Source organism: Ursus americanus, chromosome 26 (assembly GCF_024610735.1).
Source record: "Ursus americanus isolate L20-20 chromosome 26, mUrsAme1.1.p, whole genome shotgun sequence".
NCBI classification, from domain to species: Eukaryota; Metazoa; Chordata; class Mammalia; order Carnivora; family Ursidae; genus Ursus; species Ursus americanus.
Window position 1 is genome coordinate 11,933,129 of NC_142152.1, and position 67,180 is coordinate 12,000,308.

At 35.9% G+C, this 67,180-nt stretch overlaps 1 pseudogene; it reads right to left on the reverse strand.

Annotated features, from left to right (window-relative positions):
- Positions 1 to 3,736: 3,736 nt before the first annotated feature.
- LOC148107686 (uncharacterized) lies at positions 3,737 to 7,470 on the reverse strand (annotated as a pseudogene).
- Positions 7,471 to 67,180: the final 59,710 nt, after the last annotated feature.

Sequence of the window (67,180 nt, forward strand, 5' to 3'; positions counted from 1 at the left end):
ATAATGGAGACTGGAAAATATTAGGTTTTAGCTGAGTGGCAAAATGACCATTTAAAAATTGGGGGTTGGTTGTTATGGAAGAGTGAAAGAACAGATATAGGGAGGTAATTTGAAGTCTCTGCTTACAGGTATTTTACATACAGTTGATAAAGATTTATTGATTCATTTTTATAAATTTGATCATATTCTTAGAAGTATCACTCAGGTTGTTAATAAAGATAATTTAAGGATTTTTCTTCTTCTTATTTTTTGACTTTATGACAATATAACATACCATTGCATTAATCACAGCTAAAATAAACCCACCTGAAATTAGCTTATGCAAAATAGGGAAATATAAGAAGAATATTGGGTGGAAACCTTGGTAGAGGCCACCCAAAGCAGAAGGAAAGGCAGAGATTTTGTCAATAGTCAAGAAAACCTGGAACTGAGATCTCCAGTATAACAAAGACACTTTCTTCATCCTCTTTTTCTCCCTTTGTCCATTGACTTTATTCTCTAAATGCAGAATGTGTTTCTCTACTTGGCAAAAACAAAACAAAACAAAAACATGTCCAACGACATTTTTCAGATGATATATCTAGCTGAGACTTGAGATTACTTCCCTTCCAAAGTCTAAAAATCTTGGAGGAATGGCTTCATTGGCCCATTTGGGTCAGGTGTCCAGCTCTTGACCAATTAGCTGTGGCCAATGGCCAATCAGTCATAACAGGGCTTTTCTTGCTGCCATAATACGACAGATGTGTGGAAACAGCAGGGGCAGTTCCAATAAGAAAGGCAGTCCGGGCTAGGCAATTGTATAGGCTACACTATAATTATACATGATGGAAAAACACAGGTCAGCGGTCTGAATTAAATGAAAGGAAAGATAAAGGAGAGCGGATCTAGCCTAATGCAAAAAAAAAAATTGATTTAGCTATGAATAAACCCCATTTGATAGGTCTGCAATACATAGGACGTTTATTATGTGTCAGGCATTGTGCTGAGTGCATTTTACATGTTGAGCCATTTATTCCTCAACCCTATGTGCTAGAGATTATTGTTCTCTTTTACAGATGGAAACCAGAGCTCAGGGAGGTTAAGTAACTTGTCGAAGAACATATAGCTAGTAAGTAAGCTACATTTGTCTTAACTTCAAAGTTTTTAACTACCATGGTAATATACTGTCTCATTGCTTCTCTATTTTCAGTTGGAAATTATGGTCATTTTTGATGAAGCAATTATTAGGTCCCCCCCCCCCCTTAGTTCTGCCATAACAAAGCTAGGTGAACTTGATAAATCTTGAAATGTATCTGGGTCTTAATCTCTTTATCTGTAAAAAGATTGGGTTGTATTAAATTACTTTTTCCCCCTTGCTAATTCAGGTAATATTTTGTTTCTAAAGGCAAGAACACGAGCTATTATATTTAAAAGAAATTTTAATTCATCCAATATTTTTGAGTGCTTCTAGATCTATATCTGTGTTAGGAACTGTGAGGAAATTAAAGATATACAAGATGTAATTTCTGCTTATGGTGTTATGGAGAAAAAACCAGAATTACTATTTTGCACTATTACAAGTCCAGAAAGAGTAGCCTTCAGGAGTGATATAACCACCAGCTCAAACATTTCTTCAAGGATTTTTCTCTTTGTTTGCCATCTGTAGTGTGTTGACTTCATTTTAAGGTTAATTCTTCTTGTGGTTGTTAGATTGCTGGCAATGGTAATCTCTGTTATGGGCTGACTCACTCGTATCTGGTAGGAAAGAGAGAATCCTCTCCCCTAAGCATGCACTAAAAATCCTTCCCTTCAGTCTGATTGGGCCAGTATACCCCAAGACTATAATGGTTTTCAGGTATATTAGAATATACCTAAATTAGAATTAGAATAGTCTAAGACCTAGCATAACCTAGATTCCAAGTAGTACTACAGTAGAAGACAACCCCAAATCTCAATGGCTTAAACAATAAAGGTGTGTTTTTTATTCATTTATCTATCTTGGCCTGATGAGGATGGGAGGTGGGGTATTCCACATTTTCCTCTTTTAGGGACTTAGGCTAACAAAGGCTCTATCATCTTCAATAATACTGGTTTTGGGACTGGGGAAGGGTAAACACTGTGAAAATTTATACTTGCAATTGAATTTTATACCTGGAAGTGACACATATTACTTCTACCCACAACCCACTATAGACTAGTGGCTATAATTAGTCACGTGGTGCAGCTTAACTGCAAGTGTGAGGTTGAGTGGCAGGGATGTATGTATAAAAATATAATATCTTTATATGCAAGGAAAGAGAGGGTAAGCAAGTCTCTACCATACTAAGGAATTAATTAATTGATTAATAAATTAATCAATTTATTAATTGATTGAAGTAGGCTAATTCAATTGCCCTTCTATAGCTGGAGGTTGGATGGTTACCTAAAAAACAAACAGAGAGAGAGAGAGAATGGGAACTCTATTAATGAGGAAGGAATAGAAGTGGATGTGAACAGTGTGAACTATATGATGCTTTATCCCAATGAAGAAGACAGAAATTTCAGCCATGGAGGCAAGTCATAGAAAGGGATAGTTTGGCTAGTTTCATAAGTCTCTAAATCAATCACTTCATTTACTCTTCTGATTGGAAAGATTGCTCTGTTCTTTAATAAGTGGGTGTAGACTGAATTTCTATTTAAGGAGTTGGCTCAAAAGTGACTTAAAAACATTTACTGGATTTCAAAGTATTGACTGTTTTTCCATATTTCATTGTTGTGGTTGCTGGCAATGGTGTGTCAAGCTGGCTAGATTTGTAGTTCTAGAACTGGCAAACAACTAAAATTTCTCTAGACCATCCCCTTTATTTTACAGATCAGAAAACTAAGGGCCAGATGGGTAAAATGATTATCTCAAGGTCACATCTTTTTGCATGTAATAGTAACAGTGCTGTCTTTTGAATGATTTCCTGCAAGATGGAATCCTCTAAGTAAATGTACCTAGAACAATATTTAGAAAATAAGGGCAATTAAAAATTATTAAGAATGTTTCCAGGACTGACATTCAGTTGGTCCACACTGGTAGAAATGGAAACATTTCTAAACTATGTGGTAAGCAGCTGCTGCTGAGAGCCTCTTTAGCTCCTCTCTGTGACCTCTTAGAGCCAACTATTATAATAACAGGATCCACCTCAAAGGGTTGCTTTGAGAATTAAATGATGGAGGTAAGAGTTTATCATGGCGCCTGGCACTCAGCAATATTACACCTGGGCTATTATTTTTATTATAGTCATTAATAAAATGGTAGTAGTAAACTTCAAACTAGTTCCTGCATGAATGTTCACAACTTTGGAAATGTGATAATATTCAAGTTCATTAACTTTGATCTAGCTAATCTCTCAATAAAATGGCTACCAGTGTATTCACTTTAACTTTCATTTTCATCTTTTCCATTGTCTAATGGTTGACTCCTCCTTGCCCCACCCACAAGACCCCACAGCTCTGGTTGATGACTAAGAATCTGACACAGGCTGTGTAAAAGAATACAATGTGCTGACAAGGTTCTATTCGTTCTTGGTATAATATAACAAAACAATGTTCGGTACCATCTCTTGCTGAGCAGAACTTATCTGTAAGTTTTCAGATAAGCAAAGATGGGTCTAAAACCTAGTTGGTGAGGGAAGGGTGGAGGAAGTGGTAGAGCACTTCTACTTGCTTAAGCAAATATCAGAAACTAGGAGTGATGAGAGGCAGAGGCAGGCAGCTGGGGTGAGAAGAGAGAGTGAGAGGGCCCCGGGAACAGCAGTGTGTGGTGGTGGTGGGGAAGCTAGAGCTTGTGGAGAAAACATCTTTTGACAGAGATGTCTTCTGTTGACTAATAATGTTTAGAACCTTTTGGAGATATTTTCCTTCTCAGAAACTTAACCTAGCAAGAGAAAGGCAGAGTTTTAGTAATATTCCTCTCTGGGGAGAGTAAAAGAAAAGTGTTTTAAAAGCTGGAACTGCTGTGAATTTTTTGGAAATTCATTATGGATCTGGAACTCAGTGTGTAAAGATTTGTTCCCAAAGTCAGTTGTATAATAGATACTTCCAGTTCTGTGGTGGCAGCCAAATCCTGGGCATGTGCTGGAAAGGGTCTTGATAACTGTGTCCTGTCACAGGCGAGAAGCACATTGACTCAACAGAGCACTATCAGAGTCACTAGAGAACTAGTTTCTGAGTGTATTCTAGAGAAACCCAAGTTATTTGGCATTTTAATATGTAACATACTATCCTATCAAAATGCACTAAATCTTGGGCAAATATTCCTAGGACAGATTTTTTTTTTTTTAAAGCAGAAGAAAGTAGAGAAGATGTATTCTATTTAATTTTTTTAAAAGATTTTAAGTAATCCTTGCACCCAACTAGGGGCTCAAACTCACAACCCTGAGATCAAGAATCACATACTCTGAGCCAGCCAGGCACCCCTGAGAAGATATGTCTTTTAATTCCAACATTTTCAGAAAGGAAATATGAAGGCCGGATGGAAAATCAGATGTTATGAGGCAAATGTAAAGTAAAGCTTTGAACTTGGAGATCTTAAAGTATTATATAAGGTAAGCTATAAAGTTAAACATGTTTGCTAAAATTTTGTTTTTAAATGTGCCATGCTCTCTAATTTTATTCAAAATCTTATTCAGCTAATAACTAAACTTGAGATTCACAGCCATGTTCTGGAGAACAGAAACTCAATGACAAAGGTTATATACACAGATCCAACAAGTTGAAGTCTAGAATTTATACAAAATTGGTAAAATATATTGCATAAAGCAAAACGATTTCAAGGAGAGTATTTATCTATCCTATATCCCTCTGATTAATCAATGTAAAAGCTTCAGTGAACAAATTCAGAAGTCTGTCTTTTTTTTTCCCCAAAAAGAAGACACCTAGACAATCTGTCCTTAAATCAAGGTCTAAGTTCACTGAAATGTTGCTAAAATATTTTTAAAAATGCTGTTTAAACTAAAAAGTAAATATCCAGCTCACCTCTGACTTCTAAAAATGATCTAGAGTATGAATAAGATGTTAGCCTTTATCTCACGATGGCATAAACCCAAAATTTCTGTTCATTTCCAGCAACCAAAGCTTGTGGCCCTTATAGAATTCTGTTGTTCGTAAGCTTTGTACAGGAACCTCTTTAGTGGAGAATGGCAACCAGGCATTCAATAAATCATTGTTGAATGATGATATACAAGCTCTCTGAGCTAGAACATAATTCTGTCTCTGCCAGTATCTTTTTTGTGTAACTTTAGACAGGTCACTCTACTTTTCCCTCAATTTTCTCTTCTTACAGGGAGGTAACAGTCATAAAAATGACTGGAAACTACTTTGCTGAGAGCTTTTTAAAGGACTGACAATAAATATGACTCACAAGGTCCAGCAAACCTAAGAGGGAGCTGGGCTTCTTGAGGACAGGGACCTTTCTTTCTTCTTTGAATCAGCAGTTATCTTATTTTTCTGTAATACAGTTCCTGGCCTATAAAAAGGTCTCAATAAATGCTGCAAATTTATGAATGTTATTAGGCAGATTGCAGTCTTGGCAGGCCAGTGCCTTGTAAATCTCTTTTCTGTGATCCTTTTCATACTCAGCATCTAAAACGCCGCCGCTATTTGCTCTAAGTACCCAAGGCATTTACTTAAAAATATCCAAGTCTAGAGAAACAATTTTTCTGTCCTTGGGGCACCATCTCTCTTTCCAAGGCACTTCGCTCCAGGCTTGGGATCTGGGTCCCGAGGCTACAGGGAAGAGTTGGGTACGGGAAGCTCATCCTCCGGCCGTCTGATTGGTCGGCTCGCACTCCACTCACAGGGCTCCAGTCTCTGATTGGACACCGTGGCACCCCCTCCCTCGGCCCGCGACTACTTTGTGTGCCGGGGCGGCGCGCCTAGGTCCTCCGGCTCAGCCCGCGGTCTGGGCCCGTCTGAGCTAGCTCTTCGGCCCACTGCTCTGCATCGCGGGCGCCAGGAATTTCCCGAGTGCGAGCGGGTAGGAAGCATCGTAGGGAACCCCTTTCCCGCACTCCCAAAGTTCTCTTTCCCGTACTGAATAAACTTCCGCCTCAAAGGGGCTGTCGCAGCCGCGGGTCGGGGGAGAGGCTAGACATCAAACTCAGGCCCTTGTGGGAGGTCTTTCTGACGGGGCAAATGCGGAAACAGCTCTCACAAGATAAAACAGGGCTTCGCTAGTTGCATGTGGGTGCGATGCCATTCTATGGTCACGCCGCAAGCTGCAGCAGAACGGCCAGATCTGGCTGCAGGGGCTGAGCAGCAGCGATCCCCTCTAAAAAGTAGCAAGGAGCCTGCTTCAATCTCCAGTACCAGTGTTCCTTAAGGCCGCGGAATGAACTGGCTCGGGCCAGTCAGTTCCCCGGCTGTCGAGAATACGACATTCCCTGGAGATGGCGCTCCCGGGAGTGGGGAGTTCGGCTCGAGTCGCGCCGCCGTCAGCCTCCGGCCTGCAGGCGGTAGAGGGCGGCCTACGCTCGTGTAGGAAGCAGGAACCCAGGAGCAGCTGGTGCCCTGCTGGAAGTCTCCCGGTCCCTCTGTGGCCCGCGGCTCTGCCTGGCAGCGGATGCTGCAGCTACGCTATCCACCGGCGCAGCAAGAAGGGGGCGGGAAGAAGCCGTGGCACATGCCAGGGTCGCCGTAGGTGGCAGCGGCCGGCGCATGCGCGCCCTCTCCCAGAAGTCTGTAACGCTGAGGGGCGCGCGCCCCCACCCGCGCGCGCACGCTTGCGCTAGCCAAGGCTTCCCCGCCTGCGCTCGTTGTCAGAGCCGCTGCGGCGCGTGCGCGCGTTATCTCCGACCGACCCGAGTAACCGGGTTCCCTCAGCTCCAGGCCCCCGCCCCACACCGCCCCCTCCCAGCCCCAGCCAACCGGTCCCCTTCCTCTCCTCGCGGAATGGGGCCGGTGCTGCTCGGGGTCGCGCGCCCGGGACCCGGCTCGCGCTCGGTCTCGCGCTGTCAGCGACTGCCCCGCTCGCGCCGCCTCGCGCTCTCGCTCAGTCAGTGGCGCCGAAGGCTCCGTTAAGCGGCGGCGGCGGCGGTTCCTGTTTCCGTTTCTTCCTCTCCCTTCAGTCGGGAGTAGCATCCTCCACCCAGCCACCCCTCCCACTCCCCAACGGGGCAGCTGCAGCTGAGGGCTGTGCGGCGGTGGTGGCGGCGGCAACTGGGGACGGCGGAGACCGCCTCTACTCCCGCCTCGGGTAAGGGGGCGTTTGGGAGCCGGGCCCCGCGCGCCGCGGGGTCTGGGGTATGGGCTAGTGCGGGATTCGAGGAGGCGCCGGGGATGTGATTGGGGGCTGTCGCCGCTTTTACCCCCAGGCGTTCCCCGGGCCTGTTGCTGCAACTGCTGCTGCTTACCCACGGGCTCCGGGAAAAGTGGGGAGGAAGCCCCCGGGACGCTCTGGCGCGGCCCGGGGGCGCGGGCTGGGGGTGAGGGGCGCCTGCAGCCGCGGCTGTCCTCGGCATCGCGCATCCTTGCTTCGGGCAGGGGCCGAAGCCAAGGAGAGGAGAAGGGATGGGGGCGGGGGTGGGAGGTGTCCCTCTTTCCTCCTCTCCACCTACCTGCCCTTTCGCCAGCAACTCGGTCCCTGTAGTCACGGACTGTGGGGAGGAGGATGCTTGTACGTTACGGGCTTTTGTGAGGGGTTCTCGGGCCAGAAATCGGGAGGTGGACCCGTACAAAGATCTGCTCCCGGCGAGGGGCCAATGCCTGGGCAGTTAAAGGCGTGAGTGCCGCTGCACCCCCCACCCCCAGTTGATTTGGAAATGATGAGCTGGCGGCTTTTGAGTATCTAAACTTATTTGGAAAGGTTAAACGAGTCCTTATTTATTAGTTAAAGGAGATTTGTCCTGCAAGAGTGAGTGGGTTGTCGGGTGCAGCACCTGTTCTCTTACTGTGGGGATTGCAATCTTCAGCGACACAGAACGTCAGAGACGCAGTGTGTATCTTAAGTTAAATGCCAGTGTCTTGGTTAGGGTTTATCCCTGGTGAGCTGTTAGCGTTTTGCCGTATATTATTAGCCTTTTGATTGAGGCCTTGGAGAAAGGCAGAGAGAGGTGTTGTTTCTTCTTTCCATGTTTGAATTAATTTAGAGTGGACTTAAGTCAGCTCTGGAAGGTGAACCTAGGAAAGACAGAATCTCCAGTAGATAACCCCAAACTTCAAGGTAACGCAGAACAGATTTCAACAAAAGTTTTCTGTCAGTTTAGAATTAAGCTCATCACGGGTAACTGACTGAACTTTGACTTGGCTCTCTTTAGAAACTGTAGGTAAGGGTTCATTATAGTTTTTTTCCTTCTTGTTACTCCTGGGAGTAAGTGTATATTTATTTACTTTATTAAATTTTAATTTCATGTTTTTATAGACAGTTCTTTTAAAGCATGCATTATATATATGAAAACATTTTAGGAGAGAAATTAAGCATAGCAGCACTATACTGAAATAATGGAGCAAGTTGTGTTTTCCTTTCTTTAAAATAACCTAAAATCCTATGCCAAATGATAAGATCTTGTACATCGCCAGCTTTGTGAAATATACCATAAAATGTATATAGAAAGTGGCAATTTCTTGATTTATAAGTACTAAGTAGTAAGGATAAGGTGGGCATTCAAACATTTGTATTTGTGAATTTACAGTTTAGTATATTGAAATGTAGGGGGTTAGAAATGAATAGGCTATAAGGAACATTCAAGGGTGATTTGGGGCATGGATTTTCCTTTTGCTGCTTTTTTAAATTGAGAATTGTACTTGAAGAGCTGAACACCTGGAATGAAACTTGTATAGATTGCAGAAACATGCAAAAGTGTATCTTTTTGATCAAGTAGTGATTAACATGAGGAGTATACAGTGGTTTATTAGGATAGTGATTCAAAATCATTTCCATAAAATATAGCACTGTATAGATCTTTTAGGATGTTCTTAAAGAGTTACTTGACGTTGTTTTCCTACACGTCATCCTATTTGAGATGTATGGAATTGAAAAAACAGTAATTCTGATTACATTATGCAGTGTTTGGCTTCAATTTTAATTAGTTATTTTAAAGTACTAGAATGTTCTTAATAGTGGTGAATTTTGAAATTTGCTAGTGGCTTGGAAAAACTTGTTTTGTTGTTTATTTTTTTAAGTGCAGTTATATTAGTAGGTTGGTCTGGAGGGGGAGCTAGTGCCAAAGCAAAGCATAGCTTAATATGTGTTTGAACTTTTAAAACACCCAAACCCAGATTTTTATAACCAGAAAGAACATAAATTTTTAATTAAAAGAGTAAGGGAATGATATGGGCATATATCTGTACATAGTTATTTGTGAAATATATATGTATATATATATGTTGTGTATTACAAATTACTTAAAAAATCTTTTCATGATCTGAAATAATGGAAAGTATATGCTTAAGGCTTATTGAATTTCTCATTTACAATCTCAGAAAAATATGCCCCAAAATGTAGAGTGTGTGATAGTAGTTTCTTAACTTTCTTGTGCATCGCATCACAAGAGAAGTAGTCTTAATCCTTTGTGCATGTTGTATGTTCTTAAATTTTTTCTTTATAACATCTACAGTCCTAAAATTTCAGAAATCAAGTAGAGTCTTATATGGGCAAAGATACTGACTGGGTAGTAAGCTAAGTATTTATCAAAAATTGAGATCCTTTCATTAAGAATTGGACCCTTCAGACATCTGGAATGAAGGATTCCAAGGTCACTTCTTACCCTCTGTCTCCTGTGATATAATGCAGTGAGTCTAGCCTGTTTACTAAATTGAACTTGGGCCTTTGAATATAAAGCAATTATTTTTTGGTTTATGGCACTTTAGTTAGATTTCTCAACTGTAATCAGTTAGGAGGTAAGTGAATTTATTTCTCACAGTTCACATATTCTTCAAATTCAAGGCTAGAAATTGATAATGTATATATTAAAATTATTAGAATATTTTGTTTTCTGAAGATAGTGGTTGGGCTGTTTGTTCTCTTTTGCTGTCCATTATGTCCATTATGTAAACAGAATCTCAGTGCTGATAAAATAAAAAATAGATTCTTTGAAAAGAATGGTAATACCTGTGAGATAAAGAGTAGTGAGGTGTTTACCATTTTTAAGAGATTTATCCTATAAATTAAACAACGTTTTATAAGACATGCCAGAATATTTTTATGTATTTTTCAATTTCTTAAATGGTTATTTTTAATTTACTATAAACTGCATTACTAAATCTCTTGTTTTAATTAAATGGTAAATACACCCACTTTATATTATAGAACATTTATAAAAGAGTTTCCATTTTATAATCATAACAGTAAATATTTAAAAAATGTAATTTTTTTTTAACTAAAAAATAAAATGCAACTGGGGCACCTGTCTGGCTCAGTTGGTATAGCATGTGACTCTTGATCTCAAGGTTGTGAGTTCAAGCCCCATGTTGGGCATGGAGCCTACTTAAAAAATAAAACAAAACACAGCTAAGATTCCGAACAATGCTGAAACTAGAAGTATTATTATTATAGTACTTTTATACTCTGCATCAATACTAGTCCTGTTGGTACTCCCAGGCTTCTATAGTCAGCAGTAGTATAGTAGGTGTAGCATTTAGAGGACCTGTTCAAGATTTTCGTTGGTTTCCTTCTTAATGAGTCTGTGGCTTATATTTCTGTGTTATTTAGTAAACGGTTTCTTTTTGGTGGTTGGAATTGTTATGAAATTGTAGTTTGCTATAATGAGACAAATGTTTAAAAGTAAAAGATATTTACAATCAATTTTTTAAAAAACATTTTAAAATTCTATTATATAGAGATGTATATGCATTTAAGATATATTTTTTTTTAATTTTTTTTTATTAATAATGATTTTTTATTATATTATGTTAGTCACCATACAGTACATCCCCGGTTTTCGATGTAAGGCTCGATGATTCATTAGTTGTGTATAACACCCAGTGCACCATGCAATATGTGCCCTCCTTACTACCCATCACCGGTCTATCCCATTCCCCCACCCCCCTCCCCTCTGTAGCCCTCAGTTTGTTTCTCATAGTCCATAGTCTCTCATGTTTCATTCCCCCTTCTGATTCCCCCCCTTTCTTTATCCCTTTCTTCCCCTACTGATCATTCTAGTTCTTATGTTCCATAGATGAGAGAAATCATATGATAGTTGTCTTTCTCTGCTTGACTTATTTCACTAAGCATTATCTCCTCCAGTGCCGTCCATGTTGTAGCAAATGTTGAGAACTCATTCTTTCTGATTGCTGAGTAATATTCCATTGTATATATGGACCACAACTTCTTAATCCAGTCATTAAGATATATTTTTTAAGAGCTTAGTCTCATGTCTGAACCTTCTTTTCTCTCCAAGTTCTGCTCTCCAGCCTACATCTCTTCTTCAACCTCACTCCATATCCCACAATTTTCTCTTGGAATAATTAGGGATCAAACCAATAAAATGAATGCTTTCACTCACCTGGCATAGGTTTTTCTTCCTTGATTAAATAAATAACCTTTTTATCAGTCTCCACAATATTCTAAACATATAACCCATATAAACTTTATATGATACTGTACATTTTACTTTTAATGGAAGAAGAACATATAGGGCCTATGGGATTATGCTGTGTGTTTCAATATTAGTTACTCATATTTGTCACAGAAAGCAGAGCTATATGGTTAATTTCATTTAAGTTTTCTTTCTTTTCTTCTTCTTTTTTTTTTTTTTTTAAAGATTTTATTTATCTATTTGACAGAGAGAGAGAGCACAAGTTGGCAGAGTGGTAGGCAGAGGGAGAAGGAGAAGCAGGCTCCCCGCTGAGCAGGGAGCCCAACACAGGGCTCGACACAGGGCTCGACACAGGGCTCGACACAGGGCTTGATCCCAGAACCCTGGGACCTGAGCTGAAGGCAGACACTTAACTGACTGAGCTACCCAGGTGCCCCTGAGTTTTCTTTTAAAAAGACTTTATTTACCAAAACCTAATAGCTCACTCACCTATTAGTTTTTAAAAATATCTTCTTGTGATAATTTTGTTTTGTTTTTTTGGTCATCAGAAAATGACATGTGAAGAGGAAATATGTTTCAAGTTTTTAAAAAAATTGACAACTTTTACCAATATAAGTCTAGTACTGATGTGGTTCAAACTTGATTTTGGTATTACTCTCTTTTGTCTTGGTTCTATAGTATAACCTCTTCATTTAAAGCACTGGAATATACTTTTAGAGATCACTCTTGAAATGCTCCCTATTTTTGTTGTATCTTAAAACTTGGGTTTTTTACGTTTATTTTAACAATGGGGTAAGCTGAAAAAATATGACAGCATACTCATGTTTCGATTGGATTTAACAGTTCTACTTGTCACAGTTTTGATGACTGGTTAATGTAAATAAAGTTCACATTATAAAGTATGTAATAAAATATTGGTATTAATCATAGATGTGAATGAGAAATTAATGTATTTTAGAACCTGAGTTATGAGAAATATTACATAATATGAACTTTAAATGCTATAACTTTCTGATTTTAAGTGAACAAAAGTAACATAAAAATAGGAGATTCTTCTGTTTGATTTAGTGCAAACTAAATCTATAACTAAAATGAAAATGAACCTGTTTTGTGTTTATGTACATCTTTTTATTCAATTGACTGTTAATGAACCGTGAATGAGTTTCAGATTTTTAATAATTTTGTGGCTGGATTATATCCCTTAAATGAGATATGAAATTCCATTAATACCTAGAGCCAGAATAAACTTGCATGTGGTAAAAACAATATTTATAAACCATCAAACTATAAAAGCATAGCAATATTATTCAATGACTGAAGTCATCATTCCATAAGCTAGTTTTAAAAATCATTTTTTATAATTTTTAAAATACAATTGATTATATCATCTTGATTGGTGGTAAAGGTGGGAAAAATATAATTTGTAGCTTCTGTATTATTCCCATTGTTTCAGACTTCAGCTGTGTTTGGGGCATTCAGTGAAGGGAAGGAGAGAGGCAGAGGGTCTTACTGGTTGATGAGCCTGCTTTGTTTGGAGGCGAGGGAGCGTACTTCTTTAGTTTTTCTTTGTCCCTCCTTCCTTCCCTGTTTGTTATCCTTACTCTCCCAATTGTGGTAGGAAATGTGGAAGTTGACATCATCCTTATAGGATTTTTTTCTTAGAGTTCATAGAACATTTCCTGGTAAAACATTAGCTTTTATGTTACAATAGGTTTATTATAATGATTTCATTTCCTCTGAGGCAGTAGGCAAGAGACTAGAAGAACTTCAGTTGGGGTAGAGTTTATTATTATTTATTAAAAAATGAGTTTGTAACTCCATGTAAAAAGGGATATGGGGTAGTTGGTTCAGTCATTGTCAAGGGTGCTGTATCAGTCACATTATTGTCTGCTTAATATTTAATATATCATAATCCCCTCTTCCAATTTCCTGGAATGCATTCTTATGTCTCCTTTGTTATTTCTGTCTTCATCTTTGGAGTTTCTGTCTGTAAGGAATTGGTTTTTAGAACATTACTTCACCTTCTTTGTGTGCCTCATTGCAGTAAGAAAAATGTAGACCCCCCCCCCCCAAACCATACCGTGTCCCTTGAAGAGAAGTAACTAAATTGAGCAGCAGTGTTCTCCATTCATGGGAATACTGTTAGCAAGTTTAAGCCAGTTATTGTGAAAAAGTCACAAGGAAAAAGTGTATGTTTGATAATTAGGGCCCTAATCATTTGGGATCTGACTGATTCAGTTTCTCTAACACAGAGAATTGTACCTGAAAGAGGGAGGTATTCAGCTGAGATTGTATTCTATTTTTCATGTCTTGAATTCTTTGAATAACTACTTAATTCATTCAGTTACCAAATGTCAAAAGATTGTAATTTTGAGAAACCTACTCTTTAAAATTAGAGCTTAAGCTAGGGTAAACATTTCGCTTTCTTTTTATAAGTTTCAGATTTTTCTTTCTCTTTTAGGAAGTTTGGTGAAACTCTAGGGCTTTAGGAAGGTGATAATTGAAATTCTTGAGGCCAAAAGGTCTTTCGTTAGCCTTGGTAAACTGAGCCTCAGCAGCCTGGGAACTGTAGGTTTACTAAGTAATCCTGACTGCTTCCTCTGACATAATTACAGATATCTAGGCCTCCATTAATTAAAACTTTATTTTTAAGGTTCAAACAGTGGTGTTTCTCATAGATGTAAAGCATTAACTGTTATGAGAGATATATAACTTATTTTTTTTTTAAAGATTTTATTTATTTATTTGACAGAGATACAGACAGCCAGCAAGAGAGGGAACACAAGCAGGGGGAGTGGGAGAGGAAGAAGCAGGCTCATAGTGGATGAGCCTGATGTGGGGCTCGATCCCGGAACGCCGGGATCATGCCCTGAGCCGAAGGCAGACGCTTAACCGCTGTGCCACCCAGGTGCCCCTATATAACTTATTTTTAATTTGTAAGTAAACAAAGAATAGGCTGTCAATGCTGAGTAAGCTGAAGAGATGTATACCTAATAAGGATGCACAAATAATAAACTTAAGAAACTTGCTAATATGCAATTAAGAATGGTTCTTCTTAATAAAAATACTATTAGTGTTTAAATTATAATGGCACAAAGATGTCATGAAAATGAAATCACTAAAGAATTCTGTTTTGGAACAATTTGTCAGACCAGATAACAGATAAAGGAGCACATCCTCTATTTTTTTTTTTTTTTAAGATTTTTAAAATATTTTTATCGGTCAGAGAGAGAGGACACAAGCAGGGGGAGCTGCAGGCAGAGGGAGAAGCAGGCCCCTCACTGAGCAAGGAGCCCAATGTGGGACTTGATCCCAGAACCCTGGGATCATGACCTGAGCCAAAGGCAGATGCTTAACTGTCTGAGCCACCCAGGTGTCCACACATCCTCTATTCTAAACCGTCTGCAGAGGCTTACTTAGAGCAGTGCAGATCCTATCTAAAAGGAAATAATGATCAATAACTGAAGTGTTTTCAGAGGAATTATGCACATTTCCTATGTGTATATTTGTGCACTTCCTGTTACTTTTTGTATCCATGGAAAAGGTAAGGTTAGAAAATAAGGTACCCAACTTTTGGAAATGCTGAAGGGAAAAGGATCTGAAGTTTGGGAAAAAAGCTGTTTTTTTGGTGTGTTTTAGTGATATATATATATATATATATATATATATATTTAAGGTTTTTAAAAATTTATTTATTTGAGAGAGGGGGTTTGGGGCGCTGCAGAGGGAGAGGGAGAAGCAGACTCCCTGCTCAGCAGGGAGACCCATGCAGGCTTTGATCCTAGGACCCTGAGTTCATGACCTGAGCTGAAGGCAGACACTTAACTGACTGAGCCCCCCAGGCGCCCTTAGTGATACTTTTGACATAAAATTTCCTAAGAGCTCCATGGACTTAAAGCCAAAATCTGAATTCCTTCTTAGTCATTTTTTGAATAGCTTTATTGAAGTATAAATTATATCTCATAAAGTGCACACGCGGTGGGGAGGGGCAGTGTCAAGGGAAAGTGTGCCTTAAGCAGACTCCCTGTGGAGCACAACATGGGGCTCAATCTCATGACCCTGAGTTCAAGACCTGAGCCAAAACCGAGAGTCAGACTCAACCTACTGGACCACTCAGGTGCCCCCACAGCTTAAGTTTTAATAAATTTATATATTGTTGTGCAACCATTATCACAATTTAATTTTAGAATACTTCATTCTCCAAAAAGTTCTGTCTTGCCTACCTTCCCAGTCCCTGCTCCTACTCCCAGCCCCAGGCAACCACTGATCTGCTTTTTGTTTCTGTAGTTTTGCTGTTTCTAGAAATTTGACATTAATAGAATCATATAATATGTATTCTTTTGTGTCTGGCTCCTTTCATTTAGTATAATCCCGTTTAGCCATTTGGATGAATGGTTAAAGTAGAAGAGCTTTAAACCTGGAATCAGGAGATTGGATAATAGTGTTAGTTTTGCTACCAAATGTATAAACTTGGGTAAGCCACTTGCTCCCCCTGGGTCTTTGCTTTTTTTCCATAAAATGAATTATTTTGATTTTCTTCTATTCAGTTTTTACAGCTTGGGTAGACATTCACTGACCTTTTCCTAGAACGTATCTTAACTCTTCCCCTTAAATATAGTTACTTTATTATTATTTTTTTAATCAAAAATGAGGCTTCTGGTCTGATATATGTATATTTTTTAAGACTTATTTATTTGAGAAAGGGAGGGAGCGTGTGGGAGCTTGTGGCAGGGAGGGGCAGAGGAAGAGGGAGAGAGAGTCTAAAGCAGACTTGATGCCTGACTTGGGGTTTGATCTCATGACCCTGAGATCACTACCTGAGCTGAAACCAAGAGTCAGGTGCTTAACTAACTGCGCCACCCAGGTGCCCAAAAACAAGGCTTATTGTCTAATACATGAGTCAGCCGTGGACAAATTTGGGACTGTCTTGAAGAAACAAGATGGCTGATTAAACTTTTTCTTGAACATTTCTTAGTTCATGTGTGTAACTTTCAGAATAGGGACAATCATAAAAGCTGAGTTAATGATTTTTGAAGAGAATAAAGGCAAAGTTGAATAATTCTCAGAGGTAGAGCTTTAAAAGTGATTGAAGCTTCTTATAAGAAAAAGACTATGCTTTTTAGTTATTTTTTTTATTTTGGGGGTAGACTATGGCATGGAGAGATTTCAGTTAAGTTTAAACCAAGTTGGGCTTAAGGCAGCCAGGTGAGATTAGACTGTTTTTCAGAGAAGAACCAAAGAAAATGTATAGCTACCATTGGGAACACTGTCCTAGGGCTCATGTAGAGGCAGAGCTGATAGGTAACATTCAGGTGATAAACTAAGGAAAAAATACACATATAAGGAGTTAAAAAAATAGTGCTATACATATGTAAATGTATGTGTTTGTAACAGGAGTAGACAACTGTCTGCGTAGGCTGGCATCAGATATGCCAAAGGGTTAATGTACATTTTCAGTATAGTATAAAAAAAGGTAGGGCATTGAATAACAGGTAGCTACATTTAAAAATGAGAGTGCTGTAACTACTTTCAAATATTCAATAATTTGACTCTTAGAAACCATCAGAGCTTCTTATATTACCTATAATAGTAGGAAGTATGGCTATAAAATGATTGAATTTTTATTTTTACCCAACATACTGGAATGTATGATTGGTAACCCACAGATCAGACACTGTGGAGGAGGGGAATATAGTCATAAATATATGTTAATGATGGAGTCATTATAGCAACATAAAAAAATTTGTTTCATGCTTTATTGTCATATTTTTTGTTCAGAAGTGATATTTCTAATTTAGGTAAACCACCTTATGATAACCAGAAATTTCCCCAAATGTGAAACCTATATTTAATCAATGAAGATTTGTCACTTTGACAATAATATAATGATTATGTTAAGGCTTTAAACGAGTTCTAAAGTTGAATCTCATAGCTTTTTGTGCAATGGCAGCACTCTAGGAATAAGTCTGAGAACTTTCTAAGGTGACTGTTTTATGGCAGCCATATTCTTTTAAATATATGCCATGCCATATTTATTTTTAAATGTCTCACAGAATTTTTAATACATATAAAGTATCTAAATATGAATTATGTAATTGGAAAAATTTCAGTGTAAAGGAGAAGAGATACTTCTTCCTATAACTTTTGAAACTTTGAAATATTAAAGATCATATTTTCCCAGGGAATTTTTATTTTTAAACATAATAATGTGAGCAGCTGTCAAAAGATGTAGCCATTTTGTTTAAAAGATTTTGTTTATTTAGTTGATAGAGAGAGCAAGCAAGCACAAGTGGGGTAGAGGCAGAGGGAGAGGGTGAAGCAGACTCCACACTGAGCAGGGAACCCCACGTGGAGCTCTATTCCAGGGCTCCAATATCATGACCTGAACCGAAGGCGGATGCTTAACTGACTGAGCCACTCAGGCACCCCTCAAAAGGTATAGCCATTTTTAAATTTAGAATTCCTATTCTCTATATAGTTCTCTCACATACTTGACTTTAAGAAAATAGACATTAAGGATTTCTTGAATAATCAAACACTACTTGGATATTTAAGGAAAGCATCAGAGCAAGACACATTAAAGCAGTAAAAATGATTAATTTAAAAGTTTTATAACCTAGCAAAGAAAAAATTCAGTAATATACAATGGAAAAGAAGACTTACAGAAGGAACATAATTATCTCAAATCAGATATAGAAGGCTGTTGTTACGAAACAATAACAGTCAAATCAAATAGGCTAAAGAATTTGTGCTCTTCTACTAGATAAGTGAAAATGAGATGAATAATTAATTATAAAGTGTGCTCCAAAATACTCACTTACATTGGTTGACAATTCTTTTGTAGTTGATTTCCTGCAGCGGCTATTTCTGACCTTTTCTACCCCCTAGCCCCTGATTCCTGTGTACTGTTCCCAGACTTCGTAGGTTGTCGTCAATTACTTTTTTTTTTTAAGTATAAGAAGATTAAGGCCATCAAACAGAAATGTCTTCAAGCTTTGCTTTTCTTTATCTCTAAATTGTTTAATTTCCCTTCCTCTCTACCATTTGGTAGAGATGTGTCCTTTTAGGCTTACATGACTGACTATTTCATGGCTACCACTTTTATCCCTTCTGTTAGAATATATGGGTTTGTTAACTCTTATTATTTTTATTTGAATCTTCCCTAACATCTTCAATGGCCTAAAAAAGAAATCCACCCCCAAAACACCTTGTCTTATTCTTTTTTTCTTCTTTCCCCCCCCTTTTTTTTCGTATTATCCAATAGCCCAAAGGAAAAAGCAACATGTATATTGTTTAAATTTTGCTACCTTCTTTTTCACTAAAGCTATTCTCTCTGTTGTTACCAGTGACCTGAATTGCCAAATAGACTTTTTTCAGTTTTAATTCTTGCTTTTGAATTCTCCAGATTCGACACTGTGAACCCCTTTTCCTCCTCCCTTCTTATAAGGAGCTTATAAGCACTCCTGTATATTCTAGGCACTCTTCTTTTCATTGACAAGGTCAACTTGTTTCTTAAGTATTTGCCTTATACATTTTTCTTAATCTAGCTGCTTTTTCTTGGAATGTTACCTGGTCCTTTGGCTTCAGTGAGTACTTCTTTCAGATGACTCCTATACCGTAAGTGCCCAAACTTCAGTTTTTAGCTGGAGAGCTCCAGCTGTTTGTCATGCTGTTAAGCTCAACATGCTCAAATTTGAATTTTCTTTAATTTTCTTTCTCCTAAAATGTATTCTTCTTTCTAACTTTCCTTTCTCTATTATTGGCTTATTCCTCCCATTACCTAGACTTGAACTCTGAGTCATCTTTGAATTCCCGATCACATCTATTCAGTTGTTAAACTGGAAAATCTGTTACTGGAGCGTTTCTCTATTTCATTAGCTCTTTCCTGTTTCATTTTTTTTTTTTTTAAGATTTTTATTTATTTATTTGACAGAGAGAGAGAGAGAGAGAGCACAAGCAGGGGGGAGCAGCAGAGGGAGAAGGAGAAGCAGGCTCTCTGCTGAGCAGGGAGCCCAGTGTGGGCCACTATCTCAGGACCTCGGGGTCATGACCTGAGCTGAAGGCAGACGCTTAACCGACTGAGCCACCCAGGTGTCCCTTTGGTTTCATTTTTTACTACAGAAATTTTTACTACAGAAGGTTCTCATTACCACTAACGTATAAATAGTTGTAATTTGGTAACTGCTATGGTAGAGAGGAGGCAGAGGCAGCAGTTCTATTAGGGTGTGATAAGTGGAGAAGGCTGTATCGAAAGGAGCTAATGTTTAAGCTTAGCATCAAAGAATAAGTAGGGACATTCCAGGCAGACAAGCTGAAGAAGGACTTATGGGAAGTTTATTATATGTTGTCAATTCATACGACTTTTGCTTTAATCCTTATTGCAAAGGTGTGTTTTTTTATGTTGGCATATGCAATTGCCTTTCTTCAGATATTGATGAAGATGAGTGAAAGAACAAGGTAAAGTCAGAGTGACACAAAGTAGTAACATATCTTTATTACCTAGGTAGGTATGAATGAGTAGAATGGTAAAATGTCAAGTGGTGAAAAGTGATCATTACCTGTGCTGAAGATTTAAAATCTTAAAATTTATGTTAAAAGCTGTCTTTAAGGTTCCTGGCACTTGGAATGTAAATCTAGTGGACAGCTGTTTTCATCTACTTATATATGGCTTTATCTTTTATTTCTATCTCTTTATACATGTACGTTTGCCCTACAGCAGGGCTAGGTAATATCTATATATTAATAGCCACTAATATTGGGAATAAGTTAACTGAAGGCCACAGCAAGTGAAGAGATAATTTACTGTTTTTGCTCCCTTAGAGAAACAAAATGTTTTGTGCTTTTAAAATGGGAATCATTAAAACCAGCAGTTCTAAATTGGCTGAAAAAGATGACATTGTTTTTGTAAATGGGAAGAGCAGAGGTAGAGCAGTCCAGGAACAAATAGATCCAGGAATTTAAATGTTATCTTCAGGATACTCTCTATTTCCTGACTGTACTTCTTTCTGTATGTTAGTCTAATTGTCTGCTTATGTTAGAAGTCTTCCATGACAGTGATGCACAGCCTCAGATTGCCGAGAGCTTACAGCCCATCCTTGGGCTAATCACTGTGGGGAATTGTCATTGAATTGTCATCAAACCACATAAAATGGGGGAAGGTCAGTTCCCCAAAGGATGGGAATACTATTAACCAGAGAAATGGGGGAAAGAGTGTGAAGTAGGCAAAAGCAATCCATAGTCATTGCAGAGGAGGAGGAAAATAAAAATTGTAGCCACAGGAAAGAGAAATGTGTACGTAGGTGAGAGAAGTGAGTAAAGGGAAGGGAACTAATGTCAGTTGAGAATGTGGTAAGCCTCGTCTTAAATATTAAAATTTTATCTCTATGGCTTACTAGAGGCAGCTATATTATCTCCAGAGGATAACCATTTCTAGAACTAGTAATTTTTAAAAACCTTTTCTTATTCTTTCATTCTTTTTTTTATTTGACATATTTCCTTTATTTTTTTATGAATTAAATTTTCTTTTAATTTTAAAATTTACATGCACTAAAATACGTACTTTGTGATATACTATTCTATGTGTTTTGACAAATGTATAGACTGTGTATACACCACCGTTAATTATTAAGACATAGAGCTCCTGTTGCCTCTTTGTAATTAGTGTCTCCCCCTCGTCTCCAACCCCATGACCTGTTCTCCATGGCTATTGTTTTGCTTTTACCAGGATGTCATGTAAATGGAATCATAGTTGTGTAGATTTTTGGGTCAGCCTCTTTCACTTAGAAAATGCCTTTGAGATTCATTCATATTGTTGCATGTATTAATAGTTTATTCCTTTTCATTGCTAAGTAGTAATCTGTAGAACAGATGGACCAGCTTGTTTATTCATTCATCTGTTGAGAGATGTTTGGGTTATTTCTAGTTTTTGACAACTATGAATAAAACTGCTATAAACATTTGAGAATAGTTTATTTTATGAATGTAAATTTTCATTTCACTTGGGTAAATACCTAGCAATCATATGGTATGTGTATGTTTGGTATTTTAGGTAACTGCAAAACTTTTCCAAAGTGGGTATACCATTTTGCATTCCCACCAACAATATATGAGAATTCCAGTTGCTCTTCATCCTTGTTAGCACTTGGTATTGTCAGGTTTTTGTTTTTTGGTTTTTTTTTGTTTTGTTTTCTGTTTTGATTTTAGCTCTTTTAGTAGGTGTATATCACTGTGGTTTTAAATTATACTTTCCTGATGGCTAATGATGCTGGGTATATTTTCATGTGCTTTAATATACCTTTCTTTAACATTCTGAGTATACTTTTCTGCTTTTTAAAAATGATTGCAGGGGCGCCCGGTTGGCTCAGTCAGTTAAGTGTCTGCCTCCTGCTCTGGTCATGATCCCAGGGCCCTGGGATCAAGTCCTGCATTAGGCTTCTTGCTCAGCGGGGAGCCTGCTTCTCCCTCTGCCTGCCACTCCCCCTGCTTGTGTGAACTCTCTTTCTCTCTCTCTCTCTGACAAATAGAATCTTAAAAAAATGATTGCAGTTTTTTTTTTTTTTTTTTAAACAGAACACTAAATGGCCTTGACAAGGGTTTTGATAAGCATTTGGTTATAGCTGGTGCATTGCACAATCCAGAGGACACCATTCACGTTAAAAAAAAAAAGGATCTCTGGAGTTGTGCAGTGCAGCAGTGTTGGCTGTATATTTACAGCCATTATCTAGAATTATCGGTGATTAAGTTCCATGGAAAATTTGAGTACTATCAAATGATGCATTTAAAAATCATTTTTCAGTGTTTCTCTGAAATGAAATTTTGTTTAGGAGCAAGTTCTAAAGAAATGCCCTACAGGCAGTATGTCTAATGGATCAGTCTTGGGAGATAGAAAGGCCTATTTCAGATACTCCACCATTTACTGCATGAGTGACCTTGGGCATCTTATCTAGCTTTTTTGAGCCGTTTCTTTATCAGCAAAACAGGATTGATAGTATCTCCCTTTTGTGGATGTGGTAAGAATTATCAATAATGTATGTAAAATACCTGACACAGAGTGGACCTCTTCAAGTTGCAACTGCTTTTACTTCTATTTCTTACTACTACTTAGTGCTGATTACCCAAAGCCATATCCAACAAAGGCTTTAGGGTACCAGCAAAGCAGAGGAGAAAGAATTTGAAAAAAGATTGAAAGCACTTAATATTTAAAAAATTTTTTGAAGTAATCTGGAAAGAAATAATTCTTTTGTATTAACTTAATCTTAGTTGTGTAGCATTTAATAAGGTGGAGTAGAGGATTATACTATATTTTCTGTACTTGGGGCTTCTAAAGGTCTTAATTTGGTCCTACCACCATCACCCACCACAGCTAACTCTGTATCATGCCTGTGGTAAAGAAAGACTCTGAAATATATCATGTTTACAGTCTTAGAAATGCAATTTCATTGTTTGAGACAAGATAGTATGAATGAATACTAGTTAAGACATCATTAGTTCTGTCCAGTAAAGTGAGAATATTTGAGGTTCCAGGGAATTATTTTATAAGATTTTCTTAAACTTTATAATTTCTTCATGATTAGTCTTTTAAAAAAGTTTATTTAAATTCCAGTTAATTTAATGTAATACGAGTTTCAGGTGTACAATTTAGTTATTCGATACTTACATATAACACCCAGTGCTTATCACAAGTGCCTTCCTTAACCCCCATCACCCATTTAACCAATCCCCTCACCCACCTCTCCTCAACATGATTATTCTTGTGATTCCAGGTGATTATGGTGAAATCCTTAAAATAGCAAGGAAGGAGAACCAAGGAAGATAAGATATGCCTTATGAATGCAAGGAAGAGGTTTACCAAGTAATGGAGTGGGGATGGAGAGGAGGAATTTAGGCTGAGTTTCTGGACCTGGAAGTAACTCAACTCTTGACTGAAGAGGAGTGATAGTTGATTTTGTTTCTTTGTTTAGTATGATTTTGTTTCTTTGATTCGTTTTAAACTATCTCTCTATACCTTGGTGTTTTCTGCTTGCTAGACACATTGGTTTTATACTATTGTGTAGTGAAACGGTTTTGCAGCTTTGAGCCAAATTAGTTTGATTCACACTTTTATTTCTCAAATGGTATTTTTCTTAAGGTAATCATATGGAGCCGAGTAAGAAATATTCTAAGAAGTAGAATTAAAGGTCCTTCTCTTTTTCTTTTTTTTTTTTTAAAGTTTTTATTTTAATTCCAGTTAGTTATCATAGTGTTAATATTAGTTGCAGGTGTAAAATTTAGTGATTCAACACTTCCATACAACACCCAGTGCTCATCACCACAAGTGCACTCCTTAGTCCCCATCACCCATTTCACTCTTTCCTCCATCCTCCTCCCCTCTTGGTAATCATCAGTTCTCTATAGTTAAGAGTCTCAAGGTCCTTCTCTTTTTTCATTTCTTCTCTTTCCAGTAAGTGATAATATCAAAAACATTTCATTTTTGCCATTCTGTAGCTTGAGATTAGAGAAAGGAAAGTTCACATTCACATCTCCTATCTTCATCTAACTTTGTTGCCTTTGACCTACTATGGCATGTTCTCTGTTTTCCTCAAATTAACAAAACATATTTTACAAATTACAAATTTACAAATTACAAATTAATTACAAAACAAATTAACAAAAAATATTTAGTGGGCACTATCTGTACTTGCTGAAAGACTAAATTTCCGAGGTTCTCTTGCAGTTAGGTATAACTTTGTGAAGAAGTTCTGGTCAGTGATTTGTAAGTGGAAGTGGGTGATACTTCCAAAATTCTATTTAAAGGGAGAGTTGTATCCTTTTAATCTTTTTCTCTAGCTGCCAAGTTAGACCATGAGGATAGGGGCTATACTCCGAAGATAGTGGATTGGAGAGTGGAAGGATACTGTATGTTGATGACATGGCAGAACAGTCAACTGCTTGTTTTCAGATTATTTTATGTCAGAGAAAAGTAAACATCTATTTTGTTTAAGCCAGAGTTAATTTGGGTTTTTCTCTTATGTACAGTTGAATCCACTTACACCCCCCCCCCCCCCATACACACATTCTAAGGCAGCTTCCCTTCTCTTGCTGTGTGGTTGAACTCTTGGTACCATTCAATTTTCTACTTCTTTTATTTTTTATTCATTTTTTTAAGCTTTTTTTTTTTTTTAAGATTTTATTTTTTTAAGTAATCCCTACATGCAATGTGGGGCTCGAACTCATGACCCTGAGATCAAGAGTTGCATGTTGCGCTGACTGAGCCAGCCAGGTGCCCCCACTTTTCCACTTCTAAATACCTGAAATCTCTGCTCTCAGTATTTTCTACAATATTTGTTCACAGGCACAACATTGTAATTAGAAGCTGCTGTAAGTGCTAGTTACATAGTTTCTGTAATTTTAATAACTTTGAAGAAACTTTTTAGGCAAGAATATAAAAGAATGTGTAAGTGCAGTTACAGATACTTTATTTCCTAATTAAAAAAGATATAATTTCTTTTTAAAAAAGATTTTATTTATTTGAGAGAGAGTGGGTGCACATGGGAGCCAGAGGAGGGGCAGAGAGACAAGTAGACTTCCCACTGAGCAGAGAGCCAGACTGTGGCTCCATCCCAGGACCCTGGAATCATGACCTGAGCCAAAGTCAGAAGCTTAACCGACTGAGCCACCCAGGAGCCCTGAAAAAGATACAATTTCTAAAAAATAATGTATATTTTTTTGTATGTATAGTATCTATACAATCTATAATTGTATCTGTAATGGATAGTTATTAAGTTACCCCCCAGCCCAACCACCCCCACTGGTGCTAGACATAGATTGGTTTGGTTAATTGGCTACCAGCAACTCCTCCAGTGATTTGTCTAGATAACTATTAATCCTCTTGTTACCTGCCTCTTTTGGAGCACTGCTACTACCCCTACTCTCATCTCAGGGAAATATAATAATATGGGGAAGCTTCCATATCACAGTTATTGGTGCAAGAATGGTTATGTGAGATGAACAAATACTAGCTGTGTTCTGGGTTTTTTGGAACTGTACCTAGCAGGGAAAGAGATCATCCTCTCTAGTCTTGAGACTGTAAAGATGTGGAAAAACTGGGTTTAGGAGAATCCTGCTGATACCCAGAGAGAATCAGAAATAGAGATGGAAGGATACAATCCAGTCATTTCTTTGAAAAATGGACATTGTACCTCATCCAGGCTAATTTAGAATCTTTTTACTACCTTTTGATAATTTGCGATTGAGATATAACTTAAGTCAGACTGGGTTGGGCACTTGAATTGGAGGATCAAATGAAGGGACAGAAGTTTCTTTAAAGCCATACTCCTAAACATAAATAAATATAAATATGAGATATAATTAAGAAATTTAAAGGGTGATAGAAATTATATTCTTTGCTACTTTGAAGGAAGTTCAGTATTAGTTTAACAAATATACCATACTAATGTAAGATGTTAATAATAGGGGAAACTGACTGGAAGGGTAGTATATGGAAACCATGTACTATCTTCTGAATTTTCCTTAAATGTAAAACTTTTAAAAGAGAAAGCCTATTTTAAGAAAAAGTTAATTTTTAAAAATTATGAATAATGTAAATTGCTTGAGGACAGGGTCTTTTGACTTGTTAGTATTTGCATACTTAAGGTCTAGCATAGTGCGTAGCACAAAATAAGCAATAAATGTTGAGGAACACTGTTACACTTAGGTTATTTTATAGGAGTTTCTGGAAAGATAAAGTTGGAAAAGAAGCTATTAAATTTTCTCAATTTTTATTAAAAAGCTACAAAAATTGAATTTAATACAAGTTGAATTTATTTGACTACATTTCCTACTCAGTTGATTGCATAAACTTTCTGTTATTGCTTGTGAGGCCAATTTTAAATCCTCAGTGTTGTAAATGATTTTGAAAAGACATCAGGCTTAGTTTAGTTGATAAAACTATTTCATTTCATTAACAGGCTGAGTGCTGAAATATTAAACAGTCCTTTAATATAGTAGAATTAAATGTAATATTTAAAAAACCCTGAGTATATCAATGTCATTATCATTAGGGAAATGTAGATTAAAACCACAGAGAGATACCACTACATACCTATTAGAATAGCAAAACAGAACCAAACAAAAATATTCTGACAATACCAAGCTGGCAAGGATGTGGAGCAACTGGAACTCTTACACATTGCTGATAGCAATGCATAATTGTCCAGCCACTTTAGGTAAGTTTGTCAGTTTCTTATTTTATTTTTTAAAGATTTTATTTATTTGAGAGGGAGAGAAAATGAGAGAGAGAGAGAGAGAGAGCATGAGAGGGGATAGGTTCAAAGGGAGAAGCAGACTCCCTGCAGGGAGTCCGATGCTGGACTCAGTCCTGGGACTCCAGGATCATGTCCTGAGTCAGAGGCAGTCACTTAACCAACTGAGCCACCCAGGCACCCTGTCAGTCTTTTATAGAGTTAAACATACACTTAGCGCATGACCCAGAAATCCTATCCCTAGGTATTTTCCCAAGAGAAATGAAACTCTGTTCTCTTAAAGACTGGTATATGAGTGTTTATAGCAGCTCTATTCATAATTGTCAGAAACTGGAAATGACCCAGATGTCAGTGTGTGAATAGATACACCATACAATGGAACACCACTCAGTAATAAAAGGAACCAACTTGGGTGAATCTTAAAGGCATTAATTACACTTAGTGAAAGCAATTTATCTGATGATTCCATTTATATGACATTGTTAAAAATACAAAACTATAGTGATGGTAAATAGCACTGGTTATCGGGTTATGTTACTTATGACTACATATAATTTAAGAGTATAGAGAAAGAGTATGAAGTTTTTTGGTGTAATTGAACTGTTATGTATCTGAGTATGGTGGTGGTTTATATGTGTTAACATTCATAGAACTGTATTCCCCTGAAAAAGTCAATTTTACTTTATGTTAAATAGTAAAACAGTAGACATACAAACCGAATATATGTCTGCTTTATAAAGCTTTTGCAAATAAGCTTAAATAACTAAGCCTATGTAATTACTATTTGATGTTTTCTCTATTAGATTTTTTTTAACTTTAAAGAATTCGTGTAAGGTAACTGATATCAGAAAATCTTTTATGTTAAAAGAATTAGTACTATAATCATTCTGTACAAAGAATTTGGGGGGGTCACATTTTTGAATAGGCAGTAACTCGTCTATTGAAATAATACTGGTTAGTTGTGACTTTGCTAAACATTTAAACTATGTTTTGCTCATAATCATGGCTAAATATTACTTTCCTATTTTACACATGAGGAAACTGAAGTATAGGGGTATTAGATGATTTGCCCAAGATCACACAATAAGAATGTGATAAAACTGGAATTTCAGCTGTTACTGTTGTTATTGGGTTTATGTATTTTCAACTAATTAATTATATTTTACTTAATATCAAGGTAAAACCAACTACAAGGCATATATATACTAATTGGTGGGTCAAAGCAGCCCAACAACAGTCTGGGTAACAAAAATTAACTAACTTGGCAGTATAGATTTCCTTTTGCAAATGAATGTAGAGATAATAGTTGCATGTATGAATAATTTAAATCATAATGTTTGCCAAATTGGTGATTAAGCATTGTATTTATAGTTTGCATCTCAAGTAGAAATAGACAAAAAGGAAAATAAAAATGTGTTTGCTACAGTACACCAAATTAACTTGTAATATAGTTTGTCCTTGACTTATGAATACTTGAAGTGCTCTATAGAATAGAAATTGTCTGGGAAGTGACTGATCTCTATATAGAGGAATGCTGTCTCTTAGATGATTGTTCAGATTTTTCTCTTTAACTTTGATTCTGTTGGTGAATCCCTGCCTCTCTGCAAAGCTGCCATGCTGTCATGGGTGTCACGGACATCTCTGGTCTCACTGACAAACAGGGAGGCACTTGAATTCCTGAGATCACAATTTAGAGCTCAGAATATTAATACATCCATCCTCCTCCCCACATACACCTAGACACATGCATGTGTATTTTCCTGTACTTATAAATGGTAGCTACATATTGTTGTTAAGTTACTATTTAAATATTGGCTGGCCTGGGAACAGAATGACCGTTTTTGTTTTATTTTATTTTATTTTATTTTAATTTATTTTTTAAAGATTTATTTATTAGAGAGAGAGAGCAAGCATGAGCTGGGGGAGGGTCAGAGGAAGAGGGAGAAGCAGACTCCCTGCTAAGCGGGGAGCCTGATGCAGGGCTCTATCCCAGGACCCTGAGATCATTACCTGAGCGTAAGGCAGATGCTTAACCAACTGAGCCATCTAGGTGCCCCTATTTTATTTTATTTTTTAAAGATTTTATTTATTTATTTTAGAGACAGAGAGCGAGAGCAGGGGGTGGGTAGAGTGAGAGACAATCTGAAGCAGACTCCATGCTGAGTGGGGAGCCCCATTCAGGGCTCAATCTCACGACTGCAAGATCATGACCTGAGCTGAAACCACGAGTCAGACACTTAACTGACTGAATCACCCAGGTGCCCCTAGAATGAACATTTTTAGCATTGTTTTCATATACAAGGAAAGTGCATTTTAAGTTCTGAATAGGTTTTGGAATAGCATGTTCATTCATGGCAGCCTGCCTGTTTTTAATACAGGAGGATATCATTGCTTGTCAGGTGCCAAGCATGAAATATTTGCTACATTTACTAGCTTGTATTCATCAAGGATTGTACATCTAAGTTTGGGATTAAACAGTGTACAGCAGATAATTTACATTGTTGTGTAATTGAGACTGATAGTACTACTGATATTTTGTTAATGAATGAGAGAATACTATACATTTTAATCTGTGTAACTTGGTGGAGTGGAAGAAGCTATGGTTTTGGAGTCAGATCTGAGTTCAAATTCTAACCCTACCATTTACTAACTGAATTTGTTTTTTCACCTGTAAAATGGAGATGGTAATTGCAGGGTGGTTGTGAGATTTTTAAATGATTTAGCAGTAGGTACTATGTAAAGTGCTAATTTAGTCAAGGCACTTGGTACACATTATACACTAAATAGCATACCATTAGATCTTTAATTCCTTGAAGTTATTTCTTTAGTAACTTGACACGCATTAAAGTGAGCATTTCACTGAGCTACGGCATAGAATTATGTTTTAAAAGGTGTAATGGTAAGTAGGTGTGATAATATATGTAGATATCTCTTTGGCTATGTTAAATATAAGATGGCTTATTTTAATTCTCACATTTTAGTAATGCTCATAAAAAGCACTTATTAAGTACTTGTCTATCAATGAAAGCTCAAGTAGCAAGTAAAAATGAATAAAATAATGTGCCGTTTATTTTTCAAATTATTACTTAGTATAGTAATATTTGCTTTAGCGGGAAGTCTTATTTTATGGAGATATTGGCTCAATTTTTATTTCCCGTTATGAAATAGTAAACTTTTGAAATGCATATGTACTTCTGAAATTCAGAGTAGGTTATCAGTGGCCAATACTGACCTTTAAAGCTATTTCAATGAAAGTGAAGTAGAAACCTTAGAATGTAAATGAATTTGGTAGTTGTTCTTCTGTGAACCTCTGATGGTAGAAGTATGGAAGTTGAACTAGTATAGTATGTTTGTAGTCCAGTTTCAGGTTAATAAGCTATTAAGCACAATTAAGCAAAAATAATGTTCCTGGCCTTAAACACTGAAAATAATTTGTGAGAAAGTTCCGCTTAACAAATGCTTCACTTAAGCAATGATGTTTGGCTAGGCCATGGTAAATATCAGATGCCTAGAGAAAATTTATTGATGATTATCATATACTTAAAATGTCTGGCCACCTTTGTGGAAGGTATAGTTAGGAAGTTATTTACTCTTCCTTGGCTTTTCCTCTCCCTTTATTTCCCTTCTTCTCACCCCTTTCTCCTTACTTCTTCTCCTCAGGCCATCTGTTTCTCCCTACTTTTCTTTCCCTTCCTTCCTTTTCCTCCCGTTCCTTTTCCCATTTCCTATAGTCCAATAGTCTCTACTGAGATTTTTTTAAGACTAAGAAACATTTCACATATTAAAAATACAGTAAATCATATAGCAGACATTATCTACCACTGAAATCAAGCTGATGTCAACTTTTTTGCAGTCTTTAGTTCAACTCTTATTTTTTTAAAAGGACAGGCAGAAGAGTAGGATTCTTGACTCTTGTTTTTTGCAGTACTTCAGCACTTTGAATAATGCCCGAGTGTTAGATGTCCAACAAATACTTGTTAAAAAGACCAGCAAATATATATTCAGAAAAGAACAACAAAAAATCAAGCATCAATGCAGGAGTGTTTGAAAGAGAGTCATCCACAGTGTCAGAGACAATGAGAGAGTTTCAGTAAAAATTAAAAGCAGTCCATTATCATTGATAACCTGGGTAGTCACTGAAAGCATTGGTTTTCACCTTAGCGCTTATCACAAGAGAGACAATATGATATAGTAGTCATTTAAGGTCCAGGTTTTGGAGACAGAATGCCTGGATTCAAATCCCATTTTTCCACTTAGCTTTCTGTGTCACTGGGCAAGTCGTGTTTCAGTTTCTTCTATAAAGTAGAGATGAACTTAGAGGGTTTTGAAAAGCAAATGAATTAACTCATGTAAGAAAAATGTACTTAGAACGATGGCTGGTACATAGTAAATACTAAAAAAAATAAAAATAAAAAAATTGTGGCCTTTCAATAATTACTGCCAAATAACCTAAATGCTGTATATGGCTCCTCAGATCTTCTGTAGACTCTGTCTCAATTTGGCAAAAACAAAGTCCCTTCTTCTGCACATCTGCAGTATCTCCTGGTATGAAATCTCTTCCAATCTCTGTAACTAAGGAGGTAAAGAATCTCATTATTTGTCTTTTTTATCTCAGTTCAGTTAGTATGTTAAATTTTCTCTTGGTATTTTACTGATAGGCAGTAATTACAATATCAGTGAAAATTAAGTAGTATGCATTTTTTTAAGACCAAAATGTATTTTTGATGGTATTTTATTTACATAGCTTCTTCTTATCCTGAAAATATGATAAACTTTGTTAGCTCATCATAGCTTTATGAACTTTGTTCACTCGTCATAGCTTTATGAGGATCTTAAAAGGTGATTTTAACAGCTGCTAAGTAAATGGTTTTGAATTTTAGAATTATTTCTATTCTCAGCAGTACTAACTAGTAGTACTGTATGCATTGAATATCAGTATAAGCAGGGAGAGCTGACAATTTTATTTTCTTCTTTGAGGTTTTAAAAGTATTCCATTCCATCCAAAATCATTGAGTGTTTTTCAACATTAATGATACATTGGGAATAGAGAAATTCATGATGAGAAAATAAGTTCTAAAATTTCCTTCTGTTATTTGAAAAAAGTAAGTTTGGTTATTTACTGAGGGAAAATAATATTTTAAGATAAATAGAGGTGTTTAGTTAGTTGTATTTTAAAAACATTTGTTTTACCTGTACTGAATTGAATGGAGCTATGCTGTAATAATGACAGTCAATTTTTTCTTCTTTCTTATTTTGTAGCAGTTAGAGGAAGTTTTCTAACAAATCAGTCAGTTCTGTAGTAGTGCTTCTCAAACTTTTGTTCTTAAGTTCCAGTTTACATTCTTAAAATTTATTGAGGGGGACTGTGAGAAACTTGATTTTTTAGATTATATTGATATTTACCACATTAGAAATTAAAACCAAAAAATTTAACACAATTCATTTAAAATAGCAATAATAAACCCATTATATTTATGTAAATAGCATTTTTAAATAAATAATTTCCCAAACAAAAAAGTTAATGAGAAGAGTGGCATTGTTTTACATTTTTGTAAAATTTTTTTAATGTCTGGCTTAGCAGAAGATGTCTGGAGTTTTACTTCTGTTTTTGCATTCCGTGTATTGTGATATATTGTTCTGGTTGAAGTATATGAAGAAAATATGGCCTCACATACATATATATTTGGAAGAGAGGTAATTGTAGCTTTTTAGATGATTGTGGATATCCTATTTGATACTACGTCAAGACCTGACAAATGGTAGTTTTCTAAATTGTGAAATCTGAAACTATATCAGTTAAACCTTTTTACTTTATTACATTAAAATCCGTGGCTATGTTGTGTACATTGATTGGATATTTAATCCAGGCATGATTTTGTAACATTAAGCTTGGGTCATTTGGAAAATATTGCTTCACTGAGTTATGCGGATCTTCCAAATGTTGACATGACACATTTCATTATACAGTATAAAAAAATCACTTGTTATTAGCACCACGAATCTCATTAGAAAGGTAAAATGTTAAGCTCATGATGATGAATACATATTTTCTCAACTTGAAAGTTGGAATTTTATCATTGGAAACTGTCACTTTAAAAGATAGGTTTACCAGGGGCGCCTGGGTGGCACAGCGGTTAAGTGTCTGCCTTTGGCTCAGGGCGTGATCCTGGCGTTATGGGATCGAGCCCCACATCAGGCTCCTCCGCTATGAGCCTGCTTCTTCCTCTCCCACTCCCCCTGCTTGTGTTCCCTCTCTCGCTGGCTGTCTCTATCTCTGTCGAATAAATAAATAAAATCTTAAAAAAAAAAAAAAGATAGGCTTACTGGATACTGCAGGAGGACAGGGCACTGGGTCGACTGTGACGGTATGCACTGCCTCGCCTCCATCACTTGTGCTCCAGATTAGCCAGTGGTGGCCAGAACACTGATTCTTGAGGTTGCCCCAGAGCTCAGTGAGGGGGACAGGTCACATAGCAGGCCAGTGGCTAACTGTGAGCCTCCACTTGACACTGCGACCCTCAGGAGCAATGGCCACCATGGGCCGCCTGCTTGGAGCACATGCCCCGCTATGTGCAGGAAGGCCAAGTGACTGCTACACTCAGAAACCAGGTGGAGTCTAGGTGTCTTGGTCTTAGGCTGCCCCAACACAATGTCGCAGCCTGCTGTGGCAGCACATTTAATGGGGGCTGCCCCCTGCACGTTGCCACTTGTGCTCGTCCTCCTGGCAGGCTGACAGCAACAGAGCCTTGCTCACACGTGTGTACCAACAAGCCTATGCACACCTCTACCAGGTGTTCCTGGTCAAGCAGGACAGCTCCACCATCCACATTCCCTGTTCCGAGCCACGACGAGTGCTTGAGATGGCCAGTGGACCCAGATGCCCTGATCCCAGAGGAGAGGTAGGCCTGGTTCCGAAATGTGAGGCCCAGCGCAGAGAGAATAAGGAGGAACCAGAGCTCTGTGACAGCTTTGAGGTGGAGCAGTACAAGGGGCTTTGGATTAAAAAGTGACCCTGCCAGGAAGCTACCCTGGCAGGGAACGCTGCAGGTGGGGAGCGTATGTTTTTAAATGGTATGTTCACATACATACACACAAAAAGATAGACTTTGTTCATTTTTAAGAAAATGTCTGCCGAATACCCAGGTCTGGAGAACCAGAGTTCTTTCAAGTAAAAACAGTATCCCACGGAATGTGGCTCTTTCAGCTTGTAGCTCAACCAATCCTATAAGTGGTTTTCCTCAAGATAATTATTGTTTTTTGGTACACACAGAAATGCTTTATGCATAGTTCCATTTCAGTACACAGACTATTAAGAAGATGCATTCTCAAAGCATGAGAATTTTAAAAATAAAAAATTTTAAGTTAAACTAGCTCCCCTTTACTGCTCCCCCCCGCCCCCCCCCCAACCATTGAAGCACACAATGACTAGTAATAGAGTTTGGTGCCAGTTGCCTTGATTCATTCTAAGGCACAAGCAGTTTTATCTACCTTTGCATACACTGTGCATGCAAATGTTAACTGTGAAAAGGCAAATATCATCTCAGTGTTATTATGAAGATAGTTTTGGCCTTGTGGATCCCTGAAGGGATTTTGGGTACTCCAGTGGACTTGTACATCATACTTTATATGCAGTAGACCAGTTGGTGGATATATCTTTTAGTTATTGGGGAGGATTAGTTTTTACTGATAATTTCTTTAAATCTGGATTTTCCTGTTCAACTTTTTTGTTTTGAGATAAATTTCATAGCTTTAAGCTATTGTGTGTTTTAATGGAATTCAGGTAGTTGAAGGTTCTTGAGAAGAACCGGTTTTGGGTATTGATTATTTAACAGGTCCTAAAGCTTAGAACAGTGAAAAGAAAGTAATTTTGCCTTGGAGTTGAGTGATTCTTTGGATCAAGGTTTAGAAAAAGCAAGGAAAAGTTTGTATCAGTGGAGGCTAGTATTAGAGCTTCAAAATAAGACTATCTTTAAATTAACTTCTCAGAAAAGAAATTACCTTCTCAGAGCTCTTGAATCTTAAAAAATTGGTGTTGGATTCTTGATGCCGGGTGAAGAAAAGTTGAGGGGTTCCAAATCTTCCTCAGATCCACATTAAAACTGGAGTGACTTCACTTTGTTTTCCTGCATTAAGGTTCCATTTAAGATTTTAGTAGAGAAAAAGATTCTGTTGCTAAAATATGTGTAGAAACTTAATTTTTATCTTTAGGACTTATTTCTAAATAGCTTGGTTCATTTTCTCATGCAGATTATCATTGTTCGTTGTTATTTATATGTGGGTTCATCCACTTAACACATGTTTATTGAGTATGCCTGGTGTGGGAGGCACTGGCTGGAGCTGGGATTGAGTAAGACCCAAGGCAGACGTAGACAGACATGTTTCCAGTCCCTACCCTGCTATACTATACAGTTTTGGACCTTAGAGTGTGGCAAAGTCTTTTCCACCCTCTAGCTGGTCCTGGGTCAGTTCCTTGGAATCTTTTTTCCAATCTCAAAATCATTACCCTAGTGACCTTTGAAGTTTTTTAAGTTTTTATTTTTAAGATAATTTCAGACTTGCAAAAATGAATGGTATAAGAATAATATAAAGTATTCTTCTCTTTCATTGTGTTCCCCAAATGTTAATATTTTACAAATTTTTTAATAATTTTCTTTTTATTATATACATATTTTTTTCTGAAGTGTTTGAAAGTTGCAGACATGATCCTCTGAAAACTCAATGTGTATTATTTATGAAATTTCAGAGCAGTTTCCAGAAGTAATTAAGGACATTCTCTATAAACCTTATTCATTTACTTTATCTATATTTATTAAATATTCAGTATATGAATGTAAGTTTCACTAATTGACCAAATAATATAGCAAAAGAAAAAACATTTCCTCCAGTCCAGGATCAAATTCCAAAGATTTATTTATTTATTTATTTATTTATTTATTTATTTATTTGAGAGAGCGAGAGTGCACAGAGAGTGGGTGAGGGGCCAAGGGAGAAGCAGGCTCCCCGTTGAGCAGGGAGCCCCATGTGGGGCTTGATCTGGGGACTCCAGGATCATGACCTGAGCTAAAGGCAGACGCTTAACCAACTGAACCACCCAGGCACCCCTCTGTCTTTCTTTAGGAACAATGACTTTTTTGAGGAGTGTAGCCCAGTTATTTTGTAGAATGTCCCTTGGTTTGTTTAATATTTCATCTTCATAGAATCAAGTTATGCATTTTTTGCAGGGCTACCCAGTAGTGATGTTGTGTCCTTCTCAGGGTGTTCTATTGGAGACACACAATGTTGATTTGTCCCATTACTAGTGACGTTAACTTGGGTCACTTGCCAGTTTTCTTCACTGTTAACAGTTCACTATTTTTTTTTTCTTTGCAATTAGTAAGTATATTGTGAGGAAATACTTGAGACTATGTAAATATTTTGTTTCTCATCAGACTTTCCTTAACTACTTTGGCATTCCTTTGAGGGGTTTTGATTGAATCAGTATTATTAATATGGTGGTTGCCAAATGGTGGTTTCTCCTTTAATTAGTTGACATTCTAACATGTACATACACATAGGTTCTTATTTTTACTTAGTGCTCTCAAATTACTATCATTTATTTTGATTCTCAGATTGTCGTAGATCTGGTCCCTTCAGGCCAACTCCTGTGTTCTTATGACATATTTCCATGGTTCTTGGAGCATTTCCTTAGTTTCTGGCACAAGATATTCTGGGTCTGTCTTGTACTATTCTCCCAGCCGCTGAGGTGAAATCAGCAGTTTTTCCAAGAAGTTTCAATCCTCTTAGTGGAGAAGAGTATTTAGATAAAAGGTCTGGGTGCTGGTTGTTGTGCTCATTGTTAGGAAAATATACAGGCTGACACATTCATATCCATTTATATTTCTATGTATGTATATCTGTAACTGAGCTCAAGTTGATAGCTCCTTTTTCAATCCAGTACCCCAGGATTCATTCCAAACTTAATTTTTCAAGTATTCCTAATTCCTTTTGCTGACAGTGAGACACCTGGCTCTGATTATTTACAATACATTTGCTTATTCAATGAATCTTAGAGTGCATAAAAGATAGCCTCAAAACTGATAACCCATTCCAGTGGTAAAAATACACTAATGTTAGTTTTTTTTTTTTTTTTTTTTTTTCAGCTCGAGAGTATAGACAAAATAGTGTGCCTGAAAGTTACTTCAGGGGAAGCTTGGGTGGCTCAGTTTGTTAAGTATCTGCCTTCGGCTCAGGTCATGCTCAGGGTCCTGGGATTGAGTCCCGCATCAGGCTCCTTACTCAGCAGGGAGACTGCTTCTTCTTCTGCCTGCTGCTGCTCCCCCTGCTTGTGTTCTCTCTCTCTCTCTGACAAATAAATAAATAAAATCTTTAAAAAAAAAGTCATTTCAGTTAGTTCTCCCCCTTTTCTTTCAGTGGTGATATGTTAATTATGTGAAATACTTTTAGGTCTGGTTCCTTCTGTATACATACTATTATAAGAGCTAGCCCTCTTCCATACTTGTTGATTTCAGTGTATTTTTTTTGGTATGTGAAACACTCATATGATTGAGAACTACAGGAGTTCATTAACAGGAGTCAGAACTATATAAAAAGGTATTCTCAAATGTCATTCCCCCATCTCTTCCACTCCATTTTCATATACCCTCTGGAAAATGACCTCCTAAAAGACATGCATGAGACATGCAGATACTATCTCTGGAACCTGTGAATGTTATCTTATATGAAAATGGGGTCTTTGTAGATGTGATTAAATTAAGTTAAGGCTTTTGAGATGGAGACATTACCCTGGGTAGGTCCTACATACAGTCACATATATTCTTGTAAGAGGGAGAGACTTGCAGAGAGAGAGACTTGACATAGAAGAGGAGAAAGCAGTATGATCATAGAGGCAGAGATTGTAGTGATGCAGCTACAAGCCAAGGAATGTTGGCAGCCACCAAAGGCTGGAAGAGACAAGGAACAGATTCCTTCTTAGAGACTCCTAAGGGAGTGAGACCCTATTGACACCTTAATTTCGGCTCAGTGAAACTGATTTTGGATTTCTGGCCTTCAGAACTGTTAAGAGTAAATTTGTTTTAAGCTACCAGTTTTGTGGTAATTTGTTACAGCAGCCACAAATACTGATACACATTCCTTGCTGGTAACCAATCTTTTAATTTTCTTGTTTAAATCTTTTTTTAAATTTTATTCTGATCCATGGATATTTTCTTAATTACCCTTTATACTCGAAAGTTTACATACAATAAATATTCTTTGCCCTTTACTGTTTTCTCTTAATATATCCTGGAAGTCACTGATCTTCCTCATCTTTCTATAGTTGCATAGTACTTGATTGTGTGGATGTAGTAGTCCATTCAGCCATGCTCCAATTTAGGACTTTTTGCATTTAAGGTTTTTCCATTAATTTGCAATTAAAAGCAATGCTGCAATGAATAACTTTGTGCATATATGTTTATATACTTTGGGGTTTTTTTTTAGGGTAAATTTCTAGAAGTGAAATTGCTAAGTCAGGAGGTAATAACCTATAAGTTTTATTAGATATTGCTAAATTTTTCTCCATTAGCATTGCATCAGTTTACCTTATCACCAGCAATTTATGAGAGTACCTGTTTTCCTGTAGTTTTGGCAGCAGAATATTATATTTAAAACTTGGAGGGTAGGTAAAAAGTGGTATGTCAACGTAATGAGTGAGGTTGAACATTTTTGTATGTTTAAGGGCAGTTTTAATATATTTTATTATTTGTGAATTATCTATTGCCAATTTCCCTATCAGGTTTTGGGTTTCATTTTCTCTCAGCTTTTAAGAATTCTTTCTATACTAGGGATGTTAGATTTTTATCTGTAATGTATGTTGTATATATTTTCTGTCAGTTTTTCATCTGTCTTTTAATTTTGCTTATAGCATCTTTTTAACAAATATTTAATTTTTTAGAGAACTTTTAAGTTTACAGAAAAATTTGTCAGAAAATACAGAGTTCTCATATTACACCCACCGTCCCTAGTTCCCTCCATGTTATTTACATCTTATATTAGAGTGACATATTTGTTATAATTGATGAACCAATATTAATGCATTATTACTAACTAAAGTCCATCGTTTACATTAGAGCTCATTCTTTGTGTTGTATATTTTATGCAATATGACAAATATATGGTATCATTTGTCTACTATTATTGTGTCATACAAAATAGCTTTTATATATTAAGCATCTTCTCTGACCACAATGGTATGAAACTAGAAATCTGTTACAAAAAGAAAACTGGAAAATTCAGGTATGTGGAGGTGAAATAACATACTACTGAACAACCAGTCAAATAAAAAATTACCTTGAAACAAATGCAAATAGAAATATAACGTACCAAAACCTAAGAGATACAGTAAAAATAGTTCTAAGAGGAAAGTTCATAGCAAGAGACACCCTCATTAAGAAAAAAGAGCTCAAATAAATGACCTAACTTTATACCTCAAGGAACTAGAAAAAAGAAGAACAAACTAAACCCAAAGTTAGTAGGGAAAAGGAAATTCTAAAGATCAGCGTGGAAATAAATGATATAGAGACTAAAAAGACAATAGAAAAGATCAGTAAAACTAAGAACTGTTTTTTTTTTTTAACGATAAAATAGATATACCCTTAGCTAGACTCACCAAGAAAAAAAGAGAGGATTCAAAATCAGAAATGAGAGAGATGTTATAACTGATACCATGGAAGTGCAAAGGATTATAAGACTGTTATGAACAATTATATGCCAACGAATTGGACAACTTAAAGAATGGATAAATTCTCAGAAACATACAACTTACCAAGACTGAACCATGAAAATAAAAAATCTGAACAAACCAATTACTAGTAAGGAGATTTAATCAGTAATGAAAAACCATTCAACAAATAAAACTCTAGGCCCAGATGGCTTTTCTAGTGAATTCTACCAGACGTTTAAAGGAGAGTTAATATCAATCTTTTTCAAACTCTTAGAGGAGGAAATACTCCTAAACACATATTTCAAGGCCAGCATTACCTTGATACCAAAGCCAGTCAGGGACACTACAAAGTAAAGAAAATTATACCAGTATTACTGATGAACATAGATGTAAACATCTTTAACAAAATATTACCAAACAAATTCAGCAGTGTGTTAAAAGGATCATAAACCATGGTCAAGTGGGATTTATCCCTGGGATGCAAAGATGATTCAACATACACAAATCAATAAATGTGACACACAAAGTTAATGAAATGAAAGATAAAGATCATATCATCCTATTAGATGCATTAAAAGTATTTGACAAAGCACAACACCCTTTTCATGTTAAAAACTGTCAACAAATTGAGTGTAGAAGAAGGAACTTACCTCAACCATGGAATGGGAGAAAATATTTCCAAGTCATATATGATAAGGGTTTAATATCCAAAATATATGAAGAACTTAAACTACTTAATAGCAAAAAATTTTTAATCCAGTTATAAAATAGGCAAAGGAACTTAATAGATGTTTTTCCATAGAAGACATACAAATGGCCTACTTACATGAAAAGATGCTTGACATTACTAATCACTAGGGAAATATAAATCAAAACCACAATGAGATATAACTTCCACCTATTAGAATGGCTGTTACCAAAAAGACAAGAGCTAACAAGTGTTGGCAAGGCTGTGGAGAAAAGGGAACCATTGTGAACTGTTGGTGGGAATGTAAATTAGTACACCCATCATGGAAAACAGTACAGAAGTTCCTCAAAAAGTTAAAAATAGGCTACTGTATGATCCAGCAATCCTACTTCTGGGTATATATCCAAGGAAGTGAAAACTGGATCTTTTTTTTTTTTTTTTAAGATTTTATTTATTTATTTGACAGAGAGAGAGGCAGTGAGAGAGGGAACACAAGCAGGGGGGAGTGCAGGCTTCCTGCTGAGCAGGGAGCCCGATGCGGGGCTCGATCCCAGAAGGCTGGGATCATGACTTGAGCCGAAGGCAGAGGCTTAACGACTGAGCCATCCAGGCGCCCCTGAAAACTGGATTTTGAAGAGATACTTGCACTCCCATGTTCTTTGCAGTAGTATTCACAATAACCAAGATAACTGTTAGTGGATGAATGGATAAAGGGGAGTGTTACATAATATACATACAATGGAATGTTCAGCTATGAAAAAGAAGGAAATCCTATCATTTGTGACCGCATGGATGGACATTGAGGGCGTTATACGCTAAGTGAAATAAGTCAGAGAAAGACAAATAACTGTATATCATACAGTATAGGTACTTAAATTGCATATGTGGAATCTGAAAAAGCTGAACTAGAAAGAGTAGAATGGTGGTTACCAGGGGTTGGGGGATGGCAGAAATAAGATGTTGGTCAGGGGGTACACACTTGCAGTTATGAGTAAGTTCTGGGAAAGTTAAGTCTTTATCGATCTAACGTTAGGTTCACGGACTCTTTCCTATGTCATTTCCAGTATGTTTTTCTTATTGTAGATACTCTTACCCTTCTAGAATTTCTATTTGGTTGTTTTTCTGTGGTTTCTATTTCTTTATGAGCATATTTTCCTTTATCATTGAGCATAATTATAATAGCTCTTTTAAAATCCTTGTTTATTGATACTAACATCTGATTCTATAAGGTTGGTATTTTCATAGTTTTTTGTTTGTTGTTTGGTCTTATTTTCTTGACCTTTGTGTGTCAAATAAATTTGGATTGTAGTCTTTGTTATGAACGTTATGGAATTCCACTACATTCCTCTATAAAAGGGCTGATGCCTTTGTGTTAGCAGGCAATTAATTTGGTTATACTCATACTACAAACTCTGTATCTTAGGAAGCAGTTGAGTTGTCAGTTGGGTTTTTTTGTTTTGTTTTGTTTTGTTTTATTTTTTCCCCCCAATCATTAGCTGTTTTCTGTCCTGCATATATGCAGTTCATTGGTCAGTCAGTGGTCTGCCAAAGATTTGGGCAGAGTTATAAGTAGGATGTATGACTTACCTATCTGACTCTCTTCTTTCTGGATTTCCCCCCTCACTTTCCAGTGTTGGTAGTTGCTTTGAAAGCTTCCTCTGGTATTTTGGAAGAGATAAAAACTGTAATTAAGAATTGTGGGTATTTTTAAGAATTGTGGGAATTTTGTTTTCTTTGTGTGACCACTGATTATGGCCTGTCCTCAGGCTGTGGACAATTTATTTGGACACTTACTGCTGCCATTTTTTTTGTTCCAAGAATATACTGCCCTCCAGAATCTGCCTGCTTCTGTTCATGTTCCTGTGCCTTCAGATAGTTATTGTTTGTACTTTTTCAAGTTTTATAATTGTTAACCTGCAGGAGGATTGGTCTGGACAAATGTATTCTATTATATAAGACATGGAACTTCCCCCCCCTTCCATGTGTTTTTAATCACTGGTCTCATTGATTTTTATGTATTTACAGGTATTTATGGAGTTTGATTTGATGTTCAAATTTGGCCAGTGGGAGTCCATTCAAGCTTACTTGTGTGTCTCTGTGTGGGTGTATTCTGTGTGTCTTTTTCTTGGGCCTTAATTGGGCCTTGAACTCTTTATGTCAGGCATAAAATGATGTCCTGGCTCACTTTATATATTCCCTGCTTTGGATATGAGAGCAAGATTTAGATACCATGGTCCGGGTGCTAGGTTCATTTTTCAGGGGCATCAATGCTTCTAAGATTTCTTATTGGACAAAACTAAGAAATATATAGTTCTTAAAAAAATAAGTTCATATATCAATTCAAATTTAACATTAGAGAGTCTATTTTGTCTTAATTTTTTGCATTTTATATTTTGTTTTCCCCACCATACTAAATACCTTAGTTCCTAATAACACATTTATCTATTTGATTTATTCTACACCATGCATAAAAAATTGTTCACAAATAACACCAGAATTACTATTATCAAAAATCATAAAGCTGAATTTCAAGATTTCTTTAGTAGTTCTTTTTCTGTTTAGAATATATTCTACTAAGGTATCCTACTACCAGAGTGTTGTCTTTCAGAGTCATTTTAAATCTTTTTTGTGTGTAGTTATTTTACCAACACAGTATAAGGTTAAAATGATTTGTTTTGGGGCTTTTGTTTTTCCTTTTGATTTAATTTTATTCTTGAATATGTGGAACATTCACTTAGTGCAAAAATCAAAACTATTTAATTATATGTCCTTAGATAAGTCTTGTTTTTACCTGTATCCCCTCCCTCCTAGCCCCTTTCCCTTCCTTCCCTTTTACAATTAACTATTTTTATTAATTCTGGTATTTCCACTATTTTGTTTTTTAAAAAATAAGACTATATCTACTTTTTTTCCTTAAAAGCTGGTGTACCTCGCATTTGTTCTGTACCTTGCTTTTATTTACACGACAGTATATACTGGAGAGCAATATATACATAGAGATCCTCTTCATACCTTTTTATAGCTGTACAATATCTGCTGTGTTAATGTATTATAATTTATTCATTCAGACCCTGTTGGGATATTTCTAATCTTTTCCATTACAAATGATGTCTCATCGGGATAACCTCCATATGTTATATTGTATTTGTGAAAGTGTATCTTTAGAATGGCTACAGAGTTGGGGGATTGTTGGATCAGAATATAAATTAGTGCTATCTCATAGAAAGGTAAATGTGAGCTACATGTGGCTACGAGAAACTTAAATTGCACATTAAAAAATTAAAAATATAGTTTTATTTAATTATGATTAATTAACCTAATTATATATTCAAAAATGAGTATTATCATTGGCATGCATTCAGTATAAAAATTATTAATGAGTTATTTTGCTTTCTTCTTTGTACCAAGTCTTCAAAATCTTGGGTGTATTTCATACTTACAGCACCTCTGAGTTTGGACTGGCCACAATTCAAGTACGCAGTAGTGGGTAGTAGCCACGTATTTTCTCACAGTTTGTTTTCTGCCATTATAGTTTTGTGGGGGTTTTGGCCATGCATACTTTAAAAAATAGTTTTTGTTGAATATGTCAGTTAAAAAAATTATATCTTTTGCTTTTGAATTTTGAATCAATGCTGGACTGACTTTTCTTATTCCCAGGTTATACTTGAAATCATTTATGTTTTCTTATAGGATTTTCATGGTTTTAATTTTTATATTTTGATCTCTAACCCATTTGGAATTTATCTTTTTTTGTATAGTATACAATTTTGTTTTTTTCCATTTCATTCAAAAGTTGTTTAAGATAACATTTTTTTAACCTGCAGGAGTAAGGGCTTTTTGTTATTTTTCATATGTAGTTTTATTGTACTGTGATCAGAAAACATAATTTGTGATATTTTTACTGTTGTGAACTTACTGAGATTTTGTATATGACCTTATATATGATCAGTTTTTGTGAATAGTCCATATCCACATGAAAAGAGAGTGTTTTCTCTATCAAAATACAAAATTCAAAATAGTAAGTTTAATATGTTACAATAATTTACCTTACTGATTACATTGCTTTGGTTTTCTATAGCTTCACCTACTATTACTCTGTTTCTGTTAATTTTTTCATACAGCTACTGTAGATTTTTGTCTTATAAACTTGTGGCAGGCTATTTGGTGCAAAAGTAGTCATAACTGATTTATCTTCCTCATTGTTAATTTGTCCCTTAGCATAGAAAAAAGCCCTACTTTGTCTTGCTAGGTGTTTTTCTGGCCTGAATTCTACCTTGTCAGTTATTATTATTTTTTTTAAAGATTTTATTTATTCATTTGTCAGAGAGAGAGACAGCCAGTGAGAGAGGGAACACAGCAGGGGGAGTGGGAGAGAAAGAAGCAGGCTCCCAGCAGAAGAGCCCAATGTGGGGCTTGATCCCAGAACTCCAGGATCACGCCCTGAGCCGAAGGCAGACGCTCAATGACTGAGCCACCCAGGCGCCCCTACCTTATCAGTTATTAAGATCATAACCTCTGTTTTCTTTTTGATTGTATTTGCCGATTATACCTTTGCTCATATCTTTCTCTTTTTAATGTTTCTTAATGACTTTGTTTTTAGATGTTCCTTGTTTTAATATACGATTGGGTTTTATTTCATGAGCCAATCTAAAAATTTTCTTTCTTTTAGTAGAGGAGTTAAGCTCTTTGCATTTATTATGCTAGGTTTTTAGCTCTGACATTTATTATGTTTACGGTGTGTATTCTGTTTACTGTGTGGCTTTCATTATGTCGCATTGTGTTTTCATTGTTCTTTTTAAGAGTTTGCTTTGAAATTTTTTTTTGATATTTAGCATATTTATCTGAATAAAGTATGGAGTTTCATTAGTAATAATATATTAACTTTTTTTTCATTAATTGTGACAAATGTTCCATAGTAATGCAAAATGTTAACAATAGGGGACCCTGGGTCTGCCACGTTCGGAAAGTCTTTTTATGTTGCAGCTTGACTGTGATATAAAACTATTCTACAATTAAAAAAATTTTTTTGGGGGCACCTGGGTGGCACAGCGGTTAAGCGTCTGCCTTCGGCTCAGGGCGTGATCCCGGCGTTATGGGATCGAGCCCCACATCAGGCTCTCCCACCATGAGCCTGCTTCTTCCTCTCCCACTCCCCCTGCTTGTGTTCCCTCTCTCGCTGGCTGTCCCTATATCTGTTGAATAAATAAATAAAATCTTAAAAAAAAATTTTTTTTTTTAATGTAGTAGGACTGAAGGTGTCTAGGACTGGTTTTGGAAAGTAAATTTTACATGAGTTTACTGCTGAACTTAGTGAATATAAGCTGTATTTTTCAGTTTCCAGTAAATTAGGAAGTTATAATCACTGTGTATTTGATGGTGAAGAGTTAGAGGAAAACATCTCTGTTTTGTAATAATGAAGCAAAAATCAGTTTTTGGACTGGAAAGAAATTTTTTAAGCTAAAGATTAAAGAAAACAATTGCTTCTAGAACTGATTACTTAAATCATATCTTGTCAAGGTTATTTAGAATGTTGATGGGGACGAGAGCATTTTTAGTAGTAAGGCATAAAGGTGAATTGGTATATAAGCTGAAGAATTTTAATGGCTCCTAGAAGGTATAGTTTAGGCTTTTACTCCCAGAATTTTAGAGCTGCAAGGGACTATTACAATTTTTTTTCCAGTTTTTTCATTTGTGGAAGAATAACTAGAAGTATAGGCAAGTGATACGTTACTTCCAAAATCATGTAGTAAATTGATATTCAGAGCTGGGAGTAGATTCAAAGACTCTTCTTCATTTCTATTTTAGGATTCTTTCCTCAATGCCAGAATGTGTTCTTGAAAGTCACGATAATCTTGAAAATCATGACATCCTCAGCTCCTCATCCTACTTAACGTGCAGCTAAGGCAATGTTACATATTTATACTGGGATTTAAAAAAAAGGCTCAAGTGATTTTTTTATTCAACTTTACAGAGATAATGTTAGGTCATAAGCCTCTTGCCTTGTTGATTTTTTTCTCTGTATCTTATCCAGTGAGGGAAGGGCCTGGTAGACGATTGTAGCAAAAACGCCAATCATCATGAACTGTAGACTGGGAGCTAGATCTGAAGCTGGTGCTGGAAACCATAAAAATGCCAGATGATGTGGGGGCTGGGATGCTGTTGGGATGATGACTCCTACCATGACCAAGTGGACTCTAGAACCTATAGAAAAGGGGATAGAGTAAAAGAGGCTGTGGAGCCACCATCAAACTCATGCTGATCATGAAGGCCAGTTCTATTTTCACTCCATGGAGCATTCTACTACTTGCCACCTAAGATTTGGGATAACCATAGATAATGAAATAAAATTCATCAGATATCTGCAAAACATTTTTATTTTGCAAAGTACTGTCACAAATATTACTCTGATCATTGCAATATCCTTGTGAGATGGGTAGAAGGGATATTGGTGAGCAGAAAATGTTAAATACCAATGGGTGTCAAGATGGCAGTGTGTTAGAAACCACTAAAGAATGTATAAAAATGAATACACATAGTCTTGGCTCTCATGGTGTACACAATCTTGTGGAGATGGGGTGAGGAAAACAGCCAAAGGTAGTGTAAGGCAAGTTAAAAAAGATTTAGAAATTCAAACTACCATGGGAATTTAAAAGGAATGATGGTATTATAACTGATGGAAATTTTAGTATTTTGCCTTCTAATTTCAGACTAGTTGAAAAAATAATAACTATAAAAGGATTTCTTTACATTTTTTATTATATGTTAATGTGCTATTAAATAAGGCATAACATTTCATAAAGCTATTTTGGGAGTATAGTCAATGACCACACAATAGTGGTCCAACTCTCTCAATAACAATACTAGACAAACTGGACACCCTCTCACATGTGGACAAATCTGCATGGAAAAGTACTCAAGTTTTAGGTGTGGACTTGTGTACTTTATTTTCCCTTTCTGGTGTATTAAGAAATGACAATGCACTTTAACTTGCCAAAAGCAATGCTTGCATTCTAGTGGCAACATACTACATCTGTTACATAGTAAAGTGAATACCAGAACTACAAAGGCAGGAGGTATAATTAAATTTTTATTAGGAAGGGAAGTTGTCAACTTAAATAGCAGCAAATGAAGAGTGAATAAGGAAACTTCTGTTGTCATAGACATACAAGACCTCCTTCATATACAGGATACAGGAGGCATTTCAGTTTGTGATACGCAGCCCAGAAATGTCAAATGCTTTTCCATTGAATCTCATACTTCTGGATTCCTACCAAAAAGGAATACATTAAGAGCATGGAAAAGTTGCTTACTGAAAGGAAACCCTTGAAAAAAGAGAGGGAAAATAGAAATTAAATTATGTAGAATACTCTTTAAAGGATAATTACTCTTCACAGTAATACAAAACCCAATTACTTGCAGAACTGGTTCAGATTACTTAAATACCAGAGACGTTTTTAGTCCTCTACAGAAGTGTTTAGAATTTACTTATGTTTATATGAAATGAAGCTATTAATACTTTCCTGCAGCAGTAACTGCACACCAGGAAGGCCAAGGCAAACACAAATCAAGGAATGGAGTTTTCCCAAAGCTGTGGTGTGAAAAGACTATAAACATTTGATTCCATACACATGAATGGGTTTCTTTGCTATAGGAAATTCAAATGGAATAAGAAATGGAGATGTGTAAAAAGGTTTCTTGGCGGGGGAGAAGGATGACACCCTGCATGCACTTAGTTTTCTGCCCCTTCTGTAGCATCACATTCTTCTGCACTGTCTGATGTCCATAATGTTAGGTTGTCTCTAAGTAACTGCATGATGAAGGTGCTGTCTTTGGATGAGGCTTCATTGACTACATCAGGTTCTGAAGTGGCCTCATCAAAAGCCATTTTAGCTAGTGTATAGGCAAGCTTGGATTACTAAAGATCTTACAGTGAAACAATGAAAAAAGTTAAGAGCCAGCCTCAGGCAGATTGGGTGTGTGGGTTGCATCCCTTTCTTGCTTATTACCAAATCCTCTTGGTAAGCAACTTGGGAATTACCTATCATTTGTTTTTGATCTTCACCACTTGCAACTTCAGCAAGGTCCCCATTTTTAGGTAGAAGACCTTACTCTTCAGATTAATTGCATTGGCTATTGAAAACGCATCCAACAAATAGCTTTTTACTATTTTTGATTACTGGGTCCTGTTTATTCTTTTCGCTCAGCTAGTATTTGCCTATTTCACTTTCATGGTTACTGTTCTTTTCTACCACGTATTATGCATTTATTATATGCTTTAGGATAACTTATTAATATATGAGTGGTGTTAATTGAATACATCTAATTTTTGGAAAATTTCAGCATTCAGTGCTGTCACAAAATTAATCTAGCTCATAGCTCCCCTTCAAAATAATTAAAATAGTGCTTCCTGCCAAGATGGATCAACAGGGATTAGTATTCTTCCACCCTAAAAAAACTAACTGGATAAAAGATATGAAACAACAGTTTCTAAGACTTTTGCCATCAGGCAGCAAAAGGCTTTGATCCCTGAGCGACAGGAAATAAATTAAGCGAGACTTAAGAATGCTCTAGCCTGGAGATAGTTTCTAGGCAAGGAGCAGGTCAGTAGAAACCGGGAGGAACCAAGAGATCTTCCTGAGTTGAAGAGAAGGAGCTGGGAGACTGTAGGGAGCCAAGGGAGCTAGAGTTCACAGGGCAGAATATCAGAGCAGAGAGAGCTGCAAGAGAATTTTCAAGAATTCAGTTGAGTACTAATCGGTGAGGTTCCTTTCAAGAATTCAATTGCGTACTAATCAGTGCATGCCTGTGAGGGAACTACTTGAGGCTAGGAAGAACCACTCAAAAGGAATTGAAGGAACAATACAGTACTCACAGCTCACATACAATACCAGGAATAGAGCGCTGAATCCATCAGAGTAGAAAATCTTATTCACTGAGTGTCAGGTAGAACATCTCCAACATTCTAGTTGTCATTTTTAGATATTCGGCTTGGATTTTTTTTTCTGTCTTTACTGAAAATGTAGTTAATCTTTTTTCTAGCTTCTAGAACATATGGGATTTATAACAACTTTTAATGTCCTAGTTTCCTAATCCTATCAACTATGTCATATCTAGGCTGGTTTTGATTGATATTTTTACTCATTATGACTGTTTTCTTTTTCTTACACTTTTTTTTTTTTTTTAAACCTGCTTGGAAATAAGTTGATGCTTGTCAGGCATGTAAAAGAAGACATTGTAAATTTTACCTCGTTGGGTACGGATATTTTTGTATTCCTATAAATATTCTTGAAACTTTTTCTGGAATGTATTGAAGTTACTTGGAAAGTGTTTGATCCTTTAAGGTATTGCTTTTAATCTTTGTTAAGTGGGACCATTTAATCTAATTGCCCCACTACTGAGGCAGAACCTTTCTGAGTCCTTTACCCGATGCCCTGTGAATAATGAGGTTTTCCATTTGGCTAATCATCTGGTTACAGATGTTAAATTGAGGATCTGGTTGTTCCTTCAAGGTTGGTTTTTAAGTTCTTTTGGGATCATTAGAGAGTAGTCTTTATTCTAGGACTGATTTTTAGCCGTGCTGAGGTCTCTACTTACTATCCAGAGTATACAAAGTCTTTCTCTGCTCTGGTTGGTTGGAACCTCCAATGTCTCCAGCTCTGTTTGAACCTTGCATTGTTCTCTTTCCTTTCCTTTCCCTTCCTTTCCTTTCCTTTCCTCTTTTCTTTTCTTTTCTTTTCTTTTCTTTTCTTTTTTCTTTTTTCTTTTTTCTTTTCTTCTCCTCAGCAGTTGTTTTTTGCCTGGCCTCGTGGAATTTCACTCTAAGTATATGTAGATTAGTATTAAGTCAGACTCAAGTGGACCCCTACCTAGATGTCTAGAGCTTTTTTCTGAATAACCCCTCCTCTCTGGTACATTATTCCGGTAATTCCTGTCACCTGTCCCTTACTGAACTTATATCTTTGTCTTTTCAAGTTAAGTTGATTGCTGTGCTATGCTTTGAGTCTCCCCGCCTGCAGTGGTGTCTAGAACATGTCTCTTGGCAGAAAGTCAAGATGTTCGTAGGGCTTATCTAGCTTGTTTCCTTCTCTCAGGGAATGCAGATCTACACTAATTATTGTCCAATGTCCATAAACTGTTATGTCATATGTTTTGTCTAGTTTTGTAGTTGTTTACTGTCTGAGGGTAAATCTGGTACCAGTTACTCCATAATAGCTAGAAGCATAAATCCTTAACTACTGGATTATTGTGGGAAGTTGGTAAAGACTTTAGGGTGAAGTTGCAGGAAGGAATGACAATGAGCCTTGGCCAATTTTTATAGTTAATGGACATTTTGGAATTGTTTATGGACCCTTAGAGTAGTTGACTTAGCAGTGGTTTGTCTTTTTCAACCAGATCTAGCAGATGAGATCATGTAAATAGTAAAGCACTATACAAATGTGCTTATTATTTTTAGCTTAGAGTAATTTATTGAATGTCCTTATTAATAAGCTGTTCTGCCTCAGAATAGATTTTTTTTGGGGAATTTAAAGTGAAAATAGTTGGATTACCTTTATGCTGGGAGCTGGAGCTGGTGATGATGCCTTCAGTATTATTTCTAATTACCAAAAATTGGTTTCAGTAGGCTTTGATGTCATTGGATAAAGACTGCTTCTCAAAATTAGTAATAATGTCAATCCAAAATCTCACGTTGTAACAACAGTAAAGTAGTCGGCCGAAAGACATATTTCTGAAGATTGTATTGTATCGCTATATTATTCTTGGGTTTTTTGTACTTAGGGACTTTCACATACATATTCAGTGAACATTTGATGTGTGAATCTTTATTAAGACCATTCACTTGTCAATCACATGATTAACTTTTCTATATGCCAAACATGGTAGTAGATTTTAGGGAGAAAAAGAAATAAGAGATAGGGCCCTTATTAGGAGATCACATGAGATGGCACATGTCATAAGGCAATAACATATTGTAGCAAAGATTAATGGAGTACAGAGTAATTATGTCAGCTCTCAGGGAGAAATGGAGGGGTTGGATTTTGAGAAAATTGATGGATATGCATTGATTCACCAAGAGGATAAGGGAGAAAAAGTCCCTGTTCTAAAAAGAAGGAATGGTGTGTTGCAGGGTAACAGCTGAGAATGACAAAATTGTTCTGTGAAAAACAAGGAAATTAAATTGGTTTGAATGGAATTCTCTGTAGGAGATAGTCAGAAATTAGGTTGTAGAGCTGATTGTGGTGTGAGGGATGTAGAAGATTTTGAGCATTAGTCTGAAAAGAGAGATAATTCTGATTGCTCCATATGTTAAAAAGTAGAAAAATTGAAGATTTTTGCATTCACAAAGTAATATTGTAGGTGCTGACTTACTTCAAGCTAAACTATGAAGCAAATTAAGACACTGAGCGTTACTGTGTTTGATTACAATAAAGTAAAAACCTATTCTTTATTGGGATTTGAAAGATACTGCTTACAGAAGTGAATATATAAAAGTTTTACATGGGGGTGCCTGGGTGGCTCAGTTGGTTAAGTGTCTGCCTTCGGCTCAGGTCATGATCCCTGGGTCCTGGGAAGGAGCCCTGCCTTGGGCTCCCTGCTCAGGGGGGAGCCTGCTTCTCCCTCTGCTCCTCCGCCTGCTCGCTCTCTCGCTCTCTCTCTCTCTCAAATAAATAAATAAATAAAAACTTTTAAAAAGTGAAAGTTTTACATGTTATGACATATTATAAGGGGAAAAAAGGAATTTTTAAAATGGTATAATACTGAAGGTTTTCTAACTGAACTTTGAGTAGGGCTGAATTTCACTTATTTGTTTGTTTGTTGTTCCAGGTTGCTGCTTTTGCTAAGAGAGCACTCATGACCCAGGTGGTATTTTCATTCAAGATAAAGTGTTGTTTGCCTTTATTGATTGATTAATGAACAAATTCAGGTTAGTATATTTTGTGGACAGCATTTCCCTGTTCTAATTATAAGTTAATATGTTGAGAAGTGGATAATTTTGTGTTTAAAGCTATGTATGTACATGGCAGTGAATTAGACCAAGTCAGTCTAAACCCTACTGAATTACGTATTAGTTAACATTTTTGCATTATCTACAATGTATAATCTGCAGTGCATAAAATTAAAAAAAATGTTTAACTCTGTGTTTAATAGTTTTGTACTTTAAGAGGCTGGGTAAAAACAAGTTTGTGGCTAAATATGGTATATTGTACTTTCGGCATTGTTGTGTGACATATTTGGTGCTGAAAATAAACAGCTCATCTTAGCATTTTTGGACATTTTTGTAGCTGACTTTTAAAGGATTGATTGTTGTCCAGATTTTAGTCATACATTAAAATTATTTGTTTTTAGTGTTTATGAGTTTTGATAAATATATATTCATCCTCATAATCATCTAAATTCATTCATGTTCTCTTTGTAGTCAACCTCTCCCTCATCTCAACTCTTAGCAACTACTGATGTTTTTTGTCCCTATAGTCTACCTTTTCTGCTTTGTCATTTAAATAGAATCATTTAGTATGTAGCTTTTAAAATTTAGCTTCTTTCACTTAGCATAATGCATTTGGATTCTTTCATGTTGTATGTACTAGTAATTTGTTCTTTTTTTTTTAATTGCTGAGCTGTGTTCTACCATATGGCGATATACCGTAGTTGGTTTATCTATTCACCACTTTATGGACATTTGAGGAGTTTCCAGTTTTTGGTGATTATTTTAGTCATACTTTTTTTCTTTTTTTCGTGATTAAATACTTATATATAACATAGTATTTATAACAACAAAATACATAACAAAATTTACCATTTTAGCCATTTTTTTAAAATGATATTATTTATTTATAGGAGAGAGAGAGTGAGAGCGAGAAAGCACTGGAGAGGGGAGGGTCAGAGGGAGAAGCACACTCCCTGCCGAGCAGGGAACCCCATTCGGGACTCGATCCTGGGACTCCAGGATCAGGATCATGACCTGAGCTGAAGACAGACGTTTAACTTACTGAGCCACCCAGGTTCCCCCCATCTTAGCCATTGAATCTGTTGATTTCTTTGAGTAGTATGACATTTTAACAATATTAAGTCTTCCAGTGTTACTAACATGGTATGTGTTTCCATTTATTTATGTCTTAATTTCTTTCATCAGTGTTTTGTAGTTTTCATTGTACAAGTCTTTTGCCTCCTTGTTTAAGTTAATTCGTAAGTATTTTATTCTTTTTGATGCTGTTAGTAGAATTCTTTTTGTAATTGTCTTTTCAGATTGTTCATTGTGTGTAGAAATGTGGTTTGTTTTTGTATGTTGATTTTGTATCCAGCTAATTTATTTATTAGTTTTAAGAGCTTTTTTGTGGAGTCTTTAGGGTTTGTTTGTTTGTTTGTTTGTTTACATATAAGATCATATTATCTGCAAATAAATAATTTTATTTGTCCTTTTCAATTTGAATGCCTTGAAATTTTTTTTTTTTCTCCAAATTGCTCTGGCTAGAGCCACCAGTACTGTGTTGAATAGAAGTGGGGAAAGTGAGCTTCCTTTTCCTTGTTCCTGATCTTAGAGGAATAGCTTTCAGTCTTTCAACATTGAGTATGATGTTTGCTGTGTTTTTTTCATATATGGCTTATGTTATGTTGAGGTAGTTTCTTTTCTGTTCCTATTTTGTTGAGTATTTTCAGGATGAGAGGGTATTGAATTTTATCAAATGCTTTTTTATTTCTTAGATCAATTGAGATGATCATGTGGGTTTTTCTTTCATTTCGTTGATGTAACATATTACATTGATCAATTTTCATATCCTTGTACTCCAGGAATAAATCCCACTTGGTGATGGTGTGTAATCCTTTTAATATGCAGTTATACATTTTAAAAATAAAAATGTCATTGTATTAATAAAATGTTTATTAGAATTATTAATAGAATGTTTTATTAACAGAATTTATTAATAGAATGTTACTTGTTTTGTTAAAGAAACCATGATAATTTTACTATTGCTTTTTAGGGCTGGGGTTGCATTTCTTTTAAAAAGCTTTTAAAACATAACCAAAGAATTTTTTTTTAAACAGATCTTGTGTGTAGAGGAAGAGACCTGCAATTTATGATTACTTTAAGTATATAAAGAGAGGTGATACAAAATTGTTAGAAATGAGGTATATTGGATCTTGTGGTGTTTCCTGACTATTGAAAAATCATATTGCTTTCTTGAGTATAGTGTTAGATCAGAAATGTACAGATAGGCTTGTATAGTTAGCCCTCATATAGGTAGCTCCAAAACTTACCTGTTTAGAAAAGTCAAGTGAATTATAAGAATTCTCATATTAAAAATCGTACTTACTCTTAAAGATGGCGAATGTTGGGCATGAAAAGTCAGTTTAAACTTTCTTGAATGAATATTTGGGTTGAAAGTGATGGAAGCTGTCCTTCTACCTTGGGGAAATTAGTAATATAAAAAACTAGCTATGTAGTGATCTCAAAAAGCCTATTTATTATTTATAAGGATTATCTGGTTCATTATGTGCTACAGAAATGAAAAGATCTTGAGCAAAATATTATGCTGTGACTCAGAGAATGTTGCTTTAGATTCCAGCTCCTCAGCCTGGAGATTAAGAGTCACTGCAACTTTGAACTGTTCTGTTGTTTCTGAATATTTTAGATAAATTATATGACTTGTGTAGTATCTCTGTAGATAAAATAGTATGCTATATTGTGTTCTCAGGGAACAGTTCCAAAATAGGTAAAACATTTTAGGCAGAGTCAGAGCATTTTAGAGATGTTTGCGGAAGAGCAATTATTTGGTCGTTGGGTAAATGCAATACAGAGTCAAAGGCGATGCTCAGAAGTCGTGATTTCTTCAGATTTGAGCTATTCTTTTTGTGTCATGTTAATTATATAAGTTATCTGGCATAACTTTTTAATATAGCATCAAAGACATCATAACTGAAAGCCAAATATTAGGAAAGGGATGGACAGCTAGCATGTAGGAACACAGATTCCATTTGCCAAAGAGCATAGTAAAAAACATTTTTTTAAGTTTTCTCTCTTTTTCTTTTCTTTTTGGAGAGAGAGTGCTCGCGAGAAGGAGGGGAGGGACAGAAGGAGAGGTAGAGGGAGAATCTTAAGCAGGCTTCATGCTCAGTATGGAGCCTGACACAGGGCTTGATCTCATAACCCTGAGATCATGGCCTGAGCCAAAATCAAAATTTGGACACTTAACTGACTGAGCCACCCAGGCACCCAGAGCATAGTATAAATTTTTAAGGCAAATACCATATATTTCCCAAAATTTATTAGGATTTTGGGTACATACATATTTTTGAGCTCTCAAATAGATGACTGAACTTCTCTTTTAAAAATGTTTTTTAATTTTTTATTTAAGTGTAGTTGACATTATATTAATTTTAGGTGTACAACATAGTGATTCAACAATTATATATGTTATGAAGTGCTCACCACGGTAAGTATGGTTATTCTCTTTCACCATACAAGTGTATCATAATAGTATTGACTGTATTCCCCACCCTGTGACTTATTTATTTTATAACTGGAAGTTTATACCTCTTAATCCCCTTCATCTATTTTGTATATACCCCCACCTCTCTGGCAACTACCAGTTTGTTCTCTGTATTTATGAGTCTTTCTTTTGTTCGTTTTGTTTTTTAGATTCTATATATAAGTGAAATCATACGGTATTTGTCTTTTTCCATCTGAATTATTTCACTTAGCATAGTACCTTCCACCCATGTTTCATGAATGACAAGATTTCATTATTTTTTATGGCTGAGTAATATTCATTGTATGTATATATCCCATCTTTATCCATTCATCTGTCAGTGGACACTTATGTTGCTTCCATATCTTGGCTATTGTAAATAATGCTGCAGTAAACATATGGGTACATGTATCTTTTTTGAATTGGAGTGTTTGTTTTCTGTAGATAAGTACTCAGAAGTGGAATTGCTGTGTTATATGATATTTCTATTTTTAATTTTTTGAGAAACCTCTATATTGTTTCCCACAGTAGCTGCACCAGTTTATAATCCCACCAACAGTGTACAGGTTCCCTTTTCTCCAAATTTTCATCAATCCTGTTATTTCTTGGTTTTTTGATACTAGCCATTCTGACTGGTGTAAGGTGATATCTCACTGTGGTTTTGATTTGCATTTCTCTCATGACTAGTGATATTCATGTTTCTGTTGATTGTGTGTATATCTTCTTTCAGGTCCTCTGCCCGTTTTTAATTGGATTGTTTGTTTTTTTGGTATTGAGTTGTATGAGGTCTTCATACATTTTGGATATTAGTCCCTTATTAGATTTATCATTTGCAAGTATCTTCTCCCATTCTGGCTTTTCATTTTGTTGATAGTTTTTGTTTTTGTTTTGCTGTGCAAAAGCTTTTTGATTCGATGTAGTCCCAATTGTTTATTTTTGTTTTTGTTTTCCTTGCCTAGGGAGACCTTATCCAGAAAAATATTGCTAAGGCCAATGTCCAAGAGATCATTGTCTGGTTTTTTTTCCTTAAGTTTTATGGTTTCAGGTAGTACATTGAGATCTTTAGTCCATTTGAGTTTATTTTTGTGTATGGTGTAAGAAAATGATGCAGTTTCATTTTTTTTGCATGCAGCTGTCTAGTTTTCTCAACATCATTTATTGAAGAGATTGTCTTTTCCCCATTGTGTATTCTTGCCTCCTTTGTCATACATTAGTTGAACATTTAAGTGTGTGTTTATTTCTGGGCTCTCCATGCTGTTCCCATTGATTGATGTGTCTCTTTTTGGGCCAGTATCATACTGTTTTGATTATACTTTGTAGTATAGTTTGAAATCTGGGATTGTGATACCTCCAGCTCCTTACTTACCTTTTTTTTTTTTTTTTGTAAGATTTTTTTATTTTTAAGTAATCTCTATACCCAACATGAAGCTCAAATTTACAACCCCCAGATCAAGAGTCACATGCTCCACCGACTGAGCCAGCCAGGCACCCCTCCTCTAGCTTTGTTTTCTCAAAATCGTTTGGGTTAAATGATTGAGCTTCTTGTCAGCAATGATTGTTTTAGATTTTGGTGTTTTCTGAAGGCAGTATTCCTATAGCAAGTATTGCTGAATGAATTAGTCTCACCCATCCATGGGCTACTTGGAGTTCATTAGAGTACCTTGCATCTGTGGTGGATTCTCCAAGATTGGTAGGGCAAGAAGTAGGAAGTGAGTTTTCTGAAAGCATGAGAAAATGGAACCCAACAGAATGGTAAAAACTGGTACTTCTCATAGAATTTTTACACAAAATGGACCTGGAGGAACATTTAGTCCAATGCCTATAGTTTTTTTGTAAATGAGAAAATGGAGACCCAGAGAGATGGGGCGATATGCTTTTAGCGACATAGCTAGCTAGAGACAAGTACTGTAGTGGCTCATTTTACTCATTACCCTGCCTTTCTTAATCCTGGGATTGTTACTTGACCTAAGGGATAAAGTTAAATTGTTCAATTTAAAATTGTTTACAAAATTCAGTTTTAATTTCTTTTTCAGTTGACTTTAAGTTAGAACAGGCCACTATTGAAATGGTATGAGATACAATCTTAATTTTCAATAAGATGCAAAAAAACATGCTGATATTCAGATATATCTAGAAAAATTTAAAAATTATTTTTTAACTACCTCAAAACATTTTTATGTAGATTAATTTAAAAGTATAAAATTTAAATGAGACCTCTTTTTTCACAAATACTTTAGATAAATATGGACCTTAGATTTTATTTGGTTTTAGCTCTAAGCACCCTAAAATAATGGGTTATATTCTGCTCTGGAGGATTTCACTAATAAACATGTTTACAGGTATAATTAGCAAAGTTCAGAACTACCAGTTTCCTTTTTCTCATGAGCACTGCCACGCCTAGAAAATTAACAAACAAACAAATAAAAAAACAACTTGTTCAAGATTCTCTTTTAGAAATGGAACATTTTAAAATAAAATAACATTTAAGTATTTACTTTTAGGTATTTGATGTATAGGCATATTAAGAGATTGTGACTCAGTTGAAGTGGTTTTAGTTAAGTACAGTACTCTGCTCTAATTTTTTTCTCCTGTAACATCTTCTATTCATTATATAATACTAATTTCATTCTGATTTCCTAAGAATTTCTAGCCCTTTAGAACAAAGGAGACACCTATTTGGAGACAATTCTACATGAGTCTTTTGTGTTTCTGCCCATATTATGAGCAGAAACATTGACAGCTTTTGTTGGAGGTGGTCTTTTCAAGGAAATTTGTATAGCAAAAATCCTAGAAAGATAGAAATGTTTTCCCGTAAGGACAGGTTAGTGATTTCTTTGCTGTCCAGGATAATCAAGATAATCCTTTTGGGGAAAAGATAGGGCATATTTGCTTGTAAACCCCTTGAAAGACTGGGGTTTCATAAGCTCATCTTTCTTTTCCTGTAATGCAACCTACTGTGTGTGCAGGCATCACTAGCTCACTTTGTGTTGCCTTTTAAGAATTAGGGCTTGGGGACCCAGTGCAAATGATGATACTCTGGCTACTGCTGTTGTTTTGAGTAGTAAGCTGTTCTTTGTTTCTCATCCAGGAGTGTCCTATCTTCTGCCAGGATTATCTGATGCTGAGTTGCCAAATATCACTAACACAGCCTATTGATAAAATAAAGCTGAGTTTATTGCTTATTGCTGTGAAGGAGAATACCACCTTCAGAGAGCTTTGGTGATATCTAAGAGGGTCAAAGCCAAGGTCAAAATGTGAGGATTTGAAGTTCAGTTTGAGTCTTAAGTGGTGGTGGTGGGGCTTGATTAAGATTGAATATCAAAATAGTTTAGAATTGGTAGAAACAGCAAGGCAAGGATTTGAAAATTGTTGATGGCTTCCTATTGAAGAGATGATGGGTCTTTCCTGAAGCTTCTGTAATGAACAATCAAGTTATACTCATGCAAGAGTCTCTTGGAATAGTAGAGTTACGCTAATGAGGACACTGGACTAATAAAGTCTCATTAATATATATACCAGAAGATGAGCGTGTGGGTATATTAGCTTCTTAGGGCTGCAATAATAAATTACCACACACTTATGGCTTAAAATAATAGGCTCTAAGGAAGAATTCTTTCTTTTCTCTTCTAACTTTTGGTGTTTATAAACAATCCTTGGTGTTTTTTGGTTTCTGGCGGCATAACTCTAATCTCTACCTCCATCTTCGCATGGTGGTCTTCGCTCTGTATCCCAAATTTCCCTCTTCTTATAAGGACTCGAGTCACTGGATTAGGGCCCACCTTAATCCATTATAACCTCATGTTACCTTGATTATATCTGCAAAGAACCTATTTCCAAATAAGGTCACATTGACAATGAATAAATTTTGGGGGGACGCTATTCAACCCAGTACAAGGATACAAGGGAGTATGTGGTTTCAGTCCTCAGTATCTAGTGTGGGTAGATGATTTTGCTTCTCAGTATCCATGACACTGTGGCAGGCTGATTGCTTAGCTTGCATGTAGGATAAAATCTCAGACTCTTCAGAGTTCTTGACAACAGATGATGTAGTGGAAAGAACATCAGTATGGAAATAAAGTTGCCTTGGTTCTAGTTTGTACCCTCTTAACTAGCTTGAGAAAGTTACCATCTTCTCCAGCTATTCGTTTCTCAATGGGAGAAATGGGGAGGTCTGGAAGAAAAGAGGAATGGCCCGAATGATATGTATGGGCCTTTGTAGGTCTCAGATTCTGAAGTTTGGTAATTGTTGAGTGTCTGCTATATACAATATTGATAGTATTTAGCTTGGCAAAATTAAAAAAGGAAATAGAGAATGATTTAAGTGCTGGTATGATAGGTTCTGACTTGTGAATGTGGCCTTATTTATGTTTTGTTTACTTGGGTGAAGATCATTGATGAAGACATTAGGTAAACATGGGGTTAGTCCTGATCTCTCTGACTTAACCATGTTTTGTTTTTCAATTTGAATAGTATATTTCTAATGGAGACATTCTTGAGGTCAGTTAATTCACTTGAAGTTAGAAAAACGTATTGTTCCTGCAATCTGTCAGCTGAGTTCAGAAAATGAAATCACCTTTTCTGAAGTGAGCATGAGAATGTAGATCTTCCTTTATTGCCCGTATTGCCCTGTCATAATATTCCTGCAGTCAAGGGATCTGAGAAACATTCTTACTAGTGAATGATAATAGTCTAGTGAGGTGGAGCCTGGTGCTGGAGTTCTAGGTGTAAGTGGTTCTTCTTCCATTGGATTTTTCTTACGTTTTGAATAGCTCACTGCAGTATTATTTGAATTCTTATTTGAATAATGTTGAAAATAGATAATAATTATTTCATAGACATATTGCGAATACTTAAGAGGAAATTTTTTGATAATACTAAAACCACCTGTGGTTGTGTCTGTGTTTGTTCTTTTCAAGGTACAAATTAATAATGTCTGTGTATTGGTGGTAAGTATAAATACAGGTTGAACCAACATCTTTGGATTTGCATTAAAAGTGACTGAAGTGAAAGAAAATGGATTTTTGATTCATCCCATGCAGTAGAATTTCAAACCCATCTTCCAGGAAACCCTGGAAATCTCTCAACACTTGAACTTAAGGATCTTCCAGCATATAGCTCTTTAATTACAGACGAATTTTCCCAGGACCCTGTGTGTGGTATTTGGGTGATTCAGAGATGATCACCAGAGACTGCAACAATGGTGATTTCTTTCTTTCTTTTTTTTTTTTAATTTTAGAAGACACATTAGAATATAAAATTTGCAATAACACTGTAGCAATACTTGAAATAAAATACGTTAAAAAAGGGGTGCCTCAGTGACTCAGTTGGTTAAGCATCTGATTCTTGATTTTGGCTCAGGTCATGATCTCAGGGTTTTGAAATTGAGGCGGCCACCCCGCCTACTGTCGGGCTCCATGCTCAGTGAGGAGTCTGCTTGAGATTCTTTCTCCCTCTCCCTCTGCCCCTCTCTCCTGCTTGCATACTCTCTCCGTCTCAAATAATCTTTAAAATATATGTTAAAATGATCATATAATGTAAAAACTAATATAAACAGATGCTATAATTACGGTAATAAAGATACATACCTTCTGTTTCATATTTTCTGTTCACATTTCCATCCTTCAATGAAGACAGTAGGAGAATGTTGCTACTGTATGTTTTTTAATGTGCTGTCCACATCAGTGAAAATAACTTGACCTTTAAGAAGCCAAGATTTTTTTTTGATTTGTGGGCTATTCTAATGAATCCTGGAAGGATTTTTTTTTGGGGGTGGGGTGGGGTGGATATGGTGGCTGATGATTCAGGTTTGTATTAAACTCTGTTTGATTGCAATTTTTCCTCCTCATTTTAGACCTTGAAGTTGGTCTACTAATATTTAACAAGATGAAGTTTCTTCTACTTGTAAGATATATTTTCGAGTTTCAGATAATTTTTTGAATTGGCAAATATTAAAAAGTAGAGTATGAATATGTTTGATTTATTTTATGGTTTGGAATCTTCACTTTTTATGTAGTGTTCATTTTTGTTGGATTCACATATGCTTGAGAAATTAGAGGAATCTCCTTCCCCCATCCCCCAGCCAGCTACTTCTGCAGCCTCATAGGAAGGAAAAAAAAAAAAAAAAAAGGAAAGGAAGAAGGAAAATCATGTTCATGTTAAACACATTTTTTTTCCCTCTCTTTGAACACCTATTCTGAATTAATGGATTACTGTGCTGGTTGTTTGGTTGATGGTTTTTTGATTGATTGATTGATTTGTTAGAGAGAGAGAGAACACAAGTAGGGGGAGTGCAGGCAGAGGGAGAAGCAGGCTCCCCACCGAGCAAGGAGCCTGATGGGGGACTTGATTCCAGGACCCCAGGATCATGACCAGAGCTAAAGGCAGATACTTAACCAACTGAGCCACCCGGGCATCCTTTTTTTTTTTTTTTTCTTAATAGATTTTATTTTTTAGAGTACTTTTACCTTTAGAGAAAAATATAACAGAAAGTACAGAGTTCCCTTATATCCTGCAGTCTTGCTATAACTGCTTATTACTACCAGGGTTTTTTTCCCCTTTATAATTGTTTGGGATTTTTTATGTAGATTATATCATCTGTGAACAAAGACAGTTGTGTTTTTTTCCTTCCTACTTTGTACATCATTTATATCCTTTTCTTGTCTTACTGCTTTAGCTAGGATGTCCAGTATGATATGATGGGAATGGTGAGAGGGAAAATCTTAGAGGAAAAGTTTCTTATTATTAAGAATGATATTTGCTGTGGGTTTTTTGTAGATTTTCTTTATCAGCTTGAGGGAGTTCCCTTATACTCCTATTTTGCTGAGTTTTATCATAAATGGGTATTGGATTTTATCAGATTCTTTTCTGCATGTATCACTATCACATGATTTTTCTTGTATAGCATGTTGATATTTAATGGATTACATTAAAAATTGATTTTCAGACATTGAACTTGATTTATATAATTGAATAAATCCTATTTGTGGTGTATAATTTGACTTGCTGATATTTTTGGGGGAATTTTTGCATCTGTGTCCATGAGAGATATTTGTTTGTAATTTTCCTTTCTTGTAATGTTGTCTGGGTTTAGTATTAGGGTAATGCTGGACTCCTAGAACGAATTAGTAAGTGCTCCCTCTTGTTTCTGGAACTGACTGCAGAGAATTTGTATTTCTTGTTTCTTAAATGTTTGGTAGAATTCACCCGAGAAACTATCTGGGTATGGAGCTTTCTGCTTTGGAAGATTACTAATTATTTATTCAATTTCTTTGATCAGTATAGGCTTATCTGGGTGATCTGTTTCTTCCTTGTGTGAGCTTTGGTAGATTGTCTTTCGAAGAATTATTCCGTTTCCTCTAAGTTATCAAATGTATGGGCCTAGAATTATTTATAATATTCCTTTATTATCTCTTTAATGTCCATAGGATCACTAGTGATGGGCCCTCTTTCACTTCTGATATTACTAATTTGTTTCTTTTCTCCTTTTTCCCTGATTAGGGGTTTATCCATTTTATTGATCTTTTCAAAAAAACCCGCTTTTGCTTTTGTTGCCTTTTCTCTTTTGTTTACATATTTTCAATTTCATTGATTTCTGCTCTGATTTTTATTATTTCTTTTCTTGTGCTTATTTTGGATTTTATTTGGATTTTATTTAATCTTTCTTTATATATATATCTTTATATATATAGGTATCTATATCTTTATATATATAGATATATCTTTATATATACATATCTTTATATATATCTTTATATAGATATATATATCTTTATATAGATATATATTTATATAGATATGTTTATATATATATAAATATATCTATATAAATATATATCTAAAATATATATATATATATCTATATAAATATATATCTAAAATATATATATATATATAAAATAGATATATTTTATATATCTATTTTATATATAAAGATATATATATTTTATATATATATCTTTATATATAAATAAATCTCACTTTCCTATGGCAGAAGCTTGGGTGGTTGATTTTAGCTCCTTTTATTTTAATATATGACTCCAACGCTATAACATTTTTCTTGAAAAGTGAAAATGCGGTAGTGCGCTTACTGCATTCTGCAATTCTAATGTTTTATTTTCATTTTTACTTAAAGTATTAATTTCTTGAGACTTTTTCTTTGATTCATATGCTATTGTGTGTTGTTAATTTCCAAATATTTGGGTAATTTCTAACTACCTTTTTTAATCAATTTTCAGTTTAATTCCATTGTAATCTGAAAGCATATTTTGTATGATTAAGGTGTGTTTTCTGGCCCAGAATGTAGACTATCTTGATAAATGTTCTCTTTGAGCTTGAGAAGAGTGTGTATATTGCTGTTGTTGGATAAAATAGTCTATAGATGTCAATTAGATCCGGTTGATTGATGGTGCTATTCAGTTTTACCATATTCTTACTGATTTTCTGTGTACTTGTTCTGTCAATTACTGATTAGAGGGGCGTTGAAGTCTCCAAATACAACAGTGAATTCATGTGTTTCTCTTTGCAGTTCTACTAATTTTTACGTCATATGTTTTGATGCACAGTTGTTAGATGCATACATATAAAGGAAGTTACATATTCTTGGAGAATTGACCCACTGTCATTGTGTAACACCCACCACCCCGTATCACTGGCTGACAGTCTTTGTCTTTTAGTTGATGTATTTACACCATTGATGTTTAAAGTAATTATTTATATACTTGGATTAATATATGCCATATTGTTTAACTGCTTCCAATTCCTGGCACCTGCTGTTTCTATCTTTTTTTGTCTTCTACTGATTTTCTGTATCTGCCTGTGTCTCTAGTTTTCAGGGTAGCAGGTTGCCTTCTGGGTTCAATTCCTTGATGGAGCTAAGAAGAGTTGTTGATTTTTTTTTTTTTCCGCCCCGCCTATTGGTCTGTCTTGTCGTCTTTCTTTCTTTCTCTTTCTTTCTTTCTTTCTTTCTTTCTTTCTTTCTTTCTTTCTTTCTTTCTTTCTTCTTTCTTTCACTAGTGAGAACAGCAGTGATGAATTACAAGCTCTTTACATGTTGGACCTGATTAAAGATTATTTTTGACTCTTTTTGGCAATTTTGTAATGGTAAAACTTGGTATGATATCCTCTGTCTGATTTGACAGTATTTTGGAATTTGATTTCCTTCTGGCATTAGGTTTGTGCAGTTGAGGTAATGTATTCTAATTTGCAAGAATGAGTATAGAACTTTTTCAGAGGGAAATTGATCTTAGGACTGATTCTTGTTATTGGTGAAATGGTTACTATTCTTCTATTCTTCTATTTGCAAGTGTAGTTTTGGGACAATGGCAACCTTTCCTATGTTTCCTGTGTTAATAGCCAGAGTTTCATTTTTATACTCTTGAACTACACAAAAAATATTTTATTTTTACAGCCTTTTTGGGTGTAGGGTCAAGTTTCACCAATTTGCACTTATGGTAACTAGTGATGATTCTGGGAATGGTTATTAAAACCTTGTGCTGGGATGCTTGGGTGGCTCAGTCTGTTAAGCATCTACCTTCAGCTCTGGTCATGATCCCAGGGTCCTGGGATTGAGTCCTGCATTGGGCTCCCTGCTCAATGGGGAGCTTGCTTCTTCCTCTCCCTCTGCTGCTCCCCCTGCTTGTGCTTTCTCTTGTTATCTCTCCTGCTTTCTGTCACGTAAATAAATAAAATCTTAAAAAAAATTTATAAAAACAAAACAAAAACCAAAAAACCTTGTACTGATGCTTTGGATAGATGGAATTAATTGGATGGCTCATTCAGACTGCATGTCTTAATTATTACATTGTTCACTAATTATTTTTATGTGCAGAGAATAGAGTGATAATGTTAATCCTTACATTTTCTGTGATACGGTTAAAAAAAACAAAAAACCCTTAATGTACATCATGAATTTAGTGCTTAGATATCTTGAATTTACTGCTTCAGTATCTTGGTGGAAGTATGAAAAGAGAAATTGGTGTATATTATATGTAAAATGTAGCTTATTTTCTTTTGGAAAAAAGTTGCATTAAAAAAATCACTATTTACAGGTAATCCAGGCAACTGTTTTATTAAAATAAGAGCATCATCCTTTATCCCATAGTTTAACATGACAATAGCTACCATGTGTGAGTATATGGGTCTTTTAGTTCTTTTTCATATATAGATTTTTTTTTACATAGTTGTGATCATAATTTCTTCTTAAATTTGTGCTTTTTTGTAGTTAGTAGTGTGTTTACTCATTCTGTATCATTGTGTTTTTAATAGTAATGTGTTTTCATTGAGTGAGGTACTGTAGGTTGGTAAGACCGTTTATTCTGTTATCACTGTGATGAACTGTGTATACATTTAGCTTTTCCATTTCTTTCGATTTAGCTTTTTTTAATTTTTAAAATTCTATTATTATTTTTTTAAATTAAGTAGGCTCTGTGCCCAATGTGGGGCTTGAACTCATGCTGAGATCAAGAGTTGCATGCTGTACTGACTGAGTCAGCCAGGTGTCCCCTGATTTAGCTTTTTTTTCATGTTTGTGCTGTTTCCTTGTCTGGATTTTCACAAGTTTCAGTCTCTCTCTTTCTTTTAAGAAATGTTTTTTGTTTTTTTCCCCCAGGGCTAATTAATTTTTATTGGATCTTGAAAATATATATTTTTTCTTACATGATTAGAAAACAGTACTTTAGGACTTATATTGTCACAGTGATTCATATTGTTCTCTTTTAAAAATTGAAATTTGTAACTAGGTGATAAAAATGACCTCCTAGACGTGTCAAACTTGGTATTCTAGACTCTCTATACTTAGGTTATAAATTATCTATAGTCAAATAATTTAATATTTTATGTTGTACTTACAAATTGAATTTTTCCTTACTGACTTTATATTTGGGGTTTAATTTGATGTCTTTGTCAGGAGTCCTTATTTGATTTCTCTGCATTCTTCTGACTTTTCCTCTACCCTATTACTTGTGTTTACCTGAATTGGGTCTAGCCTTTTGAGTGTAAAGTCAGTAGTGATAGAAACTTCTAGAAACATTTAGTGAGTCTGATGATTCTGAACCCACTTCCTCACCCATAAAAGCTATCAAAGGATTATTTAGGACCTTCTTTACTGCATATTCTCTTCTGGCTTTCTAAGTTGACATTTTATAAAGTATTTAGCTGTTTTTTATTCTTGTCATCTTCAAGATATTTTACCATGATTAAAAAAAAAAATCATGTTTCTCCTGAGACATAGGTGAACCCAAGGGAAGGAAAACATCATGCAGAATTGAGTTCATTTCATTTAAAAGCAGTAAAATTCCATAATTGGAATTTATTCTTATTTTTTGCTATTTTTTCAGAGAAGATAGGATTTAAAAATACATATATCACTTAGGAATATCTGTATTGGTGTGGGATTTAAAGTGATGTATACAAGGATTTCTTTCTATCCTTACTTTCTATCTTTACTCCTTTCTTTTTCCTGGTCTTGCTTTCTTGCCCTTTCTCCAACAAATTTAATGAACAACTACTATGATTTTGGACACAAAATGATTAAGACCCTGCCTTTAGAAAGTTGATAATTTAGTAGGTGAGCTGGAAATGTAAGTCAATAGTTGCAGTGTAGGAAGTCCCCCAATTTC